We start from the raw sequence: 72089 nt of genomic DNA on the forward strand, positions 1-72089 counted from the left end.
GTCAAGGATCAAGTTGGTTGTTGGACACAAGATGTCCTCAATTTGATGATATCGAGTACTTTCCGAGCACATCGATAACAGGTGTTTGATCACATCGATGTGATATTGATATATCGAGAAAGGTTGAAAAATTAGACATTTTCCTATTTTGCAAGATAAGTTTTCATACTAAAACACCTATGTTGTTCTACTCATTTTAAGGTTTTTATATACCTGGGTGTTTTTGGGACATTGGATGTGAGGCTTAATTTACCTTTGACAAGTTCGTAGCACACATCCAGTTGAGGCATATGCTTGAATGTTCTTCCTCTGTGGCTCACTTGACTTGCTGACTCAACACTTACGCTAATTGACAAACTAGGGCACTTTCAATCTCCCCCTTTATCAATTACATGAAAAAGCACTTAATCACACCTAGAACAACATCCTAAATTGTGTGTACATGAACCTTTACACAATTTTACAAAGGTACTACACAGTTTACACAATTTCTTAAGTAGCTGCTCCCCCTGTCTTTGTTGCAGCTGCTCCCCCTATCACCTATATCACAATGAGGTACATAGATACACACAATTTTCCTCATGGTGGGATTTGTTCTCCCCCTTTTTGTCAGTCATTGGCAAAGGGCAATATATATCAATATTAGTTGACTGAAGTTGAAGCATAAAAATATGGGAGAATCAAGGCAAAGGAGAGCTAAGATTTCTCAAAAGCAGATAGCAACATATCGTTAAAAAGTTAGAAATCACCAACTAGCTTACAACCTCTATGGATATACAATAATTATCAGAAAAACAAGCACCATTTATGCCATGCATTCCATAGATAAGTAGAATGAGATTCAAATTAATGATCAGTGAATAGTGTGAGCAGATAGACTTGATAGAGAATAGGCATCAAATATATATATTAACATTCAGCCATTAAAATATCTAAAAGAAACTACCCAAGCTTGGCAGTATTTAAGCATCCAAACCAAAACAAACCATCCAAATATCCAGCCCAACCATGGGCACATGAAAACAAAAGTAGTTTCCTCATTCAGAGGATGAACAACCCTAGAATACTTAAGCCAACTACTTTTTATATAATCATAAGAAGATCATTCTATCCCCAAAAAGAATTTAACCACAGTGTCCAGATATGGCCACCCCCATACCAATCCTTCTTCCAGCAACTAAGGCGCTCGAGTTTCTCCATCTGTCAGCAACTCAACTACTTGCTGTGTGGTATGCTGGAGTGCTTCAATTCTATCCTTAATCCCTATCAGACGCCTTTCGCAGTTGTGAAGATGCTCGTCAATACCAGCCAGACCATTGAGCAGATGACATTCAAGTTAGTGATCCCTGCGGTTTGTGATTGACTCAGGACTATGAAGCGGCGTGTGATTAGATCCCCATGGCGTTGGCGGATATGAGTGTTAATCATTCTTGACACCAGGAATCTGTGCAGGAGGACTATTCGGTTGATAGGATGAAGTTAGGCACAACTGCTGTGCCTGCTGGACTACATCTTGATCAAACCATACTTTCGGATGAATAACATCGAACGTTATTGGTAGGCCCACATATTGAGCTAGCTTACATATGAGCGAGGGGAATGGGAGTGTATCATGATGTTCCCCTCTGATTATACGAGCTAGCTGTCCTAGAGTAAGGGTTGGAAGGCACACTTAGACCTCTTGATAGACATCATATAGGACATTGAGCACAAAGGGAGTAAGATAACTTTCCTTTGCATCACATGGATACACATTAGTCCCAAAGATGCTGTGGAGAATTTTGAAGGAGGGTCTAAGGTGGTCGACATGAAGAGTGTTTTCGTCATTCCTAGGAATTATGGTGCCATGGCACAATGCTCGTGTTATCCTGCCCCATACTCCTAACCCATTTAAATTGCATTCCATGACTGGGATTCAAGTTACTGCTAGGTTCAGGAGATGGCCAAGTATGATTGGAGTAATAAGTTTTGTGTGATGCATGAGCTCCATTCAAATACATGGGGGATTATCACGAACAATATGGCAGCTATTGAAAAACTGATGAATCAACTCAAATTGGTAGGGTCCACCAAGATTGAGTATATTTTGCCACCCTATTACTTCCAATAGGAGATCCACTCCAAATGGTTTGATTGTACTGTTATGAACAATGCACTCTGCTATTGTAACTTGTTCCTAATCCAATTGATTGGGACAAGACTTTGTTTCTGGTTGCTTATTCTTTGATTTGGATGATTTGGAATGCGTAAGATCCTTACCTTTGCCTTTCATCATGGTTCTTCTTTGAGAAGAGGGTAGGAAGATAGATATAGATCAAAGAAAAACAACCAGAGAAGAGAGAGCAAGTTAAAAAAAATTCATACACTCATTTCTCTTTTATAGTAGAGTGTTGATGATATTGATATCCTTTTGATGACATCGAACTTAGGCTCATAATGATGTCGAAGATTGTATCGATGACCATTGGAAAGGACCAACAGATATCGAGACTGATTGAATTTATAACTGTTGGAAGGGACCGATGGTTAAGACATTGTATTCCTGACGGCCATCGATGAGATCGATACTTGTTCGATTTCATCGAGTATGTCAAAAAAAATTGAAAATTATCTCTCTTAACGTACAGAATATGGTTTCTCTCTTAGCATATAGAATATGGTTAAAACATGAAGATATACCTATATAGTACATGTTTAACCATACAAAAATAAGAGGCCCATAGTCCTTAGATATGCCAATTCAGCTCATGTTCGACTCAACTTGTCATCAATTTGCACATAATCCAATTGATTTCTAAAGATTAATAAACCTGTTTCCATCTAGAGGTTTAGTTAGTATATCAACAAGTTGATTTTTTGTAGACACATAGTCTAACACTATGATCTTTTCTTCAACAAGTTCTCGGATAAAATCATGTCTAATGTCAATATGCTTGGTCTGAGAATGTTAAACAGGATTCTTTGAAATATTGATAGCACTAGTGTTGTCATAGAAGAAAGTCATTGTTGACTGTTCAATTCCATAATCCAGTAGCATCTGTTTCATCCATAGGAGTTGAGCACAACAACTACCTGCAGCAATGTATTCGGCTTTGGTAGTGGACAGGGATATCAAATTCTATTTCTTGCTCTGCGAAGATACTAAACAATTTCCAATATAAAAACAACCACCACTAGTTGACTTGTGATCATCTAAATTTTTAGCCCAATCGGCGTTTAAATATCCAACAATGATGGTGGATGTTTCGAATGGATACCATAGACCGAAAGAGGTTGTTCCAGCCACATACTTGATGATTCTTTTAACTGTTGTTAGATGAGATTCCTTGGGATCAGCTTGATATCGTGCACATGCTCCTACACTAAATGATATATCTAGATGATTTGTAGTTAGAGATAATAGGCTTCCTATCATGCTTCGATACAGGTGTTGATCCACACTTTTCCTAATTATATCTTTGGAGAGTTTGAGTGTGGTGCTCATGGGGGTATGATAGGTACGACCAGATTCAAGTCCAAATCTTTTTACTAAATCTTTTGTGTACTTGATCTGACATACAAAGATCTTATTGTGCAATTGCTTCACTTGTAGACCTAAGAAGAAGTTCAACTCACCAATCATACACATTTCAAATTCAGATTTCATGAGATTGGCGAAGTTATGAGCAGTATCTTCACATCTATAACCAAAGACTATGTCATCCACATAGATCTGGGCAATGAGCAATGAATTCTGTCTTTTAAGTGAATAGTGTTTTATCTACACTACCCTTAGAGAATTTATGGTCCAGAAGAAATTGCGTCAAACGTTCATACCAAGCACGTGTGCTTGTTTGAGACCATAAAGTGCTTTGCTCAATCGATAAACATGTTGAGGATACTTGGGGTCCGAAAATCCATTAGGTTGTTCCACATAGACTTCTTCATCAAGTACTTCATTGAGAAATGCACTTTTGACATCCATTTGAAATAGTTTAAATTTCAATACACATGCAATTGACATGAGAATCCTGATTGACTCAAGGCGAGCTACAGGAGCAAATGTTTCATCAAAATCAATGCCTTCTATCTGTGAATATCCTTGAGCTACTAATCTTGCTTTATTCATAATCACATTTCCACATTGATCAGATTTATTCTTGAAGATCCATTTGGTTCTAAGGATAATTGTATCAGGTGGTCTAGGAACTAGTTGTCATACCTCATTTCTCTAAAATTGTTGAAGTTCTTCTTGCATAACATTTATCCAATATTCATCTTGAAGAGCTTCCACAAAATTCTTGGGCTCAATCTTTGAGGTAAAGTAAAAAATGACTATAAATGCTTTCTATTTGATGTTGAGTTCTTACACCATCATTAGGATCTCCAATGATTTGATTTAGAGGGTGATCCTTAATGATGGGTATGTTAGATGACAGTTGAGGTTCATTAGATGTGAAAGTTTTGTTATCCGATTTACCTAGAATGCATGAATGCACATCATCTTCTAATTCATTCAAGGGACTTTCTTCTTCATGAGGTTGATCATCAACCACCACATTAACTGATTCTTGAATGGTGAGGGTCCTTAGATTGTACATTTTATAAGCACGACTATTTAAGGCGTAACTTAGAAAGATGCCTTCATCACTTTTAGATTCAAACTTACCTACGTGTTTTCTGTCTTTCAGAATATAACATTTATTGCCAAAGACTCAAAAGTATTTCACACTAGGTTATTTTCCATACCATATCTCATATGGTGTTTTGTTCAAGCCTGCTCTCAGGTATACTCTATTTATTATGTAGCAGGCTATATTAACTGCTTCAGCCTAGAAGCTTTTGGTCATATCCTTTCCATTCAGCATAACTGAGCCCATTTCCTGCAGTACTCGATTCTTTCTTTCAACAACTCCATTTTGTTGAGGAGTTTTGGGGGCTGAGAATTCATGGCGAATTACTTTCTCATCACAATATTTTTGAAATCACTCATTTTCAAATTCACCACTATGATCACTCCTGATACGATTTATGCAGTATCCTTTCTCATTTGGAGTCGCTTTGTCATAACTACAAATTCATCAAAAGCATCAGATTTTTCTCTTAGAAAAGTGACCCAGGTAAATCTGGAGTAATCATCCACTACCACCAAGAAGTATCTTTTTCTGCCATGACTTTCAACTTTGGTGGGGCCCACTAAGTCCATGTGTAGCAAGTCCAACAGCTTTGATGTTGCTATGGTGGTTATCTTTCTTTATTTGACTTTTATCTGTTTACCTTTAAGACAGTCACCACATACAATCTTTTCTTCCTTTCTAATCTTAGGAAGGCCTCTTACCAAATTTCTTAAACTTAACTTCGCTAAGTTTCTATAGTGAACATGTCCCAACCTTTAGTGTCATAGTTTGGACTTGCTTTTCACAGCCATATTACATTTTGTGGACAATACATTTTCATTGATAGTTTTAATTACGTAGCAGTTGTCACTAGTGCGTAAACCTTTCATGATAGATTTTCCTATTTGATCTAAGATTCTACACACATCTTTTGAAAAAGTGACCAAGTGTTCTTTGTCACAGATTTGTGAGATACTAAGGAGATTATGTTTTAGACCTTCTACACAAAGAACATTTTAATCTTGGGGATTCCTGGTCCAACTATCGTTCCTTGACCAATTATTTTAGCAGAGCTCTCATCTCCAAATGTTACTGACCGACCATCAAAATCTGATACTCAGAAAAGTGGGTTTTGCCACCAGTCATGTGTCTGGAGCACCCACTATCAAGGTACCATTTTGAACTATTATCAGCTTTCAGAGCAGTATGGATTACTAGGCCATTGTTTTGACCTTTAACACCCTCTAGTCCCAAACCATTGGCCATGATTCCAACTTTAGTCAAGATCACTCTCTAGGTAGTGAAGCCCTTAAGAGAGACCCGCTTTGATTCCAAATGAAACCACGGTAATGACCGCTTTAGTAGAAGTAGGAATAGGTCAAAGTTTCCTAGAGGGGGGTGACTAGGACTTTATAACATTTTATGATAATTTAAAATCCCATTATCATAATCCTGATTTAACAAACAACTATTAAGATGACCCCAATTTAACTCTAATGGCTTCCAAGCCACATAGAGGATCCAATCATAAGACTATCTAGTATTTAAACAGTATGCAATCTTAGTTTATGATGAATGAACGATACAACTGTGTGTGTGTGGGATGTGATTCTTATCAGTTCCAAATAATCATGTTAGCATGCTTTATAAGAACATTCAAAGTAAACACAAATAATAAGGCGAAAATATCAATCCCAAACACAGTCGTCTATAATGGTTCGACTATGTGCCTACTCCACTTCCGGCGGACGCGCTTAACCCTTGAGTGTACTAGATCTCACTAAAGGACGTTTTAAATTAGGTTCACCTCTAACCTTCACAACTTACACAAGGTCGACTCTAGGACCTACACAAGGAACCTAGGCATGTCTCCACAAGACATAAGTTTATGCCCTACATAGGAGCAAGGGTCAACACATAGCACCGGGGTTTTATGCTCTACACCTGAGCCAAGGATCCACACAATGAACCTAGGGTTTTAGGCCACACAGGCCAAGGATCCACATAAGGACCCTAGAGTTTATGCCCTACACAAGAGCAAAGGTCAACACACGGCACTTGGGTTTTATGTTCTACACACGAGTAAAGGATCCACAAGAGGAACCTGAGGTTTTAGGCCACATAGGCCAAGGATCCACACAAGGACCCTAGAGTTTATGCCCTACATAAGGGAAAATGTCAACACACAACATCCAGGTTTTATGCTCTACACACGAGTGAAGGATCCACACAAGGAACCTAGGGTTTTAGGCCACACAGGCTAAGGATCCACATTAAGGACCTAAGTTTATGCTCTACAAGAGCAAGGGTCTACACACAACACTCACACGTACTCTCCTGTCGGAGGCCTCTTATGAGGACTTGAAAGGGGTGAGAATCACCTGTGACCCAACCTACATAAAGGAATGATCAACAGGGTCTCTGGACTCTAATGACTTACAGATAAGTAGATGAGCCCCATTAAGCACGTTGATGAAGATCTCCTCCTTTGATGACAAAGAATCTTCAACTCCCTTAAACCATAACATTGATGATGCTCTGATGTATGGCGACATGTTGGGTCAAAGTTATGTTGGTAATTACTCTATTAAATGATAATCATTGAAGAGACAGAGTAATTCCAAGATCTTAGGCATTCAAGGGATCCCAGCTCAATGGTTTGTCATTAAGGTGATAACTGGATGATCCTTGAATGCAGAAGTTCATTCACCAATCTACTCTATTGAATATCAATGAAGAGGGTGGATTGAGGAATGAACTCCCATGAGAAAAATGGCTTAGGTTAGATGATATGTAGTTACTCTCTCAAAGCTCTCTCTCTTTTTCTCAATACAACAACCAGGAACAAGCTCTCCTTAAATAGACAAAAAGTTCCAATGGTAATAAAGATGTCAGATTCTGACTAAGTTCGATATCATCGGGCCTGCTTCGATATCATCGAACATATACTTTCGATGATATCGAAGTAAGGTTCGATGATACAAACTCCACTGAAATATATACCTAAAAATTTTTGCCCGAGGATCGATGACATCGACGTTGATGTTATCGGAGTTTGAATTCTGATTTCGTCGACAATCTGTTCAATACATCGATCATTTCCACATGATTTTCAAAAGAGCTTGCTGGACAATCTTTGATCCATTTCGATGATATCAAGTATATATCGATTTCATAGATATTTAAAATACGATCATATCTAGACATCATTGATTCCTAGGTCATTTCCAAAGGATTTTCCTATTGAGCTCATTGGACTAGTTTGGTCCAAAATCGATAACATCGGAGGTCCCTCGATATCATCAAAATTTGATTTTCGATGGAATCAAGGCTCGCTTCGAGTTATCGATAAATATGAGATTTGCCTTATCAGCATGCTGGACACAAACTAGCCAGAATTCGATTATATCGAGCTGTCTCGATGTTATCAGTATTTGAATTTCGATGACATCGAAGAGTCCATCGATTCATCAAGAATGTTGTTCAGGATCAAGTTGGTTACTGGACACAAGATGTCCTCAATTCATTGATATCAAGTACTTTCCAAGCACATTGATAACAGGAGTTCGATCACGTTGATGTAATGTCGATATATCGAGAAAGGTTGAAAACTTAGACATTTTCCTGTTTTACATGATAAGTTTTCATACTCAAACACATATGTTGTTCTACTCATTTTAAGGTTTTTATATACCTGGGTGTTTTTGGGACATGGGATGTGAGGCTTAATTTACCTTTGACGAGTTCGTAGTATACATCCAGTTGAGGTAGACGCTTGAATGTTCTTCCTGTGAGGCTCACTTGACTTGCTGACTCAACACTCATGCTAATTGACAAATCAAGGCACTTTCACAGTAGACTCAGTGAAAGAAATGGATCATGAGATGGTAAAGTAGCCTGAGACAGCTCCGAGACAAATAGAAGATGGGGGGCAGCTGATAATTGACAGTCTGCAGGAAATAAAGTTGGGAACTGAAGAAGAGCCGTGAAATACATTTATAAGCGCCAATCTCCCAGAACATAAAGCTGATCAATACATGCGACTATTGAAGGAAAATAAGGATGTTTTTGCTTGGATGTATTTGAAAATGTCAGGTCTGGAACCACTAGTAGCAATGCATCGCCTAAACATCTCCGAAGAAAAGAAACGGATTAAACAAGCACAAATGCGATTCCATCCAGACCTAATTCCTCTAATAGAGGAAGAAATAAGCAAATTGATAAAAGTCGGGTTCATCAGAGAGGTTAAATATCCTAAGTGGATATCGTATGTTGTCCCAGTAAAGAAGAAAAATGAACAGATTCGCGTGTGTGTTGATTTCAGGGATCTGAATGAGGTTTGCCCAAAAGATGGTTTCCTGTTGCCAATAACTAAGCTACTAATCGACAGAACCACTAAGTATGCTGTTATGTCCTTCATGGATGGCTATGCCAGCTATAATCAGATAAGAATGGCCCATGAAGATGAAGAAACTATAACATTTAGAACGTCACTGGGAATTTATTGTTATAAAGTTATGTTATTCGGTCTCAAGAATGCCGGTGCCATGTATCAAAGAGCAATACAAAATATTTTTCAGGACATGGTGCATAAACATGTTGAGTGTTATGTAGATGATCTAGTGGTTCGGTCGAATGATCATGAAGAACATTGAGTACACCTGGCTTTAGTTTTTCATTGGCTCAAAAAGAAACAGTTGAAAATGAATCCAGCCAAATGCACCTTCAGGGTGTCGTCAGGGACATTCCTTGGCTTTGTCATTAGACATAAAGGAATCGAAATTGACCCTGGGAAAGTAAAAGCTATCCAAGATATGCCACCGCAAAAAACATTAAAAGAATTGAAAAACTTACGAGGAAAATTGGCATACATTGGTCGCTTTATTTCAAACTTGGCAAGAAGATGTCAACCATTTTCTCATCTAATGAAGGAAGGGATGGAATTCATTTGGGACCAATCCTGTCAGAATGCGTTTGATTCCATCAAGGAATTGCTGAAACAACCTCCAGTATTGGCAACTCCTGTAAAAGGTAAACTGCTCATTTTATACATATCTGTAGCTGAGAATTCGTTAGGGGTTTTGCTGGCACAGGTGAATGAACAAGGTAAAGAAATTGTGCTTTATTATCTGAGTCGAACCCTGATAGGTGCGGAGTGCTATTATTCATTGATAAAGAAAGTGTGCTTAGCATTAATATTTACAGTACAAAAATTATGACACTACTGTCTCTCCCATGATATAGTTTTGATATTGCGCGCAGATTCCATAAAGTTTTTTATGATAAGACCAAAGTTCGAGATAAGGAAGTTGAAAGTCTTGCATATTGCCGAAGAGCACAATAGTTGCTAGAATAGTTCCATCAGGTTGAAATTAAACATATGCCATGAAGTGAGAATGCAAGGGCAGACGCTTTAGCTAGCCTGGTGGTAGCTTTATCCTATCTAGACCGAAGTCCTCTTCAAGTGACAATAGAAGAAAGATGATTCTTTCCATCGTCAGAAATTATCAATGAGACTGCTGACGCACTTCCTATATCATGCTTGGAAGTCACAATAGATAATTGGCGTCAACCTTTCATAGATTACCTTAAATATGATATTTTACCAGAAGATCCAGTGGAAAAACAATAAATTAAGCAAAGAGTAAAGAGATTCATTATTTATAGTGAAATACTATACAGAAGATCTTATAATGAAATATTATTGTGATGTTTAGATGCACAAGAAGCAAATCAAGTGCTGCAAGAAGCTCACTCCGGAGAATGTGGAGCACATCAAGCTAGCCGAAATCTGTTCCATTGGGTGCATCGGATGGGATATTACTAGCCTACAATGTTTAAAGATACTATAGAATACGTGAAGCAATTTAATGAATGTCAGATTCATGGAGATGTCATTCATATGCTTCTTGAAGACCTTCATCAGTCGGTTGCTTCTTGGGCTTTCGCCGCATGGGGACTTGATGTCATCAGTCTGATAAGTTCATCATCGTCTAAAGGAAAGCAATATATATTAGCAGCGACAGACTAGTTCTCTAAATGGAAAGAAACTGTGGTGGTTATAAATGTTAAAGAAAAAGATGTTGTAAATTTTATCTAACATGCGATAATATATCTCCATGGTATTCCGAAAAAAATCGTCACTAATAATGGTACTCCTTTTAAGAACAGGGGTATGGAGAAGTGCCAAAAATTCAATATTCACCACTCATTTTCAACACCTTACTATCCGTCGACCAATGGGTTAGCAGAGGCGTTCAATAAGAGAATTGTGAAAATACTGAAGAAAACTGTGATTGAGAATAAGCATGATTGGGACAAAAAGTTACAAGAGGCCATGTGGGCTTACAGAACTACTCATTGGACTGTGACAAAATCTACCCCGTATTCGTTAGTATATGGTACGGAAGCCTTCATTTCGATCGAAATAGAAGTTGAGTCACTTAGAATAACGGTACATCAGTCGATAATAGATGACAAAAATGCAAGGATAAGGCTAACAAAACTAAATCTGCTTGATGAAAAATGTCTGGCAGCTCAGTAGAGATTGCAATTGTACCAAGCAAGGATCTCCGTCGCCTTTGATAAAAAAGTGAAGCATTGTTCTTTCAAGAAAGGTGATATGGTGTTGATGTTGAAAAGATCGATAGTGGTCACCCACAGAATAGGGGGCAAGTTCGATCCTAAATCGGATGGGCCATATATAATTACTGAAGTATACTCTAATGGGGCAGACAGAGTCACAGATCAGGATGGACGAGGTATTAGTATACCAGTCAATGCACGCTTCATTAAGAAATATCACCCTTAAAGACATAGACAGTTTTAATCAAGAAGATTATTAGAATGATACTTCTACATCAAAAGGGGGCAAGACCAAGTGAAATGATGAAACGACCTCAAAAGGCGAAGCCATATATTCTTCTTCATATGAATGAATAAAGGGCGAATCCTCAAGCATATTATTACTAATCATCGATGGTTTTCATTAAATATCATCAAGTGTCAATGATCGTCATTAAATATCGCCAAACGTCAATGATTATTGCCAAAACAACTATCGCTATCATCGTCAATCGTTCATACAAGCTTATCTTATTAAAATTGTTATCATCGCCAAGCTGATACACTATTTTAAACATAACATAAATGTTCTTAGAACATTATCAGCAGTGATGAAATATCAATTATTGATTCACCATTCTTGGCAGTGGAATAAAATTATATAACCAACCAAATGTAAAGTTGACGACAGCGATGGTAGCCTATCATTTAAGGTAGCCTTACCAAGCCCTATACGAACAACTACGCATAAGACCTATCATCATTAGCGATATATATATATATATATATATATATATATATATTATTTAGGCAACATTGAGAAGTCAGTGGCCTTAAAAGCCCATATAGGCCATCATATGCATACCCATGCGGGCAGCGGATGGAGCCAATGACTAAAAGTTCTCAACGACCAATCACGTGTGAGACCAATGCCGCCTGTAAAGCTTCCAACAACATCACGAGGAAGGATGAAAATACTCTCTTGTGAATGGGTCGACCTTGCTAGCGAAGAAAAAGTGGGCCACAGTGTGAGCTCTGTGGCTTTGACCATACATAGGCCAACCATGCGTAAGACCCCCCAGATTCCTGGTTTGATTCCAGTAGAAACTTATGAGGAAGGGTTTTTAGCTTACTCATTGATGAACTGGCGACCTTGAATTTGGTACCTAAAGGTAGCCTTGCGCACCCCGTGAACTCTAGAGATTTACTGTGGCCAACCCTGTGCGTAAATCTTATCGAGTTCAGGGCCCTGGTTGTAATGCCCTGGTTTTTAGGACCCGAGTATATGACCTGTGTCCCAAAAACTCGAGTGTTAACTTTAAAGGATGGTCAGATATAACATTTTTCTTTTATCAGAGTAAGCAAATGAACGTAGTGTAGACAAATCGACATAAAGAAAATTTTCATTATTATTCAAATATGCCCATAATGACTTATATAAACCAATGTCTCCAAAATTAGCAAATACAAGAATTACATGATCTAATACATGAGAAATAATAGAAAGCATATAAATATAAGCCGCAAGATCACACAGCTCCTCCAAGCATACAGTCAAGCATTCTTGGTGATCGTACCCTGCTCCTTATCAAGTCTAAACATGCATATCACTTAAGCCACTTGTATTACCCGTACGGTTTTATATTTGATGGATGAGTGGCCAACTCAGTGTGAATTTCTCTCAAGATTACACACCGCCGCATTAGGTAAGAAATAGTATAAAACATACAGACAATCAAAACAGAGTAAATGCAGTCTTGTTAGATGCATGGATGCATGAATGTAATGATTGACCCGGGTAAAACATCCAAACAGGTAATGTCCTGGGAAAAACATCCGGACGGACATTGGGGTCGTCACCCAGGGATAAGACTGGTCATCAGTGCAACATTCAGCATAATCGCAGGGCATGATAATCCGAGTCAATATCATCATCGAATGACTGGTCATAAGCCAACATTCAACGTAATCGCAGGGCAGAGTGATCTAAGTCATCGAAATATGTCATGTATGCATGATTAGCCAAGTCATTATTAGTCCATTTACAACTAGCCAATTTAAGTAAGCTCAAAGGTCACTACGGGGAGCACATGGCCCAATGTAAGCCGACGACTAGGGCATAATGTCCCATTGCCGAGACTACCACCTTAGGATGTTTAATGGAACCCTATCGACTAGTGGCCAATCATATTACAATATATGGGGCTTACCATTGCATGGTTGCACATAATAAAACATCGAACCCATATAGGGAAATACTAGAACAAAGCCACATAGGGCGATATCAAAGTAGGCCACATAGGGCGAGTATCAGAACCGTGCGATAAAAGACCATCCTTGAAAGCCATTGGACACAACAACTCTGGATGGTAGGCCCACATCAATGATCCATTTAGACCACCACTCAATAACCACTAAGTCGAAGGTCCATTTTAATCACAACCAGTCGGGTTACATCCCAAGTATGGGTGTACATTTATAGGTGGGCGTTTCCCACTAATGTACCAGTTTAAAGTCCATAAGCAATACCCAAATAATCCAAAAGCATGATCAAATATACAGGGTGAACATTAAGCAGGTAATATAGCAATTCAATTTCCACCAGCTAACACATATGATTATAAGAGAGAGATATCAATTATAATTTTTAATAAAAACTATAACTTAAGCTAATGAGAAGATGAAAAGCTCAAGGGGAAGAATCATCACCAGACAAGTTGTAGGGCATCCTTTGGTGTGAGCCCTCTCGAGAAGCTAGCGTCTCTGCGTCACTTGAACAGATTCCTAGAGTAATCCCTTGCATTAGCTGATAAGTTTTAAGATTCCAGGACGCCATGGTTGGTCGAAAGGCCCAAATCGTGATGGTTTGGTGCTTATTGAGAGGAGTACAGGCCCGACAATACTTGTCCCAATAAGTGGGCACAATATACAATTACCTAGTTGGTGGGGTCCATTTCAAGACGGCAGATAAGCATTTATATCATGGAGGGGCTCCCATATGTGGCTCACTGCCATATAGATGAGCTTGCCCACTATATACATCCCATAGTATATCTGTGTATACATTATGTACAATATATTTGCATCATACGGTATACATGTATACATTATGTACAATATGGGTGCGTCACACAGTATATCTATGTACAAAGCATGCATATTATATTTGTACCATATGGTATGTATGTATATATTATATACATTATAGATATATCACATAGTATATTTATGTTTACAGTATGTATATTATATGGTACGTATATGAATATCGAGGATCCTGGTGCATCACGTCCAGCCCCTGGATAGTTTATGTCCAGAGCACAAAAGTGGGTTCCACACGGGTAGGACTCACCATGCAGACATGAATACACGTGCGCTCCTTCACACTTGTGACATGGGTGTCAAATCCGAACGATCCATAAGATGTGGAATCCCAAGAAACCCTAGGAGGTAAATTTTCATCCTGATTTAAGATTCTGCTGGGCCATAGCAAAGATAAATGCACTTTCAAGGGAAGAAACTATTTGCATTAATCATGGCCCACCCAAGTTTTGGTTCAAGGTAAAAATGGGAACCAGGGGGTTTAATGAGGTTCTGCTCCAAGTGGACCATTCAGATTTTCCAGATTCATCAGCCATGGGGAGATCTCGAAATTTTGCAGTGGCTTACGTGAACTGACATATTATGTCTTCACCTCCCTGGTGCATGCATGCACCGCCAATTTACTTCACGTGTGGGTCCTTCATAAACATGGGTGTCAAATCCGAACAGTCCATAAGATGTTAAATACCAAGAAACCTCAGGGTGTGAGTTTTCACCATGATCCAAGATTCTGGTGGGCCATAGCAAGAATAATTTCAATTTTAAAGGAAGAAACTGTTTACATTCCTTGTGGCCCACCGAAGTTTCGGTTTAAAGTAAAATTTGAAACCAATGGGTTTTATGAGGTGCTACTTCATGTGGACCATTCAGATTTCCCAGACTCATCATAGCTGATGAGATCTCAACTTTTTGCAATCAGTTTACGTGAACTGATTGGCAGAGGAGCGTTCGGCGTCCTCTGCTTCAACGTTCTGGTGGATACATGCACCGTTATTTCACTTCATAGGTGGGTCCCATGCGGGGCCCACCACGTATCTATGTATACTATCAGATATGTATTCATATACGTATGTATATATATATACACATATAAATATATAAAATAAAGAAAGAAAGAAACAAAAGAAATTGCCCAGTACTGGATGTCCGGCCCAGGGCCCACATTTGGACCATCGTCCCTGATGGACGGTTCATACACAAATGGCCCATGGTGGCCAAGCATTAGAACAATCCATCGGCATTTGGTGGGGTCCACGGTCAATATAGGGCTCTCAGTCAGGGTTGGCCCACTGACGTTGGGTGAGGCCCACCTGCATTTATGCAGGGCCCAAAAATGGCGCAACCCACCATCGTTTCACGTGAACAAGTGCTTCTGCATGCGTTTGGAGTTCTTCTCCAGAACTCGTTGCAGCTGTCCGGTTTGGGACCCCCTCACGACCCAATCCTCGGTCAGTCCTTGAGGCCGCACTGAAGCTGATCAAGGGCCATCTGAGAGCTCCCATTGGCGTCCATTTTTAGCTCAAACAAAACCCGAAACAGGGTCATTCGGTGCCCTGATGGATGGCCTGTGTTCAGCTCCAAATAGAGCAACCATTTGGCTCAGCTTCAACTCAAAACATGGCCTTCTCTTAACTGTTCTCCAACCCAAGAAATGCAGCCGTTGCTGGACTGATACACCTTGAAAGTATGGCCATTAGTTGGCCAGTTTTCAAGTTCCAAAACAGAGGTTCAGCCTAACGATTTCTCAGCTCACCCTGCTGCCATTGATTGGCTCAGGTCAGGCTGAAACCGGTGTTGTAATAGGGTCGGATTCCCCCACTGAAACAGAGCCATGGATCGGCTCAGTTCCAGACCAAAATAGGGCCATGGGTTGGCTCCATTCCAGCCTAAAAATAGGGACTCGACATTTCTACAGAGAGCTCAAAACAGACTCGTCATGAGGCCTGTAATGTGGTCTGAAACGGCCATTGTTTGGCTCGTCTCGACGTTACTGTGGCTGGACCGAACCCAACCATTTGCTTGGCATGGTTCCGGTTCAGAGACATATGACATGAAGCTATAAGGAAGAAGAAGAAGAATAAAAAAATGAAAGAGAAGACGGTTTTCCAGGGGCAGTTGCTGCCCGTCTTACTTATGTTTAAAATAGGGGGTGGGTTTCCTCTCTGCACTCTCTCCTTCTCACTTGGTGTGAATTCAAGGGCTACACTGACCTCATTTTATAGTCAGCGAGAGAGATGGACGGCTGTGATCGTCCTTACCGTGGACGGCTGAGCTTAGCCCTTCCTAAAGGGGAAGTCAGTTTCTCTCTCTCTCTTCACACCATAGGTTCTCGGTTGGGCAGTTTCTAGTTAAGGACGGACGGTGGCTATCCATCTTTCCCGTCCGCTTACAAATGGTCATATGGCTATACGGTTTTGTTAAACCGGGCACCATGGAGAAACTGAATGGATCAGATGGTCCGGAAAATGATCATGATGGGTCACTTAGGGGCTTGAAGAGTGTCGGTTTGAAACAGAGAGAGAAAGGCAGGAGATATTTCTTATTTGCAAAAAGGCTTGGTCCAGTGTGGCTTGTGTACCAACGTACTTAGTGCACATGCACCATGTAGGGGCCCGCTGAGATGTCAGTATAATAATCCATACCGTCCATTCTCATTGGGAACCCTTCATAGGGACCCTGGCCTATTTCAGGTCAATGGTGAGACCCAGGTGGGCCATGCCAACCAGATCTTGACCCTTAACGGATGATTATAATTCTTCTGGTGGTCAGATTTACCCCATATCAATCGTCAACGGTTAAAGTGGCCCTATGGGTTGTCTACCTCTTCAAGACTTGTTACTGCCCATATAATACTCATAATTTTATTTTATTTCATTTATTTTGTTATGTGTATACATGTATTTATATCATTTTTTATATTTATTATTATTATTATTATTGTCTGCACACTATATATATAATTCATGATGTGGGCCACACTGTAGGTCATTAGGAGTTAGGACCATTATAAACCAATCCAACGATTGGATTGCCTAGTATTTCATTATTGATAACTCTAGGGTTCCTAATGAATGTTTTAGGTGAGATTTGGGAGTTGAATAGAAAGGATCTTTCTACGGGGCGTTGTAAACTGATGAATGGTGGATCTTGTGATTTTGATCCCTACATTGGTTTCATATAGATCGATTGTACTAAATAGGTGTATGATGAATGTCATCACACTTAAGATTATACAAATAAGATTTTCATTTATTTAAATACAGTTTAACTTGTGATAGTCAAACGGACAGATTGATTCCAAATCTTATTATGATGTTGTGAGTTGTCATAGTCTAAAATCTAAGGGTTTAAGATGGATATATAGATTGAGAGTTGTTGGATAGTGACGTGTAAGGTAAATTATGTGGGTAATTGCATAAATGTAAGCTAATTTGGATCTACGTGGTGACACCCGAGTACTAAAAGTATGGGGTGTTACACTGGTAGCTTCATTGGGCCCCTCTAATGGATCGTGGTTTGTGAACTCCCCGGCCGCGATAAGTCCCGCAAACTCTAGAGAGTTACAACGACCATTCATGTAAGACCAGACTAAGAAACTGTGCTTGCTTCACTACTCAAGAGCTTAAACTGCATGGCAAACTAACTAAAACTGAAATATAGTTCCGCCTACCAAAACAAAAATCATATAGGGGATCCCATACTGATAATCATAATGAACTATGATAAAATGTAATATATTATTGAACGATCGCATCAGGATATATATGCTTGAAATAAGCTATAAAAAAAACTTTTAAAGAAGTAATTATCTTAAAACATCATAATGCATATATATATATATTTCAGCTTAAGAGAAAATTACTTGTGATTATAAAAGGAAAGGAAAATAGAACAAAGTCCTTTATAGTTCTTTTGTCATGCCTAATGCTGCCAAATATTTTTGCAAGTCTTGTTTGAGTTGAATCTCTGCTGCAATATATTTTGATTTAGCCTAAAAAATGATCTTTGCATGATTTGGAACATTGGCTAACTTCCTTTCTAAAGAGGCAATTAGTTCTTCATTTTTAATCAGCTCAGATCATTCAGCATCGACAGGATGAAGATTGGCCTGCATCTTCTCTTAGATCGTCTTTATATTCAACTCCTCTTCCCAATCCTTTGTCTCCAATTGTAGAATCTCTTTCTTCAAAAGAGCAATCTGATTCTAAATAGCTATTCTATTGTCAATAGAAGATTTTAGTTGCTCTTGGAAGGATAACTGCTCCTAATCATATTTAGAGACAACAAAAGCAATTTGGGAAGACTTCTCCTTGGAAGTTACCAGTTGTCTCCCATATTCCAGGATCTCTGGGGTGACAACTATATTCTCTACCGATTTCAAAGCCACTACTGAATCATGAAACCTTAGGAGAGAGTCATGTAAAGGAGAAAAATTAATCTTGGCCATCCTTGCAGCATTGTCCAAAACTTTTATAGCGATATTCAAGTCTGACCATTGGTCAAGATCTTTAAATATGTGGACAGCAGTTGATATGGAGTTTCTCATTAGTGTCAGCTTATACATAAGGACCTTCTCAAAAGATAACAGATCTGAAATTATGGCAACAGAGCTAAAACTAGCGGTGCTGCTTTGAGGAGGGTTTCCTGCGAGATAAAAAGGGAAAATATAATAAGAGTTGTGAAAGCAAATAGTGAGAAAACAGGTAAAGAAAGAGATGAGTTACCTTCTGCAAAAACCTGAGCAATAGGAGAATATGTCTCTCTGATGGAAGAGGGACCAGGACCCATCATATCAGCAAAAGAAGGGGCTCTGGCTTCAGTACTCGAATCAATGGTTGTTGGAGTTAGTAGCTCTGTCGGTTCCACAGGAAAACTGATTCCATGGGCTACCACCCTTGATGGCACAAGGGGAGCCTAAGAGACTCTTGTTGGTATTGATGGAGTAGCAGGAGGAGGGATTTCGAAAGGGATATCATCCGTCCTAGCGTTGATAGCATGAGTGCCTGAGACAAAGGAAAATAACAAAAAATGATAAAAATAATGATTGCAAGCAAGAAATTTAATAATGATAGAATTGTAGGAAATATCTTACTCGGTGAATATCCGTATTCCCCATAATCTAGAGGTTCCTCCTCCTCTTCCACTACAGTTGGGACTTTTGCAGGAGTATCAATATTGTGGGGAACCTTAGCCTCGACATTTTGAGGGATTAGAGAGGCATGTCCTTCGCCTGTAGAGACACCTTCAACAACATCATCATCATCATCATCAATGTTAACTTCTCCCTCTTCAAAATCATCATCTCTATCGTCTCCTTCGTCGTTTTCCTTGGTATCATATTCAATAGAAGCAGTACTCCTAGACGATGAGGGTGAATTCTCTCCTTTGTTTCTTTTTCTTCTATATCTTCAATTACAACTTTCTTTCCTTTAGAAGGGGAAATTGTAACGCCCTAAATTTCGAGGGTTGAGCAAGGCTTGACTCCCGAGATTCCGAACATCACTTATGTCCCCTGGAAGATAGTTTTCTGGTTTCTTCCATGTTGATTGATTAAGCATGCATGAAATTATACTAAACAGTATATCATACTCCAGAATTAATGTAATTAAGTAAATGCGCGAATCTAAAACATTATTACACATGTTTCACTAAGTTCCATCTAGAGCATGGGTCTGTGACCGGGTTCAATATATACATATATAAGTTCAAAATGAACAAAAGGTGGTAGTGTAAATATGTTCAACTAAGCCCAGATGCCTAGCGTTCCCTACGTAATGGTACATGGCCTACATCGGCCCGCTCAAGAGTTAAAAGTAGGAGAATTCCTCCTCATCATCTAAAAAGTCCTGCTCCATTATATAGACGTCGTCCGTATCTGCATCTACATCAGTGTCTGGTTGGTGTTTTAAAACACCGTCCCAGAGTGGGAGTGGGTGATCAACTCAGTGGTTCTATAAGGCAAAAGTTACACATGTTATCAAGTCAATCAAAATATTAATGATAAGGCAATCATAACAATCACTTCCTAGCTATTCTTTTTAATGCAGGAATGGAATGTAAGTAATGATGCATGCCCTCACCCATCAGCACTCCCTCAACACGCGACTTCGACCACCTGTTTCGCATATGACAACACTTCCTCAAATGTGCAACTCCAGCGGCTTTTCGCCATATTCTAACTAATGTAGTGCGATGCGTGGTCATGTTAACTGAGCGATTAATTATGTTCATTCATCCAGTAAGTTTGGGAAGCTAGGGTACCTCTCTTTTTAATATTGACCCAAATCGAACATTAGGCATCGGACAACCGCAACAGTTCTATACCGGTTTCTAGATCTGTCTAGGGTCCTCACTCGTAGATAATCACATACAATAGGCAAGTTGCAAGAAGTGGTGCTTGCAGTCATTAAGGGGAGGCTTGTCACCCCAGCGTAGGTTGATAGCACGAACACGGTGTCCCATACCACCCTTCCCGGCTCACAAGTCTTAAGGATTGTGGTACCATGGTTAGAGGTGGATCTTTATATGGTGAACACATAATAGGTCAACCAGTTCATCAGGAAAGCTCGATTGGTACGAGCGCACGCTAACCTAATCGACATGGAGCGCGTGAGCACCTTTCATGGCTTAGCCACTGTCGGCAGTCGTCGTACGACTCATATTCATCGAGTTTACCCAAGGTGACCAACGCAAATCCAGCCACCCTTAACATAGGCATTTACTGATTGCCTAGACTACCATTATAGCCTCATTCATATCGAAATGCTGCTAACAACCATGTGTAATATTTATCTCAGTATTAAACAAACAATCCTAGTGGATTTCTCATTCGGGCATTTCATCAAACACATAGACCATGTTAACTACAACTTGCATTTTATCAATTGATTACATATAGAAAAATATACATATGCATAAGATAATAAAGAATCCTACCTTAATACTCATAGTACGTACAAATCATCAATGATTTCTCATTTAGATAATTTATCAAACACATAGACTATGTTAGTTACAACTTACATTTTATCAATTCATCACATAGAGAAGTCCATATGCATATAACAACGATGAATCCTAGATTAACAATCATGTCAAGCACTAATCATTTTCTATTCCTCATTTATACATTTCATCAAACACATCGGTTACATGATTTACTTATCACAGTACACAGGTGTATCTCATATAGAAATCGACGTGTTTAAGATAATACGATAGCAATCGTGGCAAGCATAAATCATTAGATGTAATGAAAGCATTGATAAACCATAACCTAAGCGTTTATAGTCCACACCTTGCGGTAACACGCTCGATTCAGACTCGGTTATAGGATCACGTTTCCAACAACGAAACGTCGGGCATCTAAATGATTAAATGGGTTAGCCTGGTTGGAAAAGAGCCATTCAGTGGATTTACATCACTATTAGGGTTGGTATTTCTTACCCTAGGTTGTGGACGGAAGAGTTTGGGTAGCGAAAAGTAACGGTGATTAGGCACATGGATCCATGATAGAAGATTTCCCATAGTTACAGCAATCTCCCAAACTTCTTCTCTATTTTCTCTTTTCTCTTCTCTCTCTCTCTCTAGGGTTTATGAAATTCGTATATGGGGGAGAGAGGGTGAGTTGGGCACTATTTATAGCCCCAGATGGGGTGTAAATGACTCCAGGGCCTTCTTATACTATGTTTATACCCTATGGGCAGCCGTTTCTGATGAATAGGGCTCTTAGGGAGGCCCAAGGCTCATCTACGTCATAGGGTACACTTCTTGACAATGGATCCTTGCTAGGACATGATTTCAATTCGGTCGGATAAGCCAATCGACCGTGGAGAGCCTGTGTCAGATCAACGGTCATACGTGTCTAATCGGGGCCACGGTTATACGGATATGTGCAGGAAAATTTCCTTTCTTCATGTGTGAAGTTTGGTCATAAACTAACGGTCTGAACTCCTCAACTTTGCGTAAGAGCAAACGGCCCAATTCACTTAAGTTTTAGCTCATTTTCTAAGGATATTCGCATTTCTCACACTCTTAACTCATGACTCAAGTTGGGCCTTTCTGGACACTATCTGGGCTTGATTCCCATAATGGTGATCAAGCCACATCGTCCTATAATTCAAGGGTCATCGGACTCCCGACGTGTGGTATAGGTCCATTATAGAGTTTCAATGTACTCTCGAGAGCGACAAGCCCTTGGAAATTTTCGTAGGTCTTCAGGTAGCATTGGGCCAGTGGTACTCTTGATTCTAAGCCTCCCCATTTGTAAAAATGGTGGCCCAAGCTTAATCCACCAATTACTTAGAATTTAACTAAATCCCATCTAAGTAATACTACCGAGTGTGGTCCTTGGGTTGTTCAACTTGAGGTTGTACTCGGGTCTTTGTACGAATTTTTTCGAGACGTTACAATCAATCCCCTTTAAAGAAAATTTTATCCCCAGAGTTTGTACCGTTTTGTACTCCTCGAGGATTTGTGGATAGTTCTTATGGACTTTAGTTTCTGTTTACCAAGTAGCCTCCTCCTCGGTGTGGTGTGTCCATAACACTTTCACGAGTGGGATGACCTTACTACGCAACACTTGTTCTTTCCTATCTAGAACACACATGGGCCGCAATACATAAGTGGTGTCTTCCCTTAGTTGTACTTGTTCCCACATGATAATATGTGTAGGGTCGGGAACATATTTCTTTAGCATCGACACATGAAACACGTGTGTACGTCTGCGAGTGGTGTGGGCAAGGCGAGACTGTATTGCACCACACCCACTCGGTCTAAAATCTAGAATGGCCTAATGAACCTCAGCGTGAGTTTCCCTTTCCTGCCAAAACGGAGTACCCCCTTCATTGGGGAAACTTTAAGGAATACATGGTCCCCAACATCAAATTCCAACTACCTCTGTCTCGTATCCGCGTAGCTCTTCTACCTACTCTGGGCTGTAAGGAGTCGACACTTGATAACATCGATCTTTTCTGAGGTCACCTGAACCAGATCTAGGCCAACCAAGCTCTTTTCGCCGACTTCCGCCCAATAATGCGGGGCCCGACATGGGCGTCCATACAAGGCTTCATAAGGAGCCGTGCCAATGCTTGCTTGGAACTTTTATTATAGGCAAATTCAACGTAAGGGAGGCAGTCATCCCAACTATCCTTGAAGTCAAGTACGCATGCTCGTAACATGTCCTCGAGTATCTGATTTACTCGCTCCATCTGCCCATCGGTCTGTGGGTGGAACGTGGTGCTAAATTTTAGCTTCACCCCCATTGCCTCTTGGATATAAGTCTAAAACATGGACATGAATCGTGTGTCTCAGTCTGACACATTCTCCAGAGGAACTCCATGCAGTCATACTATCTCCTTAATGTATAGCTTGGCCAGGTCATCTGCCGAATTAGAAACCTAAATCGAGAAGAATGGGCCGACTTCGTCAACCGGTCCACAATCACCCAAATGAAGTCATGCCCCTTTCTCGTCTTTGGTAACCCAGAAATGAAATCTATAGATATGAAATCTAACTTCCACTTGGCTATGGGCATGGGCTGAAGTAAACCTAGGGGTCATCGGTGCTCGGCCTTGACTTGCTGACACGTGAGGCATCAGGACACAAAGTCTGCTATTTGGGCCTTCATGTTGTCTCACCAGTACGAACGCTTCATGTCCCGATACATTTTCATACTACCCAGATGCATCGCCAACTTTGAATTGTGAGCGGCCTCCAGAACTTCTCTCCTCAAGTCGTGAAGGTTCGAGACACATAGGCGGCCATGATACCACAAACCTCCATCCAAGCTAATCCTCCATTCTGATTCTTCACCGTCGATTGCACGCTCTCTCATCTTCAACAATAGCTCATCATCTTTCTGAGTCACAATGATTTAGTCATCAATAAGTGGTTGTACGTGGAGGTGTGCGACGCTTTCGAATGGCTCTTGCACTGTTAACCTCTGTTCGAAATCTTGCATGAACTCCACCATATTCCACTCTCTTACCATTAGCAGGGCTGCAAATTCCATGGTTTTCTTGCAACTCAACGCATTGGCTACAAGGTTGGCCTTGCTAGGATGGTAGGAGACTTCAAACTTAAAGCCTTTCAAAGTCTGCATCCAATGGTGTTCCCTCATATTCAGGTCCCTCTATGTAAAGATGTACTTGAGGCTCTTATGGTCGCAAAAGAGCTTGAGATCCTCTCCGTAGAGGTAATGTCTCCAAAGCTTCAATGAAAAAATGACTGCCACCAAATCTATATCGTGAGTGGGGTAATTTTCTTCATGTTTCCTCAACTGTCGAGAGGTATAGGCGATCACCCTATCCTTTTGCATAAGCACACACCCCAAACCGACTCGAGAGGAGTCGGTGTAAATAGTATATGTGACCCCTTGCTCTGGCAGCACTAATACGGGCGCAGACATCAACTTGTCCTTTAATTCTTGAAATGCTTCCTCTGCTTTCTCATTCCAAGCAAATTTAAGATCTTTCCAAGTCAGTTGGGATAATGGTCGGGCTATCTTGGAAAAATCTTTAATGAATCGGCGATAATAGTCGGTAAGTCCGAGGAAACTCCTCGCTTCTATAACTGAGCTGGGTTGTTCCCAGTCCTGTACCGCTGTCACCTTGGTAAGGTCTATGGTGATTCCTTCTTTAGAAATTATGTGTCCCAAAAACTTGACTTCTTCCTTCCAGAAGTTGCATTTTCGATATTGTGCAAACAACTGATTTTACTTAAGAGTATCAAGGACTGCTCGCAGGTGTTCTTCGTGATCTTTTCGACTCTTTGAGTATATCAAAATGTCGTCTATGAATATGATGACGAATCAGTAACGAAACGACCGAAACACCCGGTTCATGAGATCCATGAATACGGTCGGTGCATTTGTAAGTCCAAATGGCATCATGAGGAATTTGTAGTGCCCGAAGCTAGTCCTGAAAGCTATTTTCTACACGTCTTCATTCCTGATATGCAACTAATGATACCTGGACTGTAAGTCTATCTTAGAGAATTACTGGGCCCCCATCAATTGGTCAAACAGGTCATCTATCCTGGGCAGAGGATACTTGTTCTTCACTGTAACGTGATTTAGCCCGTGATAGTCTATACATAATCGTAGTGACCCATCCTTCTTTTTCACGAATAATACAGGAGCTCCCCAAGGAGATACGCTTTGCTGTATAAAGCCTGAATCCAATAAATTATTGATCTGTTTCCTCAATTCCTCCATCTCACATGGAGGCATGCGGTATGTCAGCAATGAGATAGGTGTTGTGCCTGGCACAAGGTCGATGGTAAAGTCAATATCGTGCTAAGGAGGTAGTCCAGGGATCATTCTAAACATGTCTGTGAAATCTTGGACCACTGGCGTGTCCACAAGTGATGGACCATCATAATTTTTCAATAAGGAAGCATAACAAAAGTCCCGGAAGGGACAATTGACCTAAACTGGGAAGGTGAAGGTTGTGCCCTCGAGCTCATGGGCTGTCACCAACCTGGTCTCACAGTCAATCTCTGCCTTCATTTTGGTGAGCCAATCCATGCCGGGGATGACGTCGTAGTGATAAATCTTGGTTATAATCAGGTCAATGTGCACCACTCTGCTCCCTAAGTCTATCAGGCAACTCCTACAAAGCTTAGTGGCGTTTGAGAAGGTTCCTGTTGTGGCGATGACTCTCACCCCAATCATAGGGGTAGTGTCCAACCCTAATCGCTTGACTGCAAAGCATGCTACCATATAAAAATAGTGGACCTGGTGTCCACTAAAAGGAATACAAGTGTACCTTGGATGTGGGCAATGACTTCAAATGCTAGCGGTACTGTAACCGCTAATTCAGCTGCTTCGGTAACGAGGGCATGTACACGAGCTTGTTGCAGGTGGTTAGGCGGCACTGTAATATTTCGTTGAGGCGGCCTATTTCAGGATGCAGGAGGTTGATTGTATGGTTATGACGGTGCTACAGATCATAAAGGAGGGGCTGAAATAGTGTGCAGGGGCTAGCGATTGACCCTTTGAGGCAGCATGTAGCAGTTATCCCTCATCTTGGTAAAGCAGAAGGGGTTAGTGTGACCCGCTCTGCCATAGTATGTGCATGTGCAATCAGAACATCTTTGCTGGGTCAGTGGAGCCATTAGTCTGGGGGGGTGAGTTCACATGTGGGCTCTTGTCGAGAAGCAGTTGGGTCAGTAGTTCGGACCTAGGCCTCGGGCCCATTGGCAAGCGTGTTCGGGACACCCTCTCACCGTCATGCTCAACTCACAAGGACATGTTCACTAATTCAGCATAGGTGTGGATGCTAGCGCAGCACATCTTGGTGCGGATGTCAGCCCACAACCCTTCCGAGAATCGCCGCATTCTCATCGGGTTATTATCTAAAATTAAGGGAGCAAATCTAGCTAACTATGTGAAGTGGTTCCCATATTCCGCCACTGTCATTCCCCCTTACTTGAGGCGAAGGAATTTGCCCTCTTTTTCATTATGGTAGGTGAAGGGGAAATATTTCTCCTGGAAATGTGTTTCCAACCTGTCCCATGTCCACACAAACCCTGCAGGAACAATTCATAGGACATTGTCCCACCATAGGCTAGCCTCCTTCTCGAACATGTATGTAACAAGTTCAACTTACTCTACGTCAGAGCAGTGTAATGGCCTCATCATCTTGGATATTCGATCCAACCAGTACTCGGCCTCCTCGGGTCTATGGGTACCCGCGAACGTAGGAGGACGGAGGCATTGAAAATGCTCAAAAAGCCCGCATGAAGCTGTTGCCCCGGTGGCCTGCATGTGTTGCATCGATGAGGCCACATTCATATTCTGTGCGATGGCCCCCGCTATAGTTGCTAGGACTTGTTGTTGCTGTTGCATCAAGAGCATCATCTGCTCCAATCTATCAGGGGGAGGGGCTGCCTGAGGCGTGGGTGACACCGATGAAGAAGGGTGGATCTGACCTAGAACCAGTGGTACGCTTGGCCATGGCCCATTTGTAGGGCCGGTGGGCTATGGCCGGTTGTGAGTCTGGCATTATCTCACTACATGGACCCAAATTAGGGCCTTGCTGGCTATCACTCGAGGGAGGGGCTTCGTCTACTAACCCGCCATGTGGGAGACGTGCCATGTTTTGACTAGTTTTAGGAGGCATTCCCTATATACAACATAAGGTACATTATTCATAAAATTAGAGTGATACCATACATACTTCATCAACTTTTCCAAACATTCCACACATTAATTAAAACAAAAGGAGCTCCATGCATTTCATTGAATAAAATTGTCATAGTTACATATGGTATGACATTACATGTACGATGACAGAGAATGCATGATGGCTAACTAAAGCAAAAGATTTTAGCATTTACTATCCCAACATCTGAACTAAGCATATCCAAGGCTACTGCAAAAAGAAGTAACCATCAACTATACTCCTAATCCTCTGATTTTGGCGAAGGTCGAGGTGCTCCCTTATCCTGCATGTAACACAGGAGGGCCTTCAGAGTACGAGACATCCTCTTGAATTTCTTCTTCAGGTATTCTTGATTTTCCTTGATCTTGGCCAGGCGGGCGTCGTGGGCGGCCCAATCCTAGTGGTCGTCATGAGTGGTGGGAGGCTCCCAATCAGAGTCCTGAGCCTCCACTTCTTCCTCCCATTCCTCCTCCTCACTTTCTTCCTCTCCTCCCGTCTCTTCCTCTATCTCATCCCCGAATTCCTCAAGTCAGGCCTGGCGTTGTCTGGGACCCATATTCATGTTATTAAGGGTCATCTTGTTAATGTAGTGGATAGGAGTGAGATTTCCATGTGGAGCCTGAACCTAAAATTGCCGACAATCTTGCAAACCAGTCTGTCGAATGGGAGGGACGAGTCCCCCCGAGAAGATTGCGTCACCTTTACAATCTGGGTCAAGACAAGAGTGGGTAGGCACACCTTATCTCCCTGTCCTACTCGGTACAGGAAGTCCACCATGAATTTCGTGCACTCAGTGCGGTTGCTCAATCTGGGATACACATTGTACATACATATATGGTGGAGTAGGTGATAATCATCAGTCATACGCGTCATTTTAAGGCTATTTTCTCACCTCCAAGCAACGTGTTGGCCGCATAGGAAGAGTGTGCGGAGATCTCTCTCCCCCCTTTCGGTGAGATTAATCTCGCTGGCATGAACAACGTTGTGCTCTACTCCACATGATGCGGGCTATAATGTCCACATCAACCCTAGTCTCTGATCTTCCTAGAGGGATGATAAACTGGAGAGGATCAAGGGTTGGGTCCTTAATGAGTGCATAGAAGGCCCGTACAAAGCCCTTACTAGCATGTGACTTTCCTTCAAACACTGGACCCCATCCATTCTCTAGAAGGTGGTCGATTACTAGATACATTCCAAATAGTTTCTCATCTACATGAGCTTTAAAGATAATTTTGTGTTTACGGAACCTATCGAGCTCGATGCCCACCGGTAGAGACCTCTCTATCGGGATTTGGGGGTCGAGGTCCCGCTTTGACCTTCGCTCGGTGCTTGTACTTGCCCCAGCACTCACCTTCTTCTTGGAACGAGTCAGTCGACTTGGCCTGGCCTCTTTCAGGGTTGCTTGTCTCTTCCTCATAAGGGAAAGAAGTGTAGAAATGGAGAAAATGGTGACTACTACCTCAAAAAGGGCCATTGAGGTGGAGAGGTGTATGGCATGGAAGGATTTTAAGAGAACAAATGTTTTGAGAGCCTTAGGTGTTGTATTTGTGCTCAAATGAGCAAGAAGGGAGAAATGCAAAGGATGATTTAGAGAGATAGAGGTGGAGGGGTGTAGTGAATAGGAAAAGCAATGAAGAGATGGGATTTAAAGGTTTGGGAATAAGGATTTGAGGGTGGAAATAGGAGTTGGGGAGGTTTAGGAAGGGTAGGAGGGTTTGAAAAGAGGTGGAATGAGGAAAAAGGGGTCATGGGGATGTATAAGTGGACCCCCACACATGGGAAGGGCCCACATGATCGGGCCTACGGCATCGCGCCACCGATCTAGCGGCACCGCCGAGCTCCCTTGGAGGCTCCGTTGGTGCGCCGCCGATCCGGCAGGGTCGCCGCGCTCCCCCGGAGCTTCCGACGATGTGCCACGGATTAGGCGGCACTGCCGTGCTCCCCTGGAGCTCCTGGCAATGCCCCTGCCATCCGGCGGTGGCCACCGCCCTTAGATCCTTATTTATGGTCTGTGGGACCCCCTGGGCCCCACCAGACTCTCTAGTTTAGATCCCCATTGGGTCGGGTCCACCTGTCATGGTACAAGGGCATTTCATCATGTCTTCGGGATCCTCTTTCCTTATGATTTATTTGGCGTGGATCCATACTCAGTTTGAACTACAAGGTTTAATGTTTAGGTTGTCTTGGCCTTATTAGCTATTTGCACCAAGTCCCACTATACGATCGAGTAGACCTTAAGTCGACTTGATTTGTTATCTTTGGTCAAAGGTGACTTAGGTCACTGCACATGATCTGAGTCCCCCAGTTATAAAGCTTTGACTAAACTATAGTGTTTGGTCTTGCCTGTCGGAGGAACTTTGGGATCCTAATGTTATCTCTAAGTTCCATAACCTCCTTCCTAAGTCAAAGTGCATCAGAGTGTGCCATGATAACCCATTAACTCAAGTCCAGTTTAATCCAATTCATGCTCTGATACCAACTTGTAACGCCCTAAATTTCGAGGGTCGAGCAAGGCTCGACTCTCGAGATTCCGAACATCACTTATGTCCTGTGAAAGATAATTTTCTGGTTTCTTCCATGTTGAATGATTAAGCATGCATGAAATTATACTAAACAGCGTATCATGCTCTAGAATTAATGTAATTAAGTAAATGCGTAAATCCAAAACATTATTACACATGTTTCACTAAGTTCCATCCAGAGCATGAGTCTATGACCAGGTTCAATATATACATGTATAAGTCAAAATGAACAAAATATGGTAGTGTAAATGTGTTAAACTAAGCCCAGATGCTAAGTGTTCCCTTCATAATGGTAGGTGGCCTACATTGGTGTAACGCCCTGAATTTCGAGGGTCGAGCAAAGCTCTACTCCAGAGATCCAGCACATCACTTATGCAATATGGATAATGATGTTCAGATTTTTCCCATATTAATGAGTTAAATATGAGTGGGATTATACTAAAACAGCATAGCATACTCTGGATATAATTAACTTAAGCAAGTGAAAGTCTAATATATATATATATATATATTTAAACATGTAAGTGTTTCACAACCTCCGGAGTATGAGTATGTAACTGGGCTGAATATATACATGTATTGTTTCAAGATAAAAAAAGTGTGGGAAAGTAGATGCGTCCAACTAAGCCAAATATCCCTGCAGTCCTTGCGTATCGGTATGAGGTCTACATAGACCCGCTTGAGAGCTGAAAGTAGGAGAACTCCTCCTAGTCCATAAAGTCTTGCTCTGTCATATAGACTTTGCCAGCACCTGCATCTAAACCAGAGTCTGGTTGGTGTTTTAAAACACCATCCGAGAGTGGGAATGAGTGGCCAACTTAGTGGTACTATAAGGCAAAAGTTAACATGTTATCAAGTCAATTAAGCAGTTATGATAAAGCAACATAACAATCACTTCCTAACTACTCTTGTTAATGCAGGAATTGAGTGCAAGTAATGATGTATGCCCTCATATCAAAGCTCCCTCACAAGTAACTTCAACAGCCTATTTTGCATATGACAGCACTCCCTCAAACACAGTACACCTTCATCGCCTTTAAAGCACATCCTAACTAATGCAATGTGATGTATGGTCTTGCTAGCTGAGTACTTAATTAGGCTTATCATACAGCAGGTTTGGGAAGCTAGGGTACCTCCCTTTATATCATTGACCCGAACCGAAGGATCCGTCTAGGGTCGTCAATCCTAGTTAAGTACATACGATAGGCAAGTTGTAGGGCATCACTTCTAGTGAAAAGCAGTCGATGGGAAAATTCAAAAGTTGATACTCATAGTCACTACGGAGAGGCTCGTCACCTCAATGTAGGCCGACAGTACGAACATGGTGTCCCATACCACCATGCCCGGCTCACGAGTCTGGGTTGTTCACTAGCCACTACGGGGAGGCACGTTATCCCAGCATAGGCCGACAGCTTGAACACGTTATCCTATACTACCATGCCCTGCTCATGAATCTTAGTGAATCGTGGTACCATGGTTAAAGAGGGCCTTTACACTGGTAAGGGGTACCTTAGATTCAAGCAGTAGTGTCCATACATGGTAAACACACAATAGGGCAATCGGTTTATTAGACAATTTTTGATTGGTGTGGGTACATGCTGACTTAATCGACATGGGGCGCATAAGAACCCCTCGTGGCATAACCACTATCGACAATTGTTGTGTGACCCGGATTCATCGAGTCTACCCAATGTGGCGAGACTAATTCGACCACTTAAACAAGGACTGTTACCGATTGCCCGGGCTACATTGTAGCCCTAATCTTACTCAGATACAGTAAATAAACATATGTGATAATCATTTTAGCATTTGCCAAATAATCCAAATAAATTCCTCAATTGAGCATTTCATCGAACACATTGATCATGTTACCAAACACTTACATTTTATCCATAAATTGCGTAGAGATAATTATGATTACATGAAAGAAACTATACATATGTATAAGGAAATTAAGAGTCCTATCTTAATACTCGCAATAAATACAAATCATCAACAATCTCTCATTTAGACAATTCATCAAACACTTAGACTACACTTCACCAAATATATAGACTAGGTTAGTTATAACGTATATTTTAACAAATTCTTATACAGAGAGGTCAGCATGCATATGACAACGATGAATCCTAGATTAGTAGTCATGGAAAGCACAAATCATGTTTACATGTTCATTCAAACATTTTAACAAACACATGGGATGCATCTTTTGTTCAACATAGTTCATACATGTATATTATATTGAAAACGGCGTATCTAAGACAATATGGTAGCAATCAAGTCAGACATAAATCATTAGTTGACATTGAGAGCATTGATAACCATAACCTAAGCATTTATAGTCCACATCTTTCGTTGGAATACTCGATTCAGACTTGGTTCAAACTCTACGTTTCCGAAATGGAACGTCGGGCACCTAAATGACATAATAAGTTAGCTAGTTTGACAAATAATCAGCCTGGATCTCTATAACAAGATTAAGGTTAGGGTTTCTTACCTAAAAACATAGCCGAAACAGATTATGTAGCGTAACGAGGAAGTGATTCGGTGTGTGGAGTCGTGGGAGAGAATACTGCAGCAATCTCCCAAAAGCTTACTTTTCTCTTTCCTCTTTTCTCTTCTTCTTCTCTCTCTCTCTCTCTCTCCCTTAGGGTTTTGGAGAAATTCGTATATGAGAGAGGTGGGGTGAAATAAGGGCTATTTATAAGCCCAGAAGTGATGCAAATGGCCCCAAGGCCACTATATACATAGGTTATATCCTTTGGGCAGCTATTTTTGACAAACAGGGCTCACAGGGAGGCCCACTACTCACCTACGTCATAGGGTATGTTCCCTGACAATAGATTTATGCCAAGATGTGATTTCGGTGCAATAGTATAGGTCGATCGACTATGGAGAACCGACTTCAGATTAACGGTCATACTTACTCAATCGGGGTCATAGTTATACGGATATGTACAGGGAAATTTTCTTTCCCCATGGGTGAAGTTTGGTCAGAAACTGACGGTCTGAAATCCTCAATTTTGCGTGTGAGAGAATGACCCAATTCACTTAAGTTTCATTACATTTTATAAAGATATTCGCGTTTCTCACACACTTCACTCGGGGCTCAAGTTGTGCATTTCTGGACACTATATGGGCTTGATTCCCACGATAGTTGTCAAGCCCAGTAAGACGGACATAATCCTATAGTTTCACGGTCATTGGATTCTTGACGTGTGGTCTAGGTCTGATACAGAGTTTCAATGTACTCCCGAGAGCGACAGGCTCTTGGGATTTCTCCTAGGTCTTTAAGTGATGTTAAATCAGTGGTATTAATGGTTTTAGGCCTTTCCATTTATGAAAAGGGTGGTCTAAGCTTAATCCACCGATTATTTAGTATAGTACTTAACTAATTTTCACCTAAATTACGACAGGATACGGTCCTTAGGTAGTTCTGCCTGTGGTGGTACTCGGGTCCTTATATGGATTTTTTCGAGACGTTACAAGCGGCCTGCCCAAGAGTTGGAAGTAGGAAAATTCCTCCTCCTCATCTAAGAAGTCCTGCTCCATTGCATAGACGTCATCCGTATCTGCATCTACATCAGCGTCTAGTTGGTGTTTTAAAACACCATCCCAGAGTGGGAGTGAGTGATCAACTCAGTGGTTCTATAAGAGAAAAGTTACACATGTTATCAAGTCAATCAAAGTAGTAATGATAAGGCAATCATAATAATCACTTTCTAACTATTCTTTTTAATGCAGGAATGGAATGTAAGTAATGATGCATGCCCTCACCCATTAACACTCCCTCAACACGCGACTCCGACCACCTATTTCGCATATGACAACACTTCCTCATATATGCAACTCCAACGCCTTTTTGCTACATTTTAACTAATGCGGTGCAATACATGGTCATGTTAGCCAAGTGATCAATTATGTTCATTCATCCAGTAAGTTTGGGAAGCTAGGATACCTCTCTTTTTAATATTGACCCAAATCGAACATTAAGCATCGGACAACCGCAGTGGTCATATTCCTATGTTCTGGATCCGTCTGGGGTCGTCACTCATAAATAATCACATACGATAGGCAAGTTGCAAGAAGTAGTGCTCGCGGTCACTACGGGGAGGCTCGTCACCCCAGTGTAGGCTGACAGCATGAACACGGTGTCCCATACCACCATGCCTGGCTCACGAGTCATAAGGATCGTGGTACCATGGTTAGAGGTGAATCTTTACATTGGTGAGGGGTAACTTAGATTTAAACAGTCGCATTCATACATGGTAAACACACAATAGGTCAACCCATTTGTTAGGCAAGCTCGATTGGTACATGCGCACGCTGACCTAATCGACATGGAGCGTGTGAGCGTCCCTCGTGGCCTAGCCACTGTCGGAAGTTGTCATACGACTCATATTCATCGAGTTTACCAAAGGTGGCCAACACAAATTCGGCCACCCCAAACATAGGTGTTTATCGATTGCCTGGACTACCGTTGTAGCCTCATTCCTATCCAAATACTGCTAACAACCACGTGTAATATCTATCTTAGTATTCAACAAACAATCTTAGTGGATTTCTCATTCGGGCATTTCATCAAACACATAGACCATGTTAACTACAACTTGCATTTTATCAATTGATTACATAGAGAAAAATGTACATATGCATAAGACAATAAAGAATCCTACCTTAATACTTATAGTACATACAAATCATCAACGATTTCTCATTTAGACAATTTATTAAACACATAGACTATGTTAGTTACAACTTACATTTTATCAATTCATCACATAAAGAAGTCCATATGCATATGACAACAATGAATCGTAGATTAACAATCATGGCAAGCACTAATCATTTTTTATTCCTCATTTAGACATTTTATTAAACACATAGGTTGCATGATTTACTTATCACAGTTCATAGGTGTATCTCATATAGAAATCGATGTGTTTAAGATAATATGGTAGCAATCGTGGCAGGCATAAATCATTAGCTGTAATGAAAGCATTGATAAACCGCAACCTAAGTGTTTATAGTCTGCACCTTGCAGTAACATGCCCGATTCGGACTCGGTTCTAAGATCGCGTTTCCAAAAACGAAACGTCGGGCACCTAAACAATTAAACGGGTTAGCCAGGTTGGACAAGAGCCATTCGGTGGATTTACATCACTATTAGGGTTGGTATTTCTTACCCTAGGTTGTAGTCGGAAGAGTTTGGGTAGCGAAAAGTAACGGTGATTAAGCACGTGGATCTATGGGAGAAATTTCCCACAGTTATAGCGATCTCCCAAACTTCTTCTCTATTTTCTCTTTTCTCTTCTCTCTCTAAGGTTTATGAAATTCGTATATGGGGGAGAGAGGGTGAGTTGGGGGCTATTTATAGCCCCAGATGGGGTGCAAATGACCCTAGGACCTTCCTATAATATGTTTATACCATGTGGGTGGCCGTTTCTGACGAATAGGGCTCTTAGGGAGGCCCACTGCTCATCTACGTCATAGGGAACACTTCTTGACAATGGATCCATGCTAGGAGTGCGATCGGATAAGCCGATCGACCGTGGAGAGCCTGTGTTAGATTAACGGTCATACGTGTCCAACCGGAGCCACGGTTATACGGATATGTGCATGGACATTTCCTTTCTTCATGTGTGAAGTTTGGTCATAAACTAATGGTCCGAACTCCTTAACTTTGCGTAAGAGCGAACGGCCCAATTCACTTAAGTTTCACTTCATTTTCTAAGGATATTCGCATTTCTTACGTTCTTAACTCACGGCTCAAGTTGGGCCTTTCTGGACACTATCTAGGCTTGATTCTCGCGATGGTTGTCAAACCCAGTAGGACAGAGATCGTCCTATAACTCTAGGGTCATCAGACTCCCGAATGTGGTCTAGGTCCGTTATAGAGTTTCAATGTACTCTCGAGAGTGACAGGCCCTTAGGATTTTTCTAAGGTCTTTAAGTGACATTAGGCCAGTGGTACTCTTGATTTTATGCCTCCCTATTTGTGAAATGGTGGCCCAAGCTTAATCCACTAATTACTTAGAATTTAACAAAATCTTATCTAAGTTATACTACCGGGTGTGGTCCTTGGGTTGTTCAGCTTAAGGTTATACTCGGGTCTTTGTACGTATTTTTCTAGGATGTTACAAAACTCTTTCTTCTTCTTGGTTGGAGGTCTTTATCAACTGGGACTGAAGAGGTCAAGTCAACAGCTCCTTCTTGACGCAAGGGAGGGGAAGCTTGAGAACGCGATGGAGACCTTGTCATCCGGGAAGATGGATTGGGACGAGCTGGTTGTGGAGTAGGAAAAGGAGCAAAATTATCCTGGATTGTGGCGATATCTTCTTGAACTACAGAAGGAGCCTCTGTAATATCTTCAACTACTCTGGTTGGGTGATCTTGAGGGACCTTTTCAAAGTCCATGACAATTTCGTGAGCTATCCACCCATCTAGAGTATTGACGAGCTTTCTTTCACGAATTGGCTCCTCTAGAGGCGTGACTTTTCTCTGGTATCACCTTCTTCAAATTTCTGGCCATATGCAATTATGAAGAGCGACGAATACCATCAGCCTCATCTAAGTCATATGAATGTAAAAACATGCAACCCAAAATGCCATATGCCGAGGATGTAATGCAATATGCAATATGTGGTGCGAATGAAATGACCAACCTGCAGTGTGAAGTCGGGATGATAGTACGTGGTATCGCAGGCTATGGGGCCTATCACAAAGGACTTATATCCAAACCAGTCCCATACCTAAATTTGGATAGATAGGCTCAATGTGGTAAGCTCCTGATCTTAGGTTAGTCGTGTGCCCCAACCGAAATCTTGATCATTGCGAAAGCACATATAACAATTAGTTACGCACCACCGCCCGAGTGGATAGTGAATAAATGAATGAGTATAATGCTGAGTATGCAACTCGTGCTCCACGAATCAGTACTGTACATCTCTGGAATCATCACCGGGGTCTAGTACACTCTACACCAGCTTGTCGCCCCATCAAGCGCATAACTGGGTAAGTGGAAGAGACCTCACTATATGCCTATCAATATCGGCTCGGCTAGTCGATAGCGGACCCATTTACGAGCTGGTAGACTCAGCCATGCATTGCCTACTCCCTCAGGCGGGTAAGGCCACACCCCCTCCCAACTGACCACGACACAGTGGGAGACGTGGCGGTATACGGCCCTCATGCGCTTATATATATTCACTTGGTCTCAACATTGGGGCATCCTCTGGTACCAAGAGGGTTTATGGATTTTCACCCAGGGCCATCTATGGTGGCCTGATGCTAGTAGTAGATTTGCGGTGTCCCATTTGGTCATCCACAACATGACTGTGGGGGCTACGGCCCTGATGTTACTAGGGCGTATAGTAATCACAACACACAATGCAAGATGCATGAGTCATACAATCCTGTGCATATCGTGCACTCATGTGGGATAACTCTGCCTATCGGGAGTCCCATAAACCACCTGCACTATGGTATATGTAATGGTCAATCACACCTCATAACAAACATGCAGATGATGCATATGGGCATGTATCATGATGTTATGCTATCATATACTCATAATCGGTATCAATAACTGGCCTCGACACTCGGCATTGACAATTGGCCTCGACAATGTGGACATTTAACCAACATTGCCCCCAAGGAGTGGCCCACATAGAGCTTGACGTATAGTGAGCCCATGGCCTCACACAAGGGCCTAATATACAACACCATGGGCCTCACTCAAGGGCTTAATACACATCACGATGGGCCTCTCCCATAGGCCTAATATACATTACAATGGACTCCATTGCCTGACCCTCAAATGCATCATAATGGGCCTCATCACATAGGCCTAATATACATCACAATGGGCCTTCAACACGGGCTGAATACACATCACAATGGGCCTCAAATATGGGCCGCATATACATCACATTGGGTTTCATCAATCGGCCTCGGCATTCAGAATCGGCCTCGGTGGTCGGCCTTAATAGTCGGAATAGGCCTCGATAATTAAAATCAGCCTCGACAATAAGAATTGGCCTCGACGATCAAAATCGGCATCGACAATCTAAATCAGAATCAACCTCAATAATCAAAATCAGCCTCGAATCGGCCTCGACAATCAAAATCGGCCTCGACAATCGGAATCGACATCGATAATCAGAATCAGCCTTGAAAATCAGAATTGGCCTCGACAATCGGAATCAGTCTCGATAATTAGAATCAGCATTGATAATCAGAATTGGCCTTGACAATCGACATCGACAATCGGAATCTGATGATCGGCCTTAACAATCAGAATCGGCCTCGATAATCGGTCAAACAAGGCCTAAGGGAAGGTCACAATATGGACATTAAACCATCATTGCCCGTCAATGTGGCCATTTAACCAACATTACTCCCAAGAAGTGGCCCACATAGAGCCAAACGTATAGTGGGCCCATGGCCCCACACAAAGGCCTAATACACATCACTATGGGCCTCACTCAAGGGCCTAATATATATCACGACAGGCCTTACTCGTGGGACTAATACACATCACGTTGGGCCAAATACGTGGGCTTAGTATACATCACCATGGGCCACGATCCATGGTCCTCAATATATATCATAATGGGTCATAACCCATAGGCCTCAATATACATCAAGTGGGCCGCATCACATGGGCCGCACTAATGGGCCTCATCAAGTGGCCACACTAATGGGCCTCATACACATCAAGTGAGCTGCATCAATGGGCTGCACTAATGGGCCTCACACACATCAAGTGGCTGCATCAATGAGATGCACTAATATATCAAGGTGGGCCACAAATATATCAAGGTGGGCCATAAAAACATCATATTGGGCCTCAATAAAGACCACAAACACATAACAGGTGGGCCCTGCATATGGTCCCTCAAATACACCACATGGGCCATATAAACATCAAGTGGGCCGCATTACATGAGCCTTATATACAACACGTTGGGCCTCATGGACAGGCTACAAATATATCAAGGTGGGCCTCATGGATGGGCCATAAATACATCAAGGCGGGCCTTATAGATGGCCACAAATACATCAAGGTGGGCCTCATCACATGGACCGCACCAAAAATCATTTCAATAGTTGCATGCGTAACATGCGTATCACTGTACACTATCATTCTATGGGGCACATGGCTCGCTAATGATAATCAGCACTGTCCAAACATTACCCATGTAAATCAGCACTATCTAAACATTATCCAGCACCGTCCAACACAATCTGGACCGTGTGGATGAAATAAATACATCAGGGGTGGCCCATGCAGCACTGTCTAGATGAACAGTGTGCATAAAACACATACATCAAAGGGGGGCCACGTAGCACCGTCCAAACTACCCAGCACTGTCCAGATGGTCTAGACGGTGTGGATGAAACAAATACATCACGGTGGCCTTCACTTGCTTGTCCAGATGGGCGGTATGGATATAAAATATAAATCAAGGTGGATCCCACCCCCACACGTGCCACATGTGTGGGGTGGGCCCCATGTGCAACTCATAATGGAAGGATGGTATGTATAAATACATACATCGAGCAGGCCCACTGCACCGTCCCAATGGACGGTGTGGATGCAGGAATAGATACATCAAGGTGGGGTCCGCTCATCCCACCAGATGGATGGCTGGATGAAAACACACATACATGGTGGGCTACACCATCATCCAAGTACGGGCGGTGTGGATGGGGTTCACATAGTACTGGGTCCCACAGAACTGTCCAGGCATGGACGGCTTGGAATATAAAACATACATCACGGTGGGGCCGATCATGGCACCGTCCAAATGGACGGTGTAGATGAAACACATAGAGTGTGGCCCACATATTATATATATATATATATATAAATAGTGGTCTAATGTCTAGGCCCTGGACGACCTAGATGCGGAAGCACTCCATGGTGGAGTCCCACGTGGTGGGCCACGTCCCATTTCAAAATGGACGGGCGGTGTGGATGGTCACACGTACCCCAGGTCAGACCCATAGAACTTGTTGACGTTAAAGCAACTAGGTGTTGCTGGCCATCCAGCAGATGAACAGCCCAGATACAATGCATGCATGAGGTGGGACCACACACGTGGGATCTACCAGCAGTTTTGGATCATAAAGATATTTGTGGTTTCTCTTCATCTGGGCCTGTCCAGATGGACAGGCCAGCGGGCTTGCCGCTAGATGGTCATGTAAGGTGGGCCCCATATGGATGGCATGGATATAATACATACAACGTGGTGGGGTGCATAAGGGTGGGCCACACACATCAAGAGAGAGAGAGAAGAGAGAAGGAGAGAGAGGGAGATCAGAGCGGACGGACCCCACCACTATGAGCCCCTTAATACAATGCATACGTCAAGATGGGTCCCACCATGTGGGTCCTAAATCAAAAAGAGATCAAACACCCATCGTCGATCACCTCTTTCTTCTCCTGCCAATGCGTTATAAAGCTCTAAGGGGTGCAATTCAATGATCGAGATAGACTTTGGATGGTGGAGATGGGAGGTAGGAAGGTGGGCCACACTAGCTTCTCTCATGGAAGCTTGGACGATTGCTTGCTTGGAGAATGAGAGAGATAAGATAGATGTGAGTGATGGGTGAGTGAGTGATGAGAGTACTTGTGTAAGAGAGAGAGTTAACATTGGGGAGGGTGGTTGTACTTGGGGATGGGTGTGAGTGATGGGAGTGATGTGTACTTGATTGATTGATTGATGGGATATGTTGTAGAGATTCTCTCAAAATTCATAACACACAGTGTTTTCCTCGAACTAAACGTGGGCCCACATCTCCTAGCCCAGGTATCGCCTCAGCGTGCGAGACACAACGACGACGCGGTCGCAAGGGTACAAGTCTCGAGTCGAGATGACTCTGAAATATGGGACACGACTTAGGATTGCACGCAAATGCTAATAACAGATTTGCGGATCACCGAAATTTGATCATGAGGACTACGGAGGCCTACAGAACTGTATAGGCTAAGATATGGGTCTTACACTAATGAATATTTCTGCCCTTCAGCCAATCTTCCTCCAACGATAAATACAAATGGTCTAATAGCATCCGCCAACTTAAAACTTAGTAGAACTATTACACTCAGCCGGTATGCCAAGAAGGCCACTAGCTCGCCTTTGGATGAGAATTCTGATGAGTTCCTTATTCCGCGACGGGCATTTTTCAATTCATCTGAATTGCTATTCTTAAACCTATCAGAGGAAGAAGGGTGCGAATGAGAATAATGTTAGTAAATGCGTGTTGGAGCACAAAAACTATTCTTAAACTTGTCAGAGGAAGAAAGGTATGAACGAGAATAATGTTAGTAAATGCGTGTTGGAGCACAAAAAAGATGAAAGAAGATTAAAGGGATAGGAAGATTTGAGGAAAGATGAAGAAATGAAAAGAGAGAAGAAAATTCAGTATCGTAGTAAGTGGTTACCCAGACCGCGCAATCAATAGTTGGTTGCACGGGTTGCGTAAACAACTTGATGAGATGAGCAACAAATAGTTGGTTGCGCGGGTCGCGCAAACAACTTCATGTGTTGCATGGGTCGCGCAAGCGAGACAGAAGCAGTTTGTTATGGATGGTTGGATTTGATACAAGGTGGGCCCCATGACACAATGATCGATGGTTCACACGTATGGAGGCCTATAAATACCTCACTCCCCCTCTCATTTGGGGGTCGGTAGAATTTTGGAAGAAGGTCAGAGCTCCGGAGGAATTTGAAGGTAGGAGAAGGGAGAGAAGTTGGTTGCGTTGGTCGCACAACCAGGCTGTTATATAGCTAATGATGGAAAGAGTCGAAATGCTGCCAAAATCATCAAATTCAATCTTCATCACTTTAAGCTCTCCTTTTTGCATAAGGGACAAGCTCAAAAGGGGAAGATCAGATGATCAAATCCGCACAAAATTCCTCTTAGAGAGATGATTAAAGCATAAGTCGAAATGCTGCTGAATTTGATATTCAGATTCGACATTCGAACTTTGTTAATTTCTGTATTTTAAATGATCTATCTTAGAATCAAGGGATATTAGAGGATGTAAATGAACTCAGTATTAATAAAGCAATGATTGTTCTACTACACTTTCTTTGTTATGCTCAAATAAGATAATTTCCCCAAATTGAATGCATTTTTTCTTATTCAAAACAAAATGGCGACTCCACTGGAGAATAATATCTTATTTGATAGTAACATTAAGAGTGTTATAGAATTTTTGTTGTAGTTTGGCATCTTTTCAGCACCAAAATGGCGACTCTCAGTGGGAACATCCTCCCCTTCATTTCTCAAATAGATTACGTTACCTTTCGAATACTAATTATAATTTAATTCTATGTTTTGTATTGAAGGTGAAATGATCAAACCGTAAACTACTAACTACAATCGATGGGAATCTTTATGAGAAAGGGGAATTTCTATTTCACTACAACCGGATTTGTAGTGGAATACATACCGGACTAGTCTCCGAGGCATGAAACTCAGTCTCCTGCAAGAGAAAATGACTTAACCCGAACAACAGTTGGAGTTGTGTCTACTTCACCTCGAGCAATGGAAGGTGATGAGGACTGGACTGTCATGACATCTCGAAGGATGAGAGCTCGAAATGCAAGGAGATCCAGAATAGGTCTACCTTCGCCGAGAGCCAGGGGACCAACAACAAGAACACTGCCAAAAAGAATCCTGAATTATCCCCTCCTGCAATATATCCTGGGCAAATAGTACCACAGTTAGCATCACGTGACTTCCCAGCTTTGATTGCTCCAAGAGCCCAATGGACAGAAGAGCAAAAAAGGAAAGGCGCTACTCATAGGATCACCTACTTCTGTATCACCTCGATCGATCAGTTATAGCGGAAGTACAGGAAAATCGAACGGGACTCCCCTCTCATAAGCCCTATCACATCAACATATTCTCATCTTACTCCAACTATAGCTTCATCAAGAAGTGGGGAAGCTATAGTACACATGGCCGGAACAGATCAGGGAACTATGCCAACCACGGAAGACTGTATGAATGAAATGGCACAAGCACAGAGAGAACTGATGGAAGAGTGTAGAAATATCATGAAGGCTTTGACAACTCTCGCGCACAATGTGGCCTAGATAGTAGCTCCTCCAGTGATGGGCACGACGAACGGACAAGAACATCAACTGAAGGCTTTTAGCAACTGGGGGTAGGATCACTCGAATCCGCTCTGACAGTGAGAACCATAACTCAAGAGGAAGTACAACAAGTTGTTGAGGAAGCTGTCAGAATAAAAAGGGAGCATGAGAATGGTGGCCAATTCAAATATAGAATGTTGTATCCAAGGAAAGTGGAAGATGTTCCTTAGATAGATGGAAGACATTGGGAACCTCTTGCAGATAGTTGTTGGAAGAAAAAGAACAGCTCAAGATGTGCTTGAACTCCATGGAAACAGGAATCGCGTTTGGGCTTACTAGCGTGATATCAAGACTTTTCGTGATCTGGCCACCAAAGCCCATGCCTTAGAGTAGATGACCCGAAAAATGCCATCTTTTCACTCTGAAGCGGCCAGAAGAGGACCTTGTAGGTTGATCGCAAATACCTATGGACCATTAGAAAAGAGGTCAAGAAACGAGAGATTCAGGAGAAAAAAGGATAGAACGGAAAGAAGAATCAAGCAGTCCTAGAAGCAAATTCAGTGGAAAAAGGCCTAGATCGCTCAATTCTCACAAAAGGTTTGTGTTCAATAGGGAAGATGTTTCCCCTATGATGAACCAACTGCTAAAAGTCGGTACGATAGAGTTACCTGCACCTAAGCATTCTGAAGACGCGACGAGAGCAAGAGAAAGAGATTTCTACCGCTATCATCGCTTAGTGGGACATCCGATAGAAAATTGTTATACATTGAAATGTATAATACAAAGGATGATGGACAGAGGTTAAATAGTGATAAGAAAAGAAAAGGAAAGAGATGTGAAGGCAGCAGTGCATATCCTGACAATCTGGGAGAAGACTCAAGAAAGAACAGGGAAAGAAGATTGTAAGACAACAAGAAAGGTAGCAGTGATTATGCTACGTTCTGAAAAAGGGACAGTAAGCCCTGCGAAGCAGAAAACAAGGGTTACAAGAAAAGAAATAGTCGAAGGTCAGCACGATGATGATAAGAGAGAATAAAAGAGTGAGATGACAAAGGTAACTTACAATGTGGTAAGTCACTTGAAAGGCATACCAGCTTGGTTGAGCATTTATGATGTGCTTAAATTGTTGGAGGAATTTTAGCAAAGTTTGGTTCAAGCACTATTCAATCACGATGTCAGAGAAACGTTGCTTGCGGAGATGGAAAACGAAGAATGTAAAGAACAGGAAGACTGCATGCCAGTCGTCTCCTTCTCTGATGACGATTTAGTTGTTATACAGGACACAATAGGCCACTGATGATAGAAGGCCACATCCGTGGTAAGAAAGTTAAATGTATTATGCTTGACAATGGATCCACAGTGAATCTGCTACCACTGACGATGTTGAGTAAACTGGGTTATCGTCATTTTGATCTGCGCCCCGGTGGAATGATGATACAGGGCTTCAATTAGGACGGGCAACGTGCACTCGGTAAAATTATAGTAACATTGGAAATAGGAGAGCTAACTACTGATGTCGTTTGCCACATAATAAATGCCATGATGACATACGATCTTCTCTTAGGAAGGCTGTGGATACATCAGTACAGTATTGTGCCCTCTATGCTGCATCAATGTTTCAAGTACTGTAAAGACGGGATACAATATAAAATAGTGGCCAACGCAAGGCCTTATACGGAAGCTGAAGCCTTCTTTACGGACGCCAGTTATTACAAAGGGTTCGCTAAAGAATAAGAGAGAAAGAATGATGAAAACAAAGCCTGGAGGAATATTCAAGCGAAGGTGATGAAAGAGGAAGCAGAAAAAGCAGAATTATCTGAAATCATGGAAGCAAAGAAAAGATTCTATTTTGTGTTGAAACATCTGAGACAACCGGGGCAGCCACCACTAACATTATTATCCCCCGAACAGTTGAAAATCTTATAGTCCAATTATACGGTGCCATTACCATATGCTGAAAGGAATAAGCCATTCTTGGCTATTCCGGAAAGATTTCGAGTTAGGGCCGGCGCAAAATATCCGGAACCAATAGAGTTTTACACTCCCATGGAAGCAAAGAAAGAGGAAGAGGCCGAAAATAATGTATATCACTGGAAGCTGACACCACAAGATCTTAAAAAATATAGCCCAACAAGCAAGAAGATCATGAAAAGCATGGGTTTTAATTACGAAGAACCCACTGGCCTAAGTCACGAGAAAGGAATCCAGATTCCTATTAGGGTTGGTCAGAAAAGGCGAGGAAGATTTCAAGGATTGGGGGCAAAATCATCAGTGAACATGGTCACAGTGAACAATTATCAGAGACAGATCCTAAAGTAGTCGAGTGTCCTGAAATGGCCCCAAAGCAAATGGAAGATGGCGGGCAGCCAATGGTAGACAGTTTGCGGGAAATAAATTTAGGTATAGAAGAAGAACCAAGGAATACATTAATCAACACCGGTCTTCCTGAACAAGAGGCTGAGAAATATGTTAAACTTCTCAAAGAGAATAGAGACGTCTTTGCTTGGACATATTTAGAGATGTCGGGTCTGGAACCATTAGTAGCAATGCACCGATTAAATATTTCTAAAGAGAAAAGACCAGTTAAATAAGCACAAAGGCAATTTCACTCGGATTTAATTCCTTTGATAGAAGAAGAAGTAAACAAGCTGATAAAAGTTGAGTTTATCAGGGAGCTCAAATATCCTAAGTGGATATCGAATATTGTCCCAGTAAAAAAGAAAAATGGACAAATCAGGGTGTGCGTTGATTTCAGAGATCTGAATGAAGCTTGCCTGAAAGATGATTTTCCTCTCCCAATAACCGAATTATTGATTGATAGTATGACTCAGTATGTTGTCATGTCCTTCATGGATGGTTATGTAGGTTATAATCAGATTAGAATGACACCTGAAGATGAAGAAGCAACAACATTTAGAACTTTGCTGGGAATTTATTGTTATAAAGTCATGCCATTTGGTCTCAAAAATGCTGGGGCAACATATCAAAGGGCAATGCAAAATATCTTTCAAGACATGATACACAAACATATTGAGTGTTATGTGGATGATTTGGTGGTCAGGTCAGGCAATCATTAGAAACATCGCGAACATTTTGCATCAGTCTTCCGTCGACTCAGGAAGAAGCAGTTAAAAATGAATCCGGCTAAATGTGCATTTGGGGTATCATCAAGGAAATTCCTCAAATTTTTTTATAGGCACAAGGGCATTGAGATTGATCCAAAGAAAGTTAAAGCCATTAAAATATGCCACCTCCGAAGACATTAAAGGAATTAAAAAGCTTACAAGGAAAGTTGGTGTACATTCACCATTTCATTTCAAATCTGGCAAGGAGATGTCAACCATTTTCTCATTTAATGAAGAAAGGAATAGAGTTAATATGGGACAAAGCCTGTCAGAATGTGTTCAATTCGATAAAGGAATTGCTGAAATAACCGTCGGTATTGATAGCCCTTATAAAAGGGAAGCCTCTCATTTTATACATATCTGCAGCCGAGAATTCGCTAGGAGACTTGTTGGCACAGGTAAATGAATCTGGGAAAGAAACAACTCTTTATTATCTAAGCCGAATTCTGATGGGTGCAGAATGCAATTATTCCCTGATTGAAAAAGAATGTTTGTTGCTGATATTTGCGGTACAAAAGTTGAGGCATTATTATCTCTCCCATCATATAACTTTAATCTCAAGAGCAAATCTGATAAAGTCCTTAATGACAAGACTGATGCTATCAAGAAGACTGGCTAAATGGATGTTATTACTTTCAGAATATATGATCACGTATGAGCCGCCAAAAGTGGTAAAGGGCCAAGCAGTGGCGGATTTCTTGGCATCGCATCCCATAGCAGAGAGCGAGACCATTAGTGATGATTTTCCCGATGAACGGTCATGTTGGCCAAGTCACAAAGACTATGGTAGATGTATTTGGACGGTGCTTCTCAAGCATCAGGGGCAAGTGCCGGGGTAATATTCATTACTTCTCAAGGTAACTTGTTACCTTACTCCTTCACATTGGGTGTTGCATGTACAAATAATGAAGCTGAGTATAAAACTCTCAACATCGGAATGGAAATTGCTCAAGAAATGAAGATAAAAACGAAGCAAATCTTCGAGGATTCTAAATTGATCATAAATCAATTGATGATTGAATTCGAAATAAGAAAGCAAGAGCTCTTACCATATTGTCGGAAAGCACAATAGTTATTGGAGCAGTTCCTCCATATAGAAATCAAGCATGTACCGCGGGCTGAAAACACAAAAGTAGATGCTTTGCCCAGCCTAGCAGCAGCTCTGTCCTGTCCAAATCGAAGTCCTCTCCAGGTGACTATAGAAGAAAGAAGATTTTTACCCTCTTCAGAGGTCATTGATGAAATTATTGAGGCACTTCCTATATCCTGTTTAGAGGTGCATAGATGATTGGCGTCAGCCTTTCGTAGATTACCTCAAATACGATATCTTGCCAGAAGACCCAGCGTAGAGACAACAAATCAGGAAAAGATCGGGCAGATTCATTATATGTAGCGAAGTGCTGTATAGAAAATTTTACAATGGAATGCTGCTACGTTGCCTAGATGAACAAGAAGCAGGTCAGATGTTACGAGAAGCGCACTCTGAATAATGTGGGGCACATCAAGCTGGTTGAAACTTATTTCATCAAATACATCAAATGGGGTATTATTGGCCTACAATGTTCAAAGATGCGATAGATTATGCAAAGCAGTGGCACGAATGTCAGATTCACAGAGATGTTATACACATTCCTCTAGAAGACCTGCACTAGTCAGTCACCTCTTGGCCCTTTTCTACTTGGGGACTTGATGTTATTGGTCCCATAAATCCACCTTCGTCTAAAGGAAAATAGTATATTCTAGTAGCAACAGATTACTTCTCCAAGTAGACAAAAGCAATTATATTACGCAGTGTTAAGGAGAAAGATGTGGTTAATTTCATTTGACAAGCAATATATACCGCCATGGTATCCTGAAGAAAATTGTCACAGATAACGACACTCCTTTCAAAAACAGGGGGATGGAAAAGTTATGTCAAACATTCAGCATTCACTATTCATTTTCAACACCTTACTATCCACTGGCTAATGGATTAGCAGAGGCATTCAATAAAACGATAGTGAAAATACTGAAGAAGATGGTGACAGGAAATAAGCGTGACTGGGATGAAAATTTATAAGACACATTATGGGCTTACAGAACCACCCATTGGACCGCAACCAGAGCAACACCATATTCACTAGTTTATGGTGTATAGGCAGTCATCCCGATTGAAATACAAGTTGTGTCACTTAGAGTGGTAGTGCATCAGTCAATTACAAATGATGAAAATGCAAAAGTAAGGCTGGAAGAACCGGATTTGCTTGATGAAAAATGCCTGGTAGCCCAACAGTGATTGCAATTGTATCAGGTGAGGATATCGACCGCCTTTGATAAACGAGTCAAGTATCACTCTTTCAAAAAAGGGGATATGGTGCTAATGTTGAAAAGACCGATGGTGGTCACCCACAAGACAGGGGGCAAATTTGAGCCCAAATGGGATGGGTCGTACATAATAAAAGAAGTATATTCTAATGGGGCATAAAGAGTTGTAGATCAAGAAGGACGAGGTATAAGTATACCGGTTAATGTTAGCTTCATCAAAAGATATCATCCTTGAAGAAACATCCGATTTTGATCCATCATATTATCAGAATAATATGCTTGCATCAAAAGGGGGCAAGAATAAGCAAGACCATGGCCATGTACTGTCAGATAAATGAATAAAGAAGAAATTTGCAAGCACACCAAGATTACATATTAACAAGTGTTACAAAAGGAAAGTGATCATCACTATCATCATCAAGCGAGCTTTACAGAATTTTACTAAAATTGGTATCATCACCAAGCTGATATATTATGAACAACACATATGAATTTCACTGAAGATATTAGCAGAAGTGGTGATGTATCAATCTTAATCAGAGATATCTATCATTCTCGCAACAACGATGGCTACCTACTATTATCTTTTAAGGTAGTCTAGCCAAGCCCTAAAAATGGCTAGCTACACATAAGACCTATCATTTTCGCCATTCGGGCAGTAGTGAGAAGCCAGTGGCCCTAAAAAGCCCGTAAAGGCCATCATATGCATACTCATGTGGGTTGCGGACAAAGTCAGCAACTGAAAGTCTTAAAAGGGTCAAAAGTCTTCAACGACTAGTCATGTGTCACACCCATGCTATCTGTATAGCTTTCTGACAATGTCACGAGGAACGGATGAAACTGCCCTCCCGTGAATGGGTCCAACCTTATAGGTGAAGAAAACGCGGGTTGCAGTGTGAGCTCTTTGGCCATGTCCATAGATAGACCAACCATGCATAAGACTCCTCATATCTCTGGCTTGATTTCAGTAGTAACTCATGAGGAAGGGCCTAAACCTACTCATCGATGGACAGATGGCCCTAGATTTGGTACCCCAAAGGTCACCTTGTGTGCCCCGTGAACTCTAGAGAGTTATTATGGCCAACCCTGTGCATAAATCAAACTGAGTTCATGGCCCTGGTAACTTCACTGGGCCCCTCTGATGGATCGCAGTTTGTGAACTCACCAGGTTGTGAGAAGTCTAGTGAACTCTTAAGAGTTACAGAGACCATCACATGAGACCCAACTCCACTACTCAAGAGTCTAAAACACCATGTGGCTCCACTACTCAAGAGCATAAACTATGTGTGATTATCTGACTAAAATGAAACTTAGTGCCACCAACTAGGACGAGAATCATGTAGGAAATCCCTTACTAATAGTCATAAGAGATGCTTAAATAAAAGCATAATTCATCAATCAGAATATCGTATGAACACATATACATAAGTATAAAAAAATAAATGCAAAAGAGACAATCATTTTCAAGAACATCACGAAATATTTGTATAGCTTGCAATTCAAAGAGTACTTGTTATTACAAAAGAAAAATATGACAAAGTTTCATTTCTCATAACTCTCCTACCATGCCTAATGCTGCTAAGTGATGTTACAAATTTCCTGAAGATGAATTTGAGCTATTACATGTTCCAAATTTGGCATTTGAAATGATTCTAGTAAGATCTGGAATGACAACTAACTTCTTCTCCAATGAAGCAATTAGCTCTTCGTTCTTGGCCAGTTCAGACTGCTCGGCGTCCACAGAATGAAGGTTAGATTGTATCTTTTCCTATACTCTCTTGATATTCAAATCTTCCTCCAAATCCTGCTTCTCTAACTGGACAATCTCTTACTTCAAAAGAACAATGCGGTTATGGATAGTCGTCTTATTATCCGTAAAAGTCTTCAATTGCTCTCGTAAGGATAACTGTTCTTGGTCATGACAAGAGATGATGGGACTAATCTGGGAAACTTTGTCTTGGGAAGATGCTAACTGTCTCCCATACTCCAAGATTTCTGGCGGAACAACCGTAGTTTCGGCTGACTTCAGAGCAATTATTGAATTATGAAATCTCAAGAGAGCATCGCACACAGAAGAAACATTGACTTTGGCCATCCTTGCAGAACTATCTAAAACATCTATGGCAACTGCTAGATCCAACCACTAATCGGGTCTTTAAACATTTTGACGACTGCTAACATGGAATTCCTAATCAATGTTAACTTATATGCAAGAATCTTCTCAAAAGATAACATATCTGACAAGGTGGCAATAGAACCAGAACTAGCTGTACTGCTCTGAGGTAAGTTCCCTGTTAAAAAATGAAAAGGTAAAGTTATAGCAAAACTGTAAATATAAATAATAAGGGAACGTAAACAAGGAAAGAAATATACCCTTTACTGGCATTGGCATAACAGGAGATTGCATTTATCCAGTAAGAGGAAGACCAGATCTTACCATCTTAGCAAAATAAGGAGCTCTAGCTTCCGTGCTTGAGTCTATAGTTGTGGGAGTTGGCAGATCAGATGGCTCCACCAGAAAAACAATTCCACAAGCCGCTATCCTTGGGGGCATCAAAGAAGCCAAAGAAACCCTCGGGGAAGCTACTAGTATAGGAGGAAAGTCCACCAGGGAAGTACCCTCCTTCTTAGTACTGGCAATATAAGCACCTGAAATAAAATACATAATAACATAAAAAATGATGCAAAGAAAATAAAGAATAATAAGATTTTCTTACCCAGTGAAAATCCATATTCCCTATAGTCCAGGGGTTCATCTTCTTCTTCCTCCACCATTGGTGAAGTCCTTGCAGGGATAGTGGTATCAGGGATAGGTTCAGAAGTGGAAGGGAAATGTTCTTCATTGGCAAAAACACCCTTCGCATTAATGTCTTCTTCGCCATCAATGTCGACTTCTCCTTCCTCATAGTCCTTATCTTCAATCTCCTCTTCAGTCTCATATTCACCAGAAGCGATATTTTTAGATGAGGAGGTCAAACCTTTACCCTATGAATCTCCTTCGCTTGCTTCTTTAATTACAACCTGCTTCCCTTTAGAGAGAGGAGACCGATTGCTCTCTGGCTGAAGAGTTGCACTAACTAGAGCCGAGGAAGTGGAAGCAATAGCCCCTTCTTGAGGTGAAGGGGGAAAGGCTTGGGAGTGCATCTGAGACCTTGTCATCGACGATGAGGGACTGGGATGAACAGTCTTGGGGGCAGGAGAAGGAGGTGGTTGATCTTGAGGATTGGCTAAAGGAGTTGGTTGATCTAGAGGATTGGTAACATCTTCTTGAATTGGAGAAATAACTTCTGTTGTCTCCTCAACTATCCTCTCAGAGCGGTCTCGGGGAACTTTTTCAAAATCTCAAATGACTCCATAAGCTACCCATCCTTCCAGAGTATTATCAAGTTTTCATTCGCAAATGGGTTCATCTACAGAGATCTTAACGCAAAGATGACCAATAAAGGGGGCATGACTTGTCTCTGGTATGAAACCTACTCCTTCAATTGTATGGCCCCTGAGCCTCGGTGGCGAAAGCCAGATAGGCTTAGACACCGGCAAACCCTTCCTTACCAAATGATTGGTGAACTCACCATCTCATGTGACTGTACGAGGCCCGAGGGGTACGATCACAACATGGAATGATAAAGGAAGAATTGACTCGGTAGCCCAACAATTACTTCCATATCATCGCCCAATTATATGGAGTCGTTCCGTAACTCCGCATCTGTCTAGTCACTAATCCACAATCTTCTGGAACTGCCTGGTCAAGGCTGAATTGGCGAGCAAAATGACTTGGGTGATATGGTTCTCTCCAAAATTTTATTCCTTCCCTTAGCGGGAGACTGCATGACCAGATCGATAAGAAAAATGCTCTTTCCCCTGAGGTAAGTGCTCCCATGTCTATTTTATATGTGTCTGTTATATAACGATGTAGGAAAAAATAGAAATAATTGAGCTTGTCATCAGAAGAGGTTGCATCTTTCACCCAATCATAAGACCTCTCGCCATAACTCTCTTTTAAAAGAACTAGAGTGGAATATAGGAAGAGTGAATGTAAGCTTTCTCCGAAACTTCAAAGGTCCAATGGAAGTATACACCAAGCCAGCCAATGAAGTAGTGCCATAGAGCATAGGTGGAGGCAGAGCCAACGGAAGGACTTGTCACATGTGAAGCGATTTCTCCAAAAGCTTTATAAATCGAACACAGAACCAGAGGTGCTAGGGAATACTTGAATCCTTCAGCCATAGCACCAGCAACTACAAAAATTGAGGGACGGATGGTATCTGCCCACTTCGAGCTAGGCAAGACTATCACACTTAGCTAATGGGAGAGGAATGCCGCAAGCACCCCGTCGAGAAAATACTCGAGGTGCTCTTTCATGTTTTTGTGGAGGCCTTCCAGCTCTCGCGAATGATTGCCATTGAACCTGGAAGGAGAAGGAAAGACGGGTGATGCGAAATTTATATAGATCTTGATGAGATGAAAATTGTTAATTTAAAAAAAGAAGAGAAGTTACCAGAGAGTCCTGCTGAAGTGTGTGAGCCATTACATGAGAGAGATCTTGTGGATCTTTGAAAACTTAGACATTTCTCTAAAAAGTTTGCTAGTTGTTTCCGAAATGGAGGCAAGGCGGCCAGATGAAGAAATATAGGCCAATTCATCGTTAGTTGGAATGAATTCATCATAAAATTTTCCAATTATTGGGAGACTGGCAATCCTGTGAATATCCCAAAGCATGAGGCTCATTTCACCTCTAGGAAGATGGAAAGAATTGGTTGAGGGGCACCAGTAGTTAAGGAAGCCCTTCAAGATAGAAGGTTCCTTTTAGAAAGGTTGTGACGTTACCTTAATCGCAGTATAAAGGCCTATCTTGCTCAATACATTTGCATGCTTCATCAGAATTGCTGCGGCCCACTCGGAATAATAATTGTGGGGGGTCAAGAGACCCCTTGTTCTGAATTCCTCGGGACTCCAGATGAGTCGACGTTCGCTGAAACGCTGTTGAAGCATCTCGTAGAAATGGGTTAGATACAAGTTATGGGGATCGTGAGATGGAGTGAGGAAGATTATAAGATGGATATTGCCTAGCTGTTGCCTCGGCTTGTTCGGCAACAAAATGCATTCCAGAATTCTTGGTTCTCTAAACGACTAGCTGTGTAAGCTAGCTTCTCTCCGTCCATTTGATCCGTGGGTTCACAGTTCAAAATAGAATGGTGGCGATGGAGGTTCACCGGAATCACCGTTATAGCTTATTTATAATGCTTATAAAATTTCATGATACCCTCGATTGCTCAAACTATCTCCCAAGAGTTCTGCAACTTCTTTCTCTTACGCTCCTTAATTTTCTCTTAAAACTCTTGAGCCTTGTTTCGACGGGTCTTCTTCGATCAAGAAGGGGCCGGAGTATCTTCCCTAGCAGGGGGTTTTTGACTGATGGTTTGAAGATGAGTTGTTGATTTCAACCATTCCTCCCAGTCGTATTCATGACTATGTTTAGGAGGTCTTTCGATGTCACACATAGAAATGGCTCTGTGAATTGGAGACAGAAGTGTGTTGATGTGGTCAGCGAAGTCAAAGGTAGGAAGCACCGGCTCTTTAATATAAGCAGGGCGCTTACTAATTGTTTTGAAACTCTTGCGTGAAGGCTGGGCTAGGGATGATGGAGATTCTGTGGCTTAAGAAGGTAATGGGTTCGGTAATTCGCGCAACCAAAGTTCGTTACACGAGTGCGCGCAATGCACTTGTACCTTGTGCGAACGGGAGTCTGTTGCGGTGGTCACGCAACCAGAATCAATTACGCAGGGAGGAATAAGTGAGATAGAGCTTCGCTGAAGGAAATGGGAAGTGAGAGAATGAATTGGGACTAGGTATTTATAGAGGATGGGGCCGAGTACGGTACTCGGGTGCCCATTGCACGGGTCGTGCAACCACTTCAGGAAGTCCAAAAATTTAAGAAGATTGATCCTAATTCTTTGATTCAAATGAATAAAGAACGGATCAAAGGGGCATCTGTTGGAACACAAAAAAGATGAAAGAAGATTGAAGGGATAGGAAGATTTAAGGAAAGATGAAGAAATGAGAAAGAAAGAAGAAAATTGATTATCACAGTAAGTGGTTGCGCGGACCATGCAATCAATCATTGGTTGCGCGGGTCACGTAAACAACTTCATGTGTTGCGCAGGTCGCGCAACTGAGATCAGAAGCAGTCTGTTATGGATGGTTAGATTTGATACAAGGTGGGCCCCATGACACAAAGATCAAGGGTTCACATGAGTGGAGGCCTATAAATACCCCACTCTCCCTCTCATTTGGGGGTCGGAAGAATTTTGGAAGAAGGTCAGAGCTTCAGAGGAAGTTGAAGGTAGGAGAAGGGAGAGAAGTTGGTTGCTGGACCGCACAACTAATAATTGGTTACGTGGGTCGCGCAACCAGGCTGTTATATAGCCAATGATGGAAAGAGTCAAAATGCTGTCGAAATCATCAAATTCAATCTTCATCACTTCAAGCTTTCCTTTTTGCATAAGGGACAAGCTCAAAAGGGGAAGATCAAATGATCAAACCCACACAACATTCCTCTTAGAGAGATGATCAAAGCACAAGTCGAAATGCTGCCGAATTTGATATTTAGATTCGACATTCAAACTTTGTTAATTTTTGTATTTTAAATGATCTATCTTAGAATCAAGGTATTAGAGGATGTAAATGAACTTAGTATTAATAAAGCAATGATTGTTCTACATACACTTTCTTTGTTATGCTCAAATAAGATAATTTCCCCAAATCGAATGCATTTGTTTCTTATTCGAAACAATGCGTAAAAATATGGTGAAAGGAAAGGGAATGTACCACAACTCTTGAGAGAAATGAGCCAACTAAAGGAGATGTGGAATCTTTATGATATCGGGGAATTTGGACATCTCTCTAAAGAGTTCAACGGAAGCGTCCGACACCAATGCTTGTCTTTTGGAAGAGGAAAAGTGTGAGAATTCCTTGTTGGTGGGAACATATTCATAATAGAAGTGACCTGTTATCGGGAGGCCTGTCATTCTATGAAGGTCCCACAAGGTGATGTTGACTTCACCAAGAGGTAGATGTAAAGAGTTCGTGGGGCACCAATAACTAAGGAACCCTTTATAGACCATATGATCTTTGTAGAAGTATTCAGAAGTAGCCTCAATTGCACCATAAAGTCCAACCTCCATTAGCATCGCAGAATGTTTGGTGAGAATGGCGTTGGCCCAGTCAGTATAATATTTGCGAGATGTTAAGAAGCCGCGCGTGCAGAATTCTTCAATCCCCCATAATGACCTTCTCTCTCTGAAGCATTAGTGTATTGTCTCCTCAAAAACTGTAAAAATAGTGCATGAGGACTATAACATGGAATCAGAAATCGTATTGGATACACTTTGTCATGCCCCAAACTCGATAACTGGGCTCACAAAATTCCTGATTGCCGAATTCGGCGCCGACGCCTCCGTAGTACCACATTCTCGGCTCCTGGCACTCATATACTAGATTCCGATCCTGAGATCCTATAAGGAGGATTTATCAACATGTATTTATTTTGTAATGAGCATAACCATAAGCATAACCCACGAACAATAACCAAGACACCATCAAAAAATCCACTATGATAAAAACTTTTAAGATACAATAGGTACAGTGCACATAAAGGGAAATACAATAACAAAATCGAAAACTCCAGAAGTCTGTTGCATGCTCCAATCTCAATGCTACTGATCCTAACGTCACCTGCACGCATCAATCGTGCATAAGCTTATGGAAAGCTTAGAGGATGGTGAGGATGTGTGCGTAAGATAAGCATGCTCAGAATGCAATGTCGGAGAAATGCGAAATGTACTGGTAAGACCATGAATGCAATCAACCGTAACAAGGCTATGCGATGTAAGACATGAATGCTATTGGCCATGTTAAGACCATGTGATGCAATGCAAGAATGATACCGGCCATACCAAGGCCATGCGATGCGAGATGCAACTCAAGCATACTAATCCTCATTCGAATCCACATGTCAATGCAGCTCATCACTAGAGCATTAATATCAGTATAGTTCTCACTCTAGATAATCATCGGGGTTTAGTACACTCCAAATGGCACTACCTCTTTCCCAGGCTGGCAGTCTAAGTGAGCGTAAGAAACCTCACTATTCGCCTAGCCAATAGTCTGCCAATACCTATCTGGCACGTTGATAGCAGACCCATTTATGAGCTGGTCATACTCAGCCTAGCAATGCCCCCTACCCTCAGGCGGGTAAGGCCACCACCCCTTTCTAACCGACCATGACACAGTGGGAGACGCGGCCTCCTGGTATTCGACACTCAGGCGCTCATGTTTCCACTCAGTCTCGACATTGGAGTCACCCTCTGGTACTATTGGGTTTAGGGATTTTCACCCAGGGACATATATGGCACCTCGATGCTAGAAACAGTATTTTCGGTATCCAATCCGACCATCCACGATGTGCCTGTGGAGGCTACGGCCCTGATGTCGCTAGGGCATATAGTAATCACAATCACACAAATGCAAAGTGCATGAATCACACAGTCCAAGCATGCATCAATCTTACACATACCGTGCGCTCATGTGGAATAACTTCACCTATCAGGGAGTCTCATAAACTGCCTACGCTATGGTATACGCAATGGAAAATCACATCTCATAATGAACATGCAGATGATGCGTATGAGCATGTATCATGATGCTGTGCTGTCACAAACTCATAATCGGCATCACTAGTCGGTATCGATAATCGGCATCGATAATCAGCATTGATAATCAACCTTGACGCAAGGCGGGGTCCATAAATGGACAACTGATAATGGATCAAGCAATATTAATGGGGCCCAATCGTTTGGGTTAACCTACTAGAGAATGATGAGGATGGGCCTAATAAGGCCTAAGGGAAGGTCTCAATGTGGACATTCAACCATCCTTGCCCATCAATGTGGTCATTTAACCAACATTACTCCCAAGGAGTGGCCCACATAGGGCCAAACATACAGTGAGCCAACGGCCTCGCACAAGTGCCTAATATACATCATCATGGGCCTCAATTCCATTAAATGGGCTGAATCAAATGGGCCAAATTAAATGGGCCGAATCAAATGGGCCGATTCAAATGGGCTGATTCAAATGGGCTGAATCAAATGGGCCGATTCAAATGGGCTGAACAAGTGGGCTGAATCAAATGGGACGAACAAGTGGGTCGAATCAAATGGGCCAATTTAAATTGGTTGAACAAGTGGGCAGAATCAAATGGGCCGAATCAAATGTTCCAATTCAAATGGGCTGATTCAAATGGGCCCAAACCAGCCACACCATTCACCTATTGCTAGAGATCATTTTAGAGCATTATTAAAAAAATAAATCATATCCAAAGGATCATCTGGACCATACCACAAATAATAGTGGTGGTAATAATTCTCAGTGTTAAAAATTTAGAGGGCCCACCATAGCATTTATTTCCTATCCAGACTGTTTATAAGGTCACAAAGACCTGAATAGTGAGGAAAACAAAAAATCATATTGGTTTAAAACTTCTATAACCCAAAGAGGGTGCAATGGTAGACGTTCAATCCCACTATTTTCTGCAGTGTAGTCCATATGGTACTAGATCTGCCTTATTTTCAGTCTTAAGCCTTGAGACGAGTCTACCAAATGGATGGACGGTTTAGATACAACACATACACTAGCGGGCCCCACAGAATTGCTAGTGTCATGGGGCCCATTGATGGACGGTATAGATGTAACACATGCATCAATCGGTTGAACTGTGTAGATATAGTACATACATCATGGTGGGGCCATACCTGGCATCATCCAAACAGACGGTGCAGATGAAACACATATATCTAGGTGGGGTCCATGAGTGTGGCCAATGGCCAGCGTGACAGATGGATGGATGGTTGGATGGAAAACATGCATCATGGTGGGGCATACATGGCACTGTCCAGATGGACGGTGCAGATGAAACACATATAGCCATGGTAGGTCCCACTAGCACTTATTGACGTCAGCCTCACAGCAGCCATGGCTACGTGAGGTACGCCATCCAATCCGTTCGTCAGGTGGTCCAATATATGTGGCCCACCTGCTCTATATATGCCATCCAATCTGTTCGTCAGGTGGATCCCACGTACGTTGCCCACCTGATATATACCATCCAATCCATTCATCAGGTGGGTCCCACGTAAGTGGCCCACCTGCTATATATATTATTTATATATTTTTTTTTTATTTCTTTATTTATTTTATTACTATTATATATATATTTATTAAAAGGTCTATCGTCTAGAGGGTCTGGACGCTCTGGACAGTGTGGAATTTGATCCACAAATCATGGTGGGTCGACACGTGTGGCCCACCTCAACTCTATGTAAGCTGATATTTGTGTATTTCTTCATCAGGCCTGTCCAGACGGATGGGTAGCAATCCCGTCTGCTAGACAATCCATCGAGGTGGGCCCAATGCATGGACGGCATAGATATGATACATATTTCAAGGTGGGCCATACAATCAGGAAAAAAAGGGAGAGAGAGAGAGAGAGAGAGAGAGAGAGAGAGAGATCATGATGGAGAGGAGGGACCCTGCTACTATGGGCCCTCCATTTCTTATATTGCATACTTCAAACGGGTCCCACCACATGTGGTCCCAAATTTTGAAAATTAACGGTGGATTACCCACCTATTGGCCTTCTCCTTTAGTTCCTTGGACTCCTAGGCTCCTTAGCTTCAACCTTGATGGAGGATGATAAAGTTTTGATGGTGGGGATAAGAGATTTGGTGGTAGAGAAGTGGACCACACTTGGGTTGCTCTTTGAAGGCTTGGACATTAGATTTTTTATTGCTTGGGAGTGAAGAGAGAGAATGAGAAAGAGAGGGAGGGAAGTGATGGAATGAAAAGAGATGGAGTGATAGGTGATGGGTGGAGTGATGGAGTTATAAGAAAGGGATGGGTGGTGAGAAGAGAATTGACTTTGGGAATGGGAAAGGGATGGGTTACTTGTACTTGTGGTATGGTGTGTACTTGATTGATTGATTGATGGGATAAGTCGTAGAGATTCTCTTAGAATTTGTAACGCGTGGTGTTTCTTCGAAATGAACGCGGGCCCACATCTTCTGGCCCGGGTATCGGATCGGCGCATGAGACGGCTGATGGAACCGCGGCGATGGTACGGTCGCTAGGGTATAAGTTTCAGGTCGAGCCGACTTCGGTATGCAGGACTCGGCTTAGGATCACGTGCAAACATCGGATACAGGTTGAGGGTTGCTGGAATTTGACCGGGAGGACTGCGGAAGCCTACGGAATGATATGGGCTATGATACGGGCCTTACACACTTCACCAATTTGTTGCTTCGATCCTCTCTCTGAAAGAATACCCTCCAACATTCTGGGTTCTTGAATTGACCTGTTGGAAGTATACATCATAGGACTCTGTGTTGTTCGATCCGTCGGTTCACTTCGAAGAATTGTTCACAACCCTAAGTGTAGGGTAGCGATGTAGTAATAATCTCGGTGAGACTGAGGTTGAATCCAAAGGGACTAATGTAACGCCCCGGTTTTCAGGACCCGAGTATGTGACCCGTGTCCCAGAAACCCGAGTGTTAGCTTTAAAGGATGGTCAAATTCGAGTGTACATTTTTTTTTCCTTCATCAGAGTAAGCAACTAAGCGTAGTGTGGACAAATCGTCATAAAGGAAAATTCCATTATCATTCAAATTTACAAGAAGCTGCCCATAATGACTTATACAAACCAATGTCTCTGAATTTAACAAGTACAAAATTTACAAGCATTTAATACATGAAGAATAGCGGAAAGCATATGAATATAAGCCGCAAGATCACGCAGCTCCTCCAGGTAAATACAGCCATGCATCCCTGGCAATCGTACCCTGCTCCTCATCAAGTCGGAACATGCATATCACTAAAGCCACCTGTACTACCTGTACGGTTGTATATTTGATGGATGAGTGGCCAACTCAGTGTGAATTCCCCTCAAGATTACACACCGCCGCATTAGGTAAGAAATAGTATAAAACATCCAGACAACCAAAACAGAGTAAATGCAGTCTTATTAGGTGCATGGATGCATGAATGCAATCATCGACCCGGGTAAATCATCCGGACGGTCGGAGCCCCAGGAAAAACATCCAAACAGGCAATGGGGTCGTCACCCAAAGATGTGAGTGGTCATCAGCGCAACACGCAGCGTAATCGTATGGGCATGAGTGATCTAAGTCATCATCATAAATCGATCGGCTGGTCATTAGCGCAACTCGCAGCGTAATCGCATGGGCATAATGATCCAAGCCGTCGTAGTATCCCATGCATGCATGATTAGCCAAGTCATTATTAGTCCATTTACAACCAGCCAATTTAGATAAGCTCAAAGGTCACTACGGGGAGCACATGGCCCAGCGTAGGCCGACAGCTCGGGCATAGTGTCCCATTACCACCATCCTCGGCTCATGAGGCTACCATCTTAGGATGTTTAATGGAAACCCGTCGACTAGTGGCCAATCATGTTACAATATATGGGGCTTACCATCGTATGGTTACACAGTATAAAACATCGAACCCATATAGGGAAAATATCAAAACAAAGCCACATAGGGCGATATCAAACAAGCCACATAGGGCAATTATCAAAATAGGCCTCATAGGGCGAGTGTCAAAACCATGCGATAAAAGACCATCCTTAAAAACCATTTGGACACAATAACCCTGGATGGTAGGCCCACATCAATGATCCATTTAGACCACTACTCAATAACCACTAAGTCGAAGGTCCATTTTAATCACAACCAGTCGGGTTACATCCCAAGTATGGGTGTACATTTATAGGTGGGGGTTTCCCACTAATGTACCAGCTTAAAGTCCATAAGCAATACACAAATAATTCACAAGCATGAACAAATATACAGGATGAACATTAAGCAGGCAATATAGCAATTCAATTTCCACCAGCTAATACATGTGATTATAAGAGAGAGATATCAATCATAATTTTTAATAAAAACTATAACTTAAGCTAATGAGAAGATGGAAAGCTCAAGGGGAAGAATCATCACCTTATACTTGGAATCGCCTACTAGTATCGCTAAGTAGTGCTTGTGCCCTTAGGATCAGGTCCTAACATGAATTATGAAATTCTATGGTTAGATCAAGTTATACATACTCCTTATGGTTGAGATTATAACTTAGGGTTTAGATTGCTTATTCTTAAGGTTTTGATGTGAAATCAGGATTTTTACCTTAGAGTTTAGCTTTAAATTTAGACTTTAGGATTTGAACTTTAGTTGGTGTATCGGTTACAATTTAATCTTAATAATTATAAGATAACTATTAGTGTTAGCGTCATAATTTATATATCAATATCGATGGTTCACAAGTTCATGTTCAAATATACTGACATTATCTAATATCTTTATAATGACTAATAATCTATTAGATAATACAAGTAATAATAATATGGTATTTTCTAATGATAATACAATAAGGACTAACACTAATAATTACATTAATAAGTATTTGACTAATCCCATAAGGGAAATGATAATATTTCCTAATGATTTTAAATCATAACTATCAATCCCAATCATGATAATGGATACCATGACCTACCATGAATTATGGAATTCTACGGTTAGATTCATACTTTAACCTACCTTTTATGTCTTAAGTATAGGCCTAAGGTTTGATTAACTTAGGTTTAAAAATTCTATCTTAGAGTCTAGGTCTAGGCTAGATTTTGTGTAGTTAATTTTAGTGCTAACTTAATCATTATAGAATATTTATTAACATTAGCGTTAATATTAGTTAATATTAGTTAATATTATTATGTAGTTAATATTAGTTAATATTAGTTAATAATCATTATGATGACCCCAATTGGCACAATCCCCTACCAATAACAAATATTTAAGAATGGTAAATAAAATACTATTATTTAATAATTGAAACTTGTGTATAATAATTAGTCCTAGCATAAATGTTCCACTAACGTCTAGTCATATTTAATATTAACAATCCCGATAAATAAGAGTGGTAACAAGTATATTAATAAAATGAGACAGGTCTAGTTTAGAAAGAAAGCATTGACTCATCGAGTCGACTAAGTCGATTTGGACTCGGTTGGAAAGGTTACCTGATGACGGTGCCTAGCATTATGCTTGGGATTGGGAGCCCCAATGTAGTTGATCCGCTGTCCGAGCAAGGTCCCTGAATGGCATGGGATTCGGTCAGCCCTGACTCAGCGAGTTGACTCGGTTTCAAACCGAGTTGACCCGAACTCCCTCATTCCTCCTTCTCCTCTCTTTTCTTCTCCACCCTTTTACTTCTTCTTTCTTTTCTCTTTTCTTCCTTCTTCCCAGCTGCTGGGAACACCCAACAAAACTCGCCAACTCGGCCTGACTCGACCGGGACAGCCCCACTCGCCTCTCTCACAAATCTCCTCCCTCCTTCCTTCTTCCCTCTTCCTGCTTCTCTCTTCTCCTTCTTTTCTGCTTCCAGACAGTCCAGACGTGGCTGGACCCATCACAGGGGTGGCCCATCATGACAGACTCGGCCCGCAGTTGGCCCGAGTAGCTCGGTGCAACGGCTAGTGCGGCACTAGCTCGAGTCCGCCTGACTCTTCTCTCTCTCTCTCTCTCCAGTCCTTTCTTTCTTTCCTTTTTCTTCTTACCTGCACCGGTTGACAACTACTGGACCAGACCGCATCCAACAGCCTCGGTCCAGTGGCACCAGCAGCACCGTTGAATGAAGAAAACGGTCGGGGAAGATGGTGCGGCTCTAATGGTGGATCAAAATCCGGCGGGTCTTTCCTCATTCCACCTTTTGTGGACCGATCTAATGGACCCCAGTAAGCTTGGAGAATCAAAGAAATGAAGCTCAGATGAGCTTTTCTCGATGGGTTCGGAGGTGGAAGGGAAATGGCTGGTTTAGTAGTGGTTTGAAGAAGGATCTGAGAAGAAATGTTTTCTCCTCTACATGTAGGAAGACCTAGTTCTCTAGAACCGTTGGATGCGATTTTGATGGCTCAGATTTCACAGGCTTGAAGCCGTTACCAGACAGCTGGAAGGATCGAAACCGGCCACGGTTTTAGTTTTCCTGTGGGTGGAAATCCTCTCCCACGTGGAGAGCTAATGGATGGCTAGGATTGCCTTTAATGAACGGTTGAGAATGAGGGATTCCATTTCACTCGGATCGCCCCCCTGGCATACGGATTGGAGAAACGGCAGGTTTCCGTTTTTAGCAAATTTGTGGTTGTAGGGCCGATTTGCAGTGAAGATAGTGCGTCCACACGTGCCGAAAAATCTGCCATGGAAGTTGGGTTTTGGTCAGTCCCGCTCCCTAGAGATGATGGACGGTTTGGATCATCCGGACAGATGACGCTGGTGGGCCACAGTTAGACGGACACTGACGCTGCCCGTCGGCTGTCCCAAACGAAGAGAGAGAGAGAACTTCTCTACTAAAGGAAAATTCGGTCAAAGGAGCTCTGACCGCTCCTGCTGGTACGGTGCACATCCAGCACGTTGGCTAAGGTGCACATGCACCCTTAGTGTGGGGTCCATCGTGATGTCTCAACCAATCCACACCGTCCAGCTGATTCCTTGACCCATCTAAGGCCACAAGCTCGAGAATGAGGCTGATCTAAAGCTAAGCTGGGCCATAATCTCAACTATGAAGCTCTAATTGAGGATTCCTGTTGAGTTGGTGGTCGGACCATTCTGAAATTGAACATCAATGGTTAAAATGGTCCCAGAAATTTATCAGATGACTGGTTCCACCTATATTTTGATGTTAGGGTATTAGTTGTTATTATTAGAATAAGTTTTAATGTTTTCCATTATTATTATTATTATCATTTTTATTTTTATTATTATTTTCATATGTGAGCACTGTTAATCATGTTGTGGGTCCTGCTGCATAGGTTATTAAGACTATGTAGCTCATGATTTTATGACATTGAACGTTTAATTATTACTATTGTTATTATCTACACATTGTTAGCTATTTATTCTTTTGGTTTATTTGTTTATTATCATTCTTACTATTATTATTATTATTATTTTAAATTATGAATGTGGGGCCTACCTCTAGTCAAAAACATTCCTCCAGGTGAGTAGACCACTACGAGTTTATGTGCCTCGTTCTTTAACTAATTTTTAACAATCAAGTGAGTCGCGCCAAGTGAACATCCACTTATCAACTCTCAACATCCTAATGATTCCAAAAATCCAACGGTTGACTCATCCCTAGTTATTAACAGCCCTAGGCATCCTGAGAAGCATTTAGGTGTGATCTGGTAGCCGTGATTTGGCCCGTGTTTCCCCAAGGAGGGATAATCCGATGGGATGTGGTAACCTGATGAATGGTGGGCCTTGTGACTTAGATCCCCAAATTACTCTGTGATTTAATTGTACTAGGTAGGTGTGTATATCCATAGTCCAAAATCAGATGGCTGAAAGGTCATTCGGGATCCAGGGCATGTTGAACTAAACTCTTAAAGGTCTTGTTGTCATAGTCAAGGTTAACGGTTAAGGTGGATAGATTTTGGGCGATTATTTAAAAACTAGGTTAGCGTTCATACTAAGTTAGGTTATACAGTAATACTCGAGTACTGAAAATACGGGGTGTTACAACTAATCTCCTGTGTTTTCTGAAAGCAACTAGAAGAAGAACTAGAAAAAGATGAAAACCTAAATCTGAAATATTTTAAGTAATTGTGAGAGATTTAATGAAAAACTTAAGAAATTCAAAGGTGAGAAACTAGGGTTTCCAAGGATCCACTTGTAGAGATTAGGGAGATCTATGCTTGATTTAAGTCACACGATTGGAATTAGAGTCCCATCCTATCTAATTGGAAGATATCTTAGTAAAATCAAATCTAAACTTCCTTTGACCTAGTTCTCAATGGACGAGAGGTGTGAGAACTAGAAGTGATTCTATCACAAAACCATGCCCAGGAGATAAGGAAAACAAAAGTTAGGGAGGATTTCATCACCCAACCATGCCCAAGGGACGATGGTGAACAATAGGATTTTCTAATTTCACAATCTCAAAACATGAAAAGAACATACTCAAAGCTATCGCAGATCTATTGTAATTTGAGTCACAACAAACCATTAAAAACTGAAAGTATTCCTTATAATCAAACTAGAATGAAAGATAGTTCAATATAAACATGAATCAAAGCAATAGAAAACAACCCATCACGCTATAAGCTTCACCTCTTAAGAAAAGCATAAAAACTACTAAGGAAAAGGATGAAAAAATCTTAGAGACGACTCCTCCACGCCTTTGCTCCATTCCCTAAAGCTTAGATGATGCTTAGGGATGCCTTAGGCACCCTTATTTATAGTTTTACACCTTAAACTTTCGCACCGAGTTGGAAATTTCTGTAAACCGCTTCAAATTTCTGCACTTTGTGTGTTGGCTATGAACCTAGGACTGGTCGAGTACAACTCTCGATTGGTTGAGGGTCGCCTTCATCTGGTTGAGGATGACCTGATTTTAACGATTTTAGTTGTTGAGTTCGAGTTAAGGCAGCTCGACTGGTCAAGCCAGGACTGATCGAGCGTACACAAGACTAGTCGAGCTGGAGCCAGGACTAGTCGAGGATCACGCAAATTCACTTCAAAACTCCGATTTTCTTCAATCTTGACTTGATTTTCTTGGATCTTCAGTATGTGCATTCTTCGTTCTTGGTCTTGGTGATTCTTGAGCATTAAATCCATGCTTTTAACATCCTTTTTAATCCAAACTCTTGAATTCACCTCTCACCACAAACATGATTAAAATAGAACATTAAGCATTATCATGTTCATAAAACCAAGGAATAATTGGGGTCCAATATACAATATTTGACCCTCAACACAATCCCCAACCAACATTTATGTGAAAAATGAACTTTAATGCACAATGTTCAAACCTTTTTCAAAAAATAACCTTTTGTGTAATCAAGTATGAATGAGTAGACTCAAGATGAGAAATTAAGATTTTGAAAACCTAGAGCCGAACCACATAAGCAACCGATCAAATAAATCCTTTATCCATTAGGTCAGAGCATAGTTCGCATATCAAGTTTTTCAACATGCTTAGTGAAAACACTATCTTTTCATAATGTTAGCCATGCTTATCACTTCAAGATTGGTTGAAAACCCAAGTACTGATTCCGAAATTATCCTCTTTTCCTTCTTTTTTTTCCAGTTTTTTTATTTTATATCGACGGTCATTTGTATTTATTCCTCTTCTTTAGACATTACATCATTCTCAAAGATATTTTTCATTCCCCTCAAAGATGTTGTCATTGTTCATTCTTTATGACCACCTTGTCGATCTCCTATTTTTTAACTGGTTCTTTCTTCTTTTAAGGTGGATAAAATTCTTTAGACTCAATTCTCAATATCTTTCAATGATCATCATACTAACAAGCAGAAAATCTAGTACTATTAATCGAAAATAATTTGAATAACATAATATTTGAACTTACTCTTAATCAGTTGAATGTAAGAACCATAAGCGATAGGTCACTTAGTGGCTCCAACTCCAACAATTCAAAATTTGATTTCTATCTTATCTTCATACTTAAAATAGTTTAAATACACAACTTATCACTTTCCAAACAGATAAACATTGAAATTTTTTTAAAAATTTTACAAATTTTGCTCAAAACTGAGAAAATACTGATTAGGTTACCTAATCTCCCATCCCCAACCTAAAATCTACATTGTCCTCAATGTAAAAGAAAGAAGCATGATTTGTAAAAGTGACAATATAATTGAAAGAGAGGTGATGGAAAGACAGTACTTGATGAAGAAATTTTGAGGCTTTTTCCAAAGGATCTCAGCGTGAAGGTGGTTAACACAATAGTTAATCAACCAAAAACAAACTACCCTAAAACGGTGGAAGCAAACTACCCTAAGCAGCATAAAGCCGACTATCCTAAAACGGCAGAAAGCAATAAACCTAATTGCACCTCCATCAGACTAGGATATCAATCCTGATAAATAGGATCATTTAGAGGTATGGATTTCACGCCCCAAACCCGGAGATCAGACTCACAGGAATCCCGATCGCCGAATCCGGTACCGATCGCCTTCGTAGTACACCATTCTCGGCTCCTAGTGCCCATACGCCAGATTTCGATCCTGGAATCCTACAAGTAGGATTTTCCAATGTACATTTATCTCGTAAAAAGCATAACTACAAGTTTACCCAAATCATAAAGGCAACATTTTCATCACATATCTACTAATATAATCATTTGAATACAATGCTGAAAGGGAAATACATATATCGAAAATCAAAGCTCCTGAGGTCCGCCGCATGCTCCAAGCTCAATGCTGCTGCAACCTAACGCCACTTGCACGCATCTATCGTGCATAAGCTTATAGAAAGCTTAGTGGGTGGTGAAAGTGTGTGCATACGGTAAGTGCCAAGTAAGCAATATCAGAGTAATCAGAGTAAGCGGAAATACTGACAAGCCCATAAATCATACAATATCAGAATAATGTGAAAACATGCTAATAGGCCCATAAATACCATCAGCCTTATTCAAGCTATGGGATGTAAAAGTATAATAAACCAATATCATATACTGAGGAAGCAATGTAGATTAGCTATGCAATGCGGATATAGTAAGCCAAATACTATGTGATGAGGATGCAATGCAATATGTAATGCGAATGAAATGACTAAGCTGGAGTGTGAAGTCGGGATGGTACGTAGAATCGCAGGCTACGGGATCCACCACAAAGGACTTCCATTTAATCCAGTCCCTTACCTAAATTTGGATAGTTAGACTCAATGTGGTAAACTCCTGATCTTAGGTTAGTCATGCGCCCCAACCGAAATCCTAGCCATTGCGAAGGTACATGTAACAAATAGTTGCGCACCACCAGCTCGAGTGGATAGTGAATGAATGAATAAATGAGTATGCAACTCCTGCTCAATAAGTCCACATATCAATATAGTTCCTCTATGGGATCATCACCGGGGTCTATTAAACTCTACGCCAGTTTGCCGCCCCTATCCGAGCGCACAACTGGGTAAGTGAAAGAGACCTCACTATCCGCCTGCAAATATCGAGCCCGTCTCGTCGATAGCAGAGTCATTCCTCAAGCTAGTTAAACTCAACATATATATTGCCCCCTCACTCAGGCGGGTAAGGTCACACCCCCTCCCAACCGACCACGACATGGTGGGAGATACGGCTTACTGGTATATGGCCCTCATGCGCTCATCTATATCCACTCGGTCTCGATGTTGGGGCATCCTCTAGTACCAAGAGGGTTTAGGAATTTTTACCCAGGGCTATCTATGGAGGCCCGAAGCCAGTAACAAATTTTTGGTGCCCTTCTGGCCATCCACAACATGCCTGTGGAGGCTATGGCCTTGATGTCACTAAGGCGTACAGTAATCACAACACACAATGCAAGATGCATGAGTCATACAATCTAGTCATGCATCAATCTTGCGCAAATCGTGTGCTCATGTGAGACAATCTTCGCCTATCAGGGAGTCTCATAATAATATGTCCAATGACATATGCAATGGTCAACCATATCTCATAACAAACATACAGATGATGCGTATGGGCATGTATCATGATGCCATGTTATCACATACTCATAATCGGTATCGATAATCGGCCTCAATAATCAAAATCGTCCTCGACAATCGGCCTCAATAATCGAAATGGGTAATCGGCCTTAATAATCAGAATCAGTAATTAGCCTCGACAATTGGAATCGACCTCGACAATCGAAATCGACCTCGACAATCGGCATCGGCCTCAATAATTGGAATCGGTAATCGGCCTCAACAATCGAAAAAAGCCTCGGCAATCGATAATCGGCCTCGACTATCGAAATTGGCCTCGACGATCGGAATCAGCCTCGACAATCGGAATCGGCCTCAATAATCAAAATCAGTAATCAGCCTCGACAATCGGAGTTGGCCTCGACAATTAGCCTCATTAATCAGAATTGGTAATCGGCGTCGACAATTGAAATCGGCCTCGACAATCGGAATCAACCTCAATAATCGGCCTCGACAATCAAAATTAGCCTCAATAATCGAAATCAGTAATCGGCCTCGACAATCGGAATTAGCCTCGGTAAAGGTCATAATGTGGACATTTAACTATCATTACCCATCAATGTGGACATTTAACCGACATTGCTCCCAAGGAGTGGCCCACGTAGAGTCAAACATATAGTGGCCCCATGGCCTTACACAAGGGTCTCATACATCAAGTGGGCCATATCACTTGCCTAATACACATCGTTATTGGCCGCATCACATGGGCTAAAAATACATCACAATGGGCCTCACTCATGGGCCTCAAATACATCACATTGGGCCTCGCCCATGGGCCTCAAATACATCACATTGGGCCTCGCCCATGGGCCTCGAATACATCACATTGGGCCACGTATCTGGGCCTCGAGTACATCAAATGGGCCACGCGACATGAGCCTAATACATATCACAATGGGCCTTGCCCATAGGCCATAAATACATCGCAATGGGCCTTAACCAATGGGCCGTACCATCTACATCATTCATCTATTTTTAGAAATCATTTTAAAGTATTATCTAAAAATAATCATATCAAAAGATCATCTGGACCATACCACAATAATAGTGGTGATAATGATTTTCACTGTTAAAACTCCACTGGGCCCACCATAGCGTTTATTTTTCATCCAGTCTGTTCATAAGGACACAAAGACCTGAATTAAGTGGAGAAATAAATTTCACATTGATCCATAACTTTTGCACTCCCAAAAAGGGGTTTCAGTGATAGACGTTCAACCCCTCACTGGTTGCAACGTGGTCCACCTGATAGACAACGTAGATATAGAATAAATACATTAATGGTGGGTCTCACCGTCCAACCATCTGGACGGTGTGGATAAGACCCATATATCACAGTGGCCCTCACTACACTGTCCAGATGGATGGTGCAACTAATAAATACATCATGGTGGAGTCCACACTGATGAATGGTGTGGAATACAATTCATACATCAGTGGGCCCCACAGATCTTTTGACGTCAATACAGCAGCATTGCTGCTGCGTGGGACCCACTGTCCAGATAGACGGCGTAGATCAAACAGATATAACACATGGTGGGCCACTGCGGCTGATGGACAGCAGTCTAGCAGCATTTCCACAGACGGCGTGGATGTAAAAATGCATACATCAAGTGGTCTAGCACCGTTTAGGGTTTGGACGGTGTGGATATACAACATATACATCACATGGGGGTCCCATGTCCAGATACTAGACGACGTGGATGCCACACATGTGGGCCCTACATCCAGATGGGCGAAGAAAATGACACATACCTCATTATCTGACCCATGACATTTGCTGACATCACTATAGCCATGGGTCTCACCTCCCCACAAATGGTGTGAATAAATAAATAAATATATATATATATATATGGTGGGTCCCTCATCCAGTCCTATGGACGGTGCGGACACCACACATCAAGGTGGGGTCCACATGTGGGCCACCCCACACAGCCTGGATAAAATACATGAATCATGGTGGGCCACACATCAAAAGGGAGAGAGAGAGAGAGAGAGAGAGAGAGACGTGAGTAGCGGAGGAAGCCCGCCACTATGGGTCCCTCTTTAAACAATGCATGCATCAAGATGGGTCCCACCATATGTAGGGCCTCTAATTATCAAAATCACATAAAAATCACCCACTTATCGGCCTTCTTCTTGCCTTATATGGCTTCCTATGCTCTTTGGCTTCTTTTTTATGGTTGAATATGAAAATTGAGTGTCTAGGAGGAGAAGGATAGGAAGTAGGCCACACATAGCCTCCTCTCTCCCTTGGGAGGCCATGGACGGTTGCTTGAAAATGGAGAATGGGTAGAGAAGAGAGAGAGAGAGAGAGGGTTGTAAGGAGAAAGAGGGATGAGTGAGTGAGTGATGGAGTGATGGGGAGTGAGTGATGTACTTGACATGTAAGGGTGTGTAAGAGAGAGAGAGTTGACTTTGGGGGGTCGTTTGTACTTGACATGATGTGTACTTGATTAATGGGATTGATGGTATTGATGTGATGTTCTCTTGGGTTTGCAAATATGTAATGTTTTCATCGAACTGAACGCGGGCCCACATCTCCTGGCCTAGGTATCGCCTTGGTGTATAATACGCGACATCAAAACTGTGGCAACGGCGCGATCGCAGGGGTACAAGTTTTGAGTCGAGCTGACTCTTATATACTAGACATGACTCAGGATCATACGTAAATGCCGATAACAAATCACTGGTCATCGAAATTTGACCGGGAAGACTGTGGAGGCCTAAGGAACTGTACGGGCTAGGATACGGGTCTTACAATGGACATGTCCTCTGAATCAAATTTCTGAACAAATGACTTTAATCGATGTCCATTTACTTTAAACTCATTGTCATTGTTTGGATTCTGAATCTCGACAGCCGCATGAGGATAAACATTAGTAATAGTGAAACGGTCGGTCCAACGATATTGGAGTTTACCCGGAAAGAGATATAACCAAAAATTGTACAAGGGGACCTTTTGACCTAGTGTGAATAATTTTCG

Source organism: Magnolia sinica, chromosome 6, assembly GCF_029962835.1.
Source record: "Magnolia sinica isolate HGM2019 chromosome 6, MsV1, whole genome shotgun sequence".
Lineage (NCBI taxonomy): Eukaryota > Viridiplantae > Streptophyta > Magnoliopsida > Magnoliales > Magnoliaceae > Magnolia > Magnolia sinica.